The sequence below is a fragment of the Oncorhynchus mykiss genome, chromosome 12, assembly GCF_013265735.2.
Source record: "Oncorhynchus mykiss isolate Arlee chromosome 12, USDA_OmykA_1.1, whole genome shotgun sequence".
NCBI lineage: Eukaryota > Metazoa > Chordata > Actinopteri > Salmoniformes > Salmonidae > Oncorhynchus > Oncorhynchus mykiss.
In genome coordinates this window covers 89398534-89470622 of record NC_048576.1, presented here as the reverse complement: position 1 = coordinate 89470622, position 72089 = coordinate 89398534, and the positions used below count along the sequence as shown (strand labels likewise).

Below are 72089 nucleotides of genomic sequence, written 5' to 3'. Positions count from 1 at the left end.
ACAATACAGTGTGTCAGAATAGAACAATACAGTGTGTCAGAATAGATCAATACAGTATGTCAGAATAGATCAATACAGTATGTCAGAATAGAACAATACAGTGTGTCAGAATAGAACAATACAGTGTGTCAGAATAGATCAATACAGTATGTCAGAATAGAACAATACAGTGTGTCAGAATAGATCAATATAGTATGTCAGAATAGAACAATACAGTATGTCAGAATAGATCAATACAGTATGTCAGAATAGAACAATACAGTGTGTCAGAATAGATCAATACAGTATGTCAGAATAGAACAATACAGTGTGTCAGAATAGAACAATACAGTGTGTCAGAATAGATCAATACAGTATGTCAGAATAGATCAATACAGTATGTCAGAATAGATCAATACAGTATGTCAGAATAGAACAATACAGTATGTCAGAATAGATCAATACAGTGTGTCAGAATAGAACAATACAGTGTGTCAGAATAGAACAATACAGTGTGTCAGAATAGAACAATACAGTATGTCAGAATAGAACAATACAGTGTGTCAGAATAGAACAATACAGTGTGTCAGAATAGATCACTGACAGTGTGTCAGAATAGAACAACACAGTATGTCAGAATAGAACAATACAGTATGTCAGAATAGAACAATACAGTATGTCAGAATAGAACACTGACAGTGTGTCAGAATAGAACAACACAGTATGTCAGAATAGAACAATACAGTATGTCAGATTAGAACAATGAAAGTATGTCAGAATAGAACAATACAGTGTGTCAGAATAGAACACTGACAGTATGTCAGAATAGAACAATACAGTGTGTCAGAATAGAACACTGACAGTGTGTCAGAATAGATCAATACAGTGTGTCAGATTAGAACAATGAAAGTATGTCAGAATAGATCAATACAGTGTGTCAGAATAGATCAATACAGTGTGTCAGAATAGAACAACACAGTATGTCAGAATAGATCAATACAGTGTGTCAGAATAGAACAATACAGTGTGTCAGAATAGATCAATACAGTATGTCAGAATAGAACAATACAGTATGTCAGAATAGATCAATACAGTATGTCAGAATAGATCAATACAGTATGTCAGAATAGATCAATACAGTATGTCAGAATAGATCAATACAGTATGTCAGAATAGATCAATACAGTGTGTCAGAATAGAACAATACAGTGTGTCAGAATAGATCAATACAGTATGTCAGAATAGAACAATACAGTGTGTCAGAATAGAACACTGACAGTGTGTCAGAATAGAACAATACAGTGTGTCAGAATAGAACAATACAGTGTGTCAGAATAGAACACTGACAGTGTGTCAGAATAGATCAATACAGTGTGTCAGAATAGATCAATACAGTATGTCAGAATAGATCAATACAGTGTGTCAGATTAGAACAATGAAAGTATGTCAGAATAGATCAATACAGTGTGTCAGAATAGATCAATACAGTGTGTCAGATTAGAACAATGAAAGTATGTCAGAATAGATCAATACAGTGTGTCAGATTAGAACAATGAAAGTATGTCAGAATAGATCAATACAGTGTGTCAGAATAGAACACTGACAGTGTGTCAGAATAGAACAATACAGTATGTCAGAATAGATCAATACAGTATGTCAGAATAGATCAATACAGTGTGTCAGAATAGATCAATACAGTGTGTCAGAATAGAACACTGACAGTGTGTCAGAATAGATCAATACAGTGTGTCAGAATAGATCAATACAGTATGTCAGAATAGATCAATACAGTGTGTCAGAATAGATCAATACAGTGTGTCAGAATAGAACAATACAGTGTGTCAGAATAGATCAATACAGTATGTCAGAATAGAACAATACAGTATGTCAGAATAGAACAATACAGTATGTCAGAATAGAACAATACAGTATGTCAGAATAGATCAATACAGTATGTCAGAATAGATCAATACAGTATGTCAGAATAGAACACTGACAGTATGTCAGAATAGAACAATACAGTGTGTCAGAATAGAACAATACAGTGTGTCAGAATAGAACAATACAGTATGTCAGAATAGAACACTGACAGTATGTCAGAATAGAACAATACAGTGTGTCAGAATAGAACACTGACAGTATGTCAGAATAGATCAATACAGTGTGTCAGAATAGAACACTGACAGTGTGTCAGAATAGATCAATACAGTGTGTCAGAATAGATCAATACAGTATGTCAGAATAGATCAATACAGTGTGTCAGAATAGATCAATACAGTGTGTCAGAATAGAACAATACAGTGTGTCAGAATAGATCAATACAGTATGTCAGAATAGAACAATACAGTATGTCAGAATAGAACAATACAGTATGTCAGAATAGAACAATACAGTATGTCAGAATAGATCAATACAGTATGTCAGAATAGATCAATACAGTATGTCAGAATAGAACACTGACAGTATGTCAGAATAGAACAATACAGTGTGTCAGAATAGAACAATACAGTGTGTCAGAATAGAACAATACAGTATGTCAGAATAGAACACTGACAGTATGTCAGAATAGAACAATACAGTGTGTCAGAATAGAACAATACAGTGTGTCAGAATAGAACAATACAGTGTGTCAGAATAGATCAATACAGTGTGTCAGAATAGAACAATACAGTGTGTCAGAATAGATCAATACAGTATGTCAGAATAGATCAATACAGTATGTCAGAATAGATCAATACAGTATGTCAGAATAGATCAATACAGTATGTCAGAATAGATCAATACAGTATGTCAGAATAGAACACTGACAGTATGTCAGAATAGAACAATACAGTGTGTCAGAATAGAACAATACAGTGTGTCAGAATAGAACAATACAGTGTGTCAGAATAGATCAATACAGTGTGTCAGAATAGAACAATACAGTGTGTCAGAATAGATCAATACAGTATGTCAGAATAGATCAATACAGTATGTCAGAATAGATCAATACAGTATGTCAGAATAGATCAATACAGTATGTCAGAATAGATCAATACAGTATGTCAGAATAGAACAATACAGTATGTCAGAATAGATCAATACAGTATGTCAGAATAGATCAATACAGTATGTCAGAATAGATCAATACAGTATGTCAGAATAGATCAATACAGTATGTCAGAATAGATCACTACAGTGTGTCAGAATAGAACAATACAGTATGTCAGAATAGATCAATACAGTGTGTCAGAATAGATCAATACAGTATGTCAGAATAGATCAATACAGTATGTCAGAATAGATCAATACAGTATGTCAGAATAGAACAATACAGTATGTCAGAATAGATCACTGACAGAATAGAACACTGACAGTGTGTCAGAATAGATCAATACAGTATGTCAGAATAGATCAATACAGTGTGTCAGAATAGAACAATATAGTATGTCAGAATAGAACACTGACAGAATAGAACAATACAGTATGTCAGAATAGATCAATACAGTATGTCAGAATAGAACAATACAGTATGTCAGAATAGATCAATACAGTATGTCAGAATAGATCAATACAGTATGTCAGAATAGAACAATACAGTATGTCAGAATAGATCAATACAGTGTGTCAGAATAGAACAATACAGTATGTCAGAATAGAACAATACAGTATGTCAGAATAGAACACTGACAGTATGTCAGAATAGAACAATACAGTATGTCAGAATAGATCAATACAGTATGTCAGAATAGATCAATACAGTATGTCAGAATAGATCAATACAGTATGTCAGAATAGATCAATACAGTATGTCAGAATAGAACAATACAGTATGTCAGAATAGATCAATACAGTATGTCAGAATAGATCAATACAGTATGTCAGAATAGAACAATACAGTATGTCAGAATAGATCAATACAGTGTGTCAGAATAGAACAATACAGTATGTCAGAATAGAACAATACAGTATGTCAGAATAGAACACTGACAGTATGTCAGAATAGAACAATACAGTGTGTCAGAATAGATCAATACAGTGTGTCAGAATAGATCAATACAGTATGTCAGAATAGAACAATACAGTGTGTCAGAATAGATCAATACAGTATGTCAGAATAGATCAATACAGTATGTCAGAATAGAACAATACAGTGTGTCAGAATAGAACAATACAGTGTGTCAGAATAGAACAATACAGTGTGTCAGAATAGAACAATACAGTATGTCAGAATAGATCAATACAGTGTGTCAGAATAGATCAATACAGTATGTCAGAATAGATCAATACAGTATGTCAGAATAGATCAATACAGTATGTCAGAATAGATCAATACAGTATGTCAGAATAGAACAATACAGTGTGTCAGAATAGATCAATACAGTATGTCAGAATAGATCAATACAGTATGTCAGAATAGAACAATACAGTGTGTCAGAATAGAACAATACAGTGTGTCAGAATAGAACAATACAGTGTGTCAGAATAGAACAATACAGTATGTCAGAATAGAACAATACAGTGTGTCAGAATAGAACAATACAGTGTGTCAGAATAGAACAATACAGTGTGTCAGAATAGAACAATACAGTGTGTCAGAATAGAACAATACAGTGTGTCAGAATAGAACAATACAGTGTGTCAGAATAGAACAATACAGTATGTCAGAATAGATCAATACAGTGTGTCAGAATAGAACAATATAGTGTGTCAGAATAGATCAATACAGTGTGTCAGAATAGAACACTGACAGTGTGTCAGAATAGAACAATACAGTATGTCAGAATAGATCAATACAGTGTGTCAGAATAGAACAATACAGTTTGTCAGAATAGAACAATATAGTGTGTCAGAATAGAACAATATAGTGTGTCAGAATAGAACAATACAGTGTGTCAGAATAGAACACTGACAGTATGTCAGAATAGAACAATACAGTGTGTCAGAATAGAACAATACAGTGTGTCAGAATAGAACACTGACAGTATGTCAGAATAGAACAATACAGTATGTCAGAATAGAACACTGACAGTATGTCAGAATAGAACAATACAGTGTGTCAGAATAGAACAATACAGTATGTCAGAATAGAACAATACAGTGTGTCAGAATAGAACAATACAGTATGTCAGAATAGAACAATACAGTGTGTCAGAATAGAACAATACAGTATGTCAGAATAGAACACTGACAGTATGTCAGAATAGATCAATACAGTGTGTCAGAATAGAACAACACAGTATGTCAGAATAGATCAATACAGTATGTCAGAATAGAACAATACAGTGTGTCAGAATAGAACAATACAGTATGTCAGAATAGAACAATACAGTGTGTCAGAATAGAACAATACAGTATGTCAGAATAGAACAATACAGTGTGTCAGAATAGAACAATACAGTATGTCAGAATAGAACACTGACAGTATGTCAGAATAGATCAATACAGTGTGTCAGAATAGATCAATACAGTGTGTCAGAATAGAACACTGACAGTATGTCAGAATAGAACAATACAGTGTGTCAGAATAGAACAATACAGTATGTCAGAATAGAACACTGACAGTAAGTCAGAATAGAACAATACAGTATGTCAGAATAGAACAATACAGTGTGTCAGAATAGAACAATACAGTGTGTCAGAATAGAACAATACAGTGTGTCAGAATAGAACAATACAGTGTGTCAGAATAGAACACTGACAGTGTGTCAGAATAGAACAATACAGTATGTCAGAATAGATCAATACAGTGTGTCAGAATAGAACACTGACAGTGTGTCAGAATAGAACAATACAGTATGTCAGAATAGATCAATACAGTGTGTCAGAATAGAACAATACAGTATGTCAGAATAGAACAATACAGTGTGTCAGAATAGAACAATACAGTTTGTCAGAATAGAACAATACAGTGTGTCAGAATAGAACAATACAGTATGTCAGAATAGAACACTGACAGTATGTCAGAATAGATCAATACAGTATGTCAGAATAGAACACTGACAGTATGTCAGAATAGATCAATACAGTATGTCAGAATAGAACAATACAGTGTGTCAGAATAGAACAATACAGTGTGTCAGAATAGAACAATACAGTATGTCAGAATAGAACAATACAGTGTGTCAGAATAGAACAATACAGTGTGTCAGAATAGATCAATACAGTGTGTCAGAATAGAACACTGACAGTATGTCAGAATAGAACAATACAGTATGTCAGAATAGAACACTGACAGTATGTCAGAATAGAACAATACAGTGTGTCAGAATAGAACACTGCCAGAATGTCAGAATAGAACAATACAGTGTGTCAGAATACATCAATACAGTATGTCAGAATAGAACAATACAGTTTGTCAGAATAGAACAATACAGTATGTCAGAATAGATCAATACAGTGTGTCAGAATAGAACAATACAGTGTGTCAGAATAGAACACTGACAGTATGTCAGAATAGAACAATACAGTGTGTCAGAATACATCAATACAGTATGTCAGAATAGAACAATACAGTTTGTCAGAATAGAACAATACAGTATGTCAGAATAGATCAATACAGTGTGTCAGAATAGAACAATACAGTGTGTCAGAATAGAACACTGACAGTATGTCAGAATAGAACAATACAGTGTGTCAGAATAGAACAATACAGTGTGTCAGAATAGAACAATACAGTATGTCAGAATAGAACACTGACAGTATGTCAGAATAGAACAATACAGTGTGTCAGAATACATCAATACAGAATGTCAGAATAGAACAATACAGTTTGTCAGAATAGAACAATACAGTATGTCAGAATAGATCAATACAGTGTGTCAGAATAGAACAATACAGTGTGTCAGAATAGAACACTGACAGTATGTCAGAATAGAACAATACAGTGTGTCAGAATAGAACAATACAGTGTGTCAGAATAGAACAATACAGTATGTCAGAATAGATCAATACAGTGTGTCAGAATAGAACAATACAGTGTGTCAGAATAGAACAATACAGTATGTCAGAATAGATCAATACAGTGTGTCAGAATAGAACAATACAGTGTGTCAGAATAGAACACTGACAGTGTGTCAGAATAGAACAATACAGTATGTCAGAATAGAACAATACAGTGTGTCAGAATAGAACACTGACAGTATGTCAGAATAGAACAATACAGTGTGTCAGAATAGAACAATACAGTGTGTCAGAATAGATCAATACAGTGTGTCAGAATAGAACAATACAGTGTGTCAGAATAGAACAATACAGTATGTCAGAATAGATCAATACAGTATGTCAGAATAGAACAATACAGTGTGTCAGAATAGATCAATACAGTATGTCAGAATAGAACAATACAGTGTGTCAGAATAGAACAATACAGTGTGTCAGAATAGAACAATACAGTGTGTCAGAATAGAACAATACAGTATGTCAGAATAGATCAATACAGTATGTCAGAATAGATCAATACAGTGTGTCAGAATAGAACAATACAGTGTGTCAGAATAGAACAATACAGTGTGTCAGAATAGAACAATACAGTGTGTCAGAATAGAACAATACAGTATGTCAGAATAGATCAATACAGTGTGTCAGAATAGAACAATACAGTGTGTCAGAATAGAACAATACAGTATGTCAGAATAGATCAATACAGTGTGTCAGAATAGAACAATACAGTATGTCAGAATAGATCAATACAGTGTGTCAGAATAGATCAATACAGTGTGTCAGAATAGAACAATACAGTATGTCAGAATAGAACAATACAGTATGTCAGAATAGAACAATACAGTATGTCAGAATAGATCAATACAGTGTGTCAGAATAGATCAATACAGTGTGTCAGAATAGAACAATACAGTGTGTCAGAATAGAACAATACAGTGTGTCAGAATAGAACAATACAGTGTGTCAGAATAGAACAATACAGTGTGTCAGAATAGATCAATACAGTGTGTCAGAATAGAACAATACAGTGTGTCAGAATAGATCAATACAGTGTGTCAGAATAGAACACTGACAGTGTGTCAGAATAGATCAATACAGTGTGTCAGAATAGAACAATACAGTGTGTCAGAATAGAACACTGACAGTGTGTCAGAATAGATCAATACAGTGTGTCAGAATAGAACAATACAGTGTGTCAGAATAGAACAATACAGTATGTCAGAATAGAACAATACAGTATGTCAGAATAGATCAATACAGTGTGTCAGAATAGAACACTGACAGTGTGTCAGAATAGATCAATACAGTGTGTCAGAATAGAACAATACAGTGTGTCAGAATAGATCAATACAGTGTGTCAGAATAGAACAATACAGTGTGTCAGAATAGAACAATACAGTGTGTCAGAATAGATCAATACAGTGTGTCAGAATAGAACAATACAGTGTGTCAGAATAGAACAATACAGTATGTCAGAATAGATCAATACAGTGTGTCAGAATAGAACACTGACAGTATGTCAGAATAGATCAATACAGTGTGTCAGAATAGAACAATACAGTGTGTCAGAATAGAACAATACAGTATGTCAGAATAGAACAATACAGTGTGTCAGAATAGAACACTGACAGTATGTCAGAATAGAACAATACAGTATGTCAGAATAGAACAATACAGTATGTCAGAATAGATCAATACAGTATGTCAGAATAGAACAATACAGTGTGTCAGAATAGAACACTGACAGTATGTCAGAATAGAACAATACAGTATGTCAGAATAGATCAATACAGTGTGTCAGAATACATCAATACAGTATGTCAGAATAGAACAATACAGTATGTCAGAATAGAACAATACAGTATGTCAGAATAGATCAATACAGTGTGTCAGAATAGAACAATACAGTGTGTCAGAATAGAACACTGACAGTATGTCAGAATAGAACAATACAGTATGTCAGAATAGATCAATACAGTGTGTCAGAATACATCAATACAGTATGTCAGAATAGAACAATACAGTATGTCAGAATAGAACAATACAGTATGTCAGAATAGATCAATACAGTGTGTCAGAATAGAACAATACAGTGTGTCAGAATAGAACAATACAGTGTGTCAGATTAGAACAATACAGTATGTCAGAATAGAACACTGCCAGTAAGTCAGAATAGAACAATACAGTATGTCAGAATAGAACAATACAGTATGTCAGAATAGAACACTGCCAGTAAGTCAGAATAGAACAATACAGTATGTCAGAATAGAACACTGCCAGTAAGTCAGAATAGAACAATACAGTATGTCAGAATAGAACACTGCCAGTATGTCAGAATAGAACAATACAGTATGTCAGAATAGATCAATACAGTGTGTCAGAATAGATCAATACAGTATGTCAGAATAGATCAATACAGTATGTCAGAATAGAACAATACAGTGTGTCAGAATAGAACAATACAGTGTGTCAGAATAGAACAATACAGTATGTCAGAATAGAACAATACAGTATGTCAGAATAGAACACTGCCAGTATGTCAGAATAGAACAATACAGTATGTCAGAATAGATCAATACAGTGTGTCAGAATAGATCAATACAGTATGTCAGAATAGATCAATACAGTATGTCAGAATAGAACAATACAGTATGTCAGAATAGAACACTGCCAGTATGTCAGAATAGAACAATACAGTATGTCAGAATAGATCAATACAGTGTGTCAGAATAGATCAATACAGTATGTCAGAATAGATCAATACAGTATGTCAGAATAGAACACTGACAGTATGTCAGAATAGAACAATACAGTGTGTCAGAATAGAACACTGACAGTATGTCAGAATAGATCAATACAGTATGTCAGAATAGAACAATACAGTATGTCAGAATAGAACAATACAGTGTGTCAGAATAGAACAATACAGTATGTCAGAATAGAACACTACAGTATGTCAGAATAGATCAATACAGTATGTCAGAATAGAACAATACAGTGTGTCAGAATAGATCAATACAGTGTGTCAGAATAGAACAATACAGTATGTCAGAATAGAACACTACAGTATGTCAGAATAGATCAATACAGTATGTCAGAATAGATCAATACAGTATGTCAGAATAGATCAATACAGTGTGTCAGAATAGAACACTGACAGTATGTCAGAATAGAACAATACAGTATGTCAGAATAGAACAATACAGTGTGTCAGAATAGAACAATACAGTATGTCAGAATAGAACAATACAGTATGTCAGAATAGATCAATACAGTATGTCAGAATAGAACAATACAGTGTGTCAGAATAGATCAATACAGTATGTCAGAATAGAACAATACAGTGTGTCAGAATAGAACAATACAGTATGTCAGAATAGAACAATACAGTGTGTCAGAATAGAACAATACAGTACGTCAGAATAGAACACTGCCAGTAAGTCAGAATAGAACATTGACAGTAAGTCAGAGTAGAACACTGACAGTAAGCCTCTGTGGATGGGTGAGGGTGCAGGGGGCAGATGAGTACACCTGACAAATTCCTGTAATTTGTATCTGTACGGAGCTCAAACATCCAGGTAACTACATCCCCTCCATCTGCACTCTGGCCCTACTGACCTCTTCACCCTTCTCCACCCCTCCACTCCACCTCCCTCCACCCAACCCCAAACACACTCGCCCCAGTCCCTACATCCACACCTGTTTCTCATCACCATTGACTACTAGGTCATCTGTCATTTGTACAGGGCTTTCAGTTCATGGAATGCTACATCAAGACATATATTTCACATTACCGTCACCTAGGCTATAGTCTTGTCCAAAACAACTTACAATAAGATCGTTACATTGCATCTATTTGGTACAGTGCTTAAGGTTGATGTGACTGCCACCTGACATCTATAGCTTATTTTACGTTAGTCATGTAGTCTTATACAGAGCGACAAATAATATATGCATTATACAGCATGTGTGGTGATAATTGACAACAACAATTTATGCTACATTTGGAGGTCATGTATTGTCATAGTTTTGGCTGGATCTCTATTTGGCAATGTGATGAGAAGACATATAGAAAGAACAGAGGGTGAAAGAAGAGATAGTGAAGGAATAGAATGAAGAGATAGTGAAGGAAGATAAATAGAAAGAAGAGAGTGAAAGAAGAGATAGTGAAGGAAGAGATAGTAAGAAGAGAGTGAAAGAAGAGATAGTGAAAGAGAGCAGGAGAGATGGTAGGAAAAAAGAAATGGAAAGAGACAGAGGAGGAGAATGGAACATAATGAGAGAGTGATTGTGTGTGCATGCGTAGTGTGCATGCATAGCAGTATTGAGCAGTATTTGGCCTGTCTTTCTCAACTTCAATTAAGTCATAATAATATGACTGATGAAAGGGGGAGAGACAGAGAGAGAGACAGAGACAGAGAGACAGAGACAGAGAGACAGAGACAGAGAGAGAGAGAGACAGACAGAGAGAGACAGACAGAGAGAGAGAGCGACAGACAGAGAGAGAGCGACAGACAGAGAGAGAGCGACAGACAGAGAGAGAGAGAGAGAGAGAGAGAGAGAGAGAGACAGAGAGAGAGAGAGAGACAGAGACCGAGACAGAGAGACCGAGACAGAGAGACCGAGACAGTCAGAACATTATAGACAGACAGACAGACAGACAGACAGACAGACAGACAGACAGACAGACAGACAGACAGACAGACAGACAGACAGACAGACAGACAGACAGACAGACAGACAGACAGACAGACAGACAGACAGACAGACAGACAGACAGACAGACAGAGAAATATAAATGAGGATACTGGCTTTTGTCGTGAATATGAATTTCTGAAAACCCTATTTCACCAGTAGGTGGTGCCTTCCGTTTTGCCTTGACCATGTGACTTGACAAGGAACATCTCTGGGCCTTAGTGATAGCAGATTTATTCCCTGAGTTTCTTCACTACAATGTTCTGTGATGAGACAGGTTTCCTGTTTTGTAATGACAGTTACAATTGACAAAACAGGTTATATGAATCTAGACAGCACATAGCTGGTTTAATGACTGAGATGATGACTCTGGCACAGAGGTGATGCAATGATGAAGGGAAACATGTTTATAAATGGAAGCACTCTCTCTCTCTCTCAACACTGTTGGTTAAGTGTTGTTATGATCTAGTTATGACGAGGAGGATGTGTTCTGGGAATTCTATTGTCCCTTAAATAAACAAATCATTCTTTGGAAAAACAATTTGTCAAAATGACTCAATAAGACATAACAACCATTCACACACACACAAACATGCTCCAGGCTTTCCAAGAAAAATAACAAATAGCACACTGTCATTCTCGTTCTCGCTCCTCCCCTCTCATTCTCTCTATTCCCCCGCCCCCCCCCCCCCCCCCCCTCTCTCTCCACCCACTCCTTCCCTCCCCCTACTCTTCCTCTATTTTTAGCCCAGTCCTGCAAAACAGAAATCCTGACAGATCTATAGGGATAAACCTGGAGTCCAGGTTAACCTGAGCATCAATGAAGACTCAACAGCTCTGTAAACACCTCACAAGCAGTAATTGTGTTATTGTCAAATTAAAGGGACAGTTCAGCTAAATGACATATTTAGATATGTGTTTCCTTACTTTGAAAGCAGTCTATCCCTTTAAACTTCTTAGCCAAAACAGAGTTATCCTTTCTTCGATGAAAACCTTATACCAAGAGATGACAGAAAGAGAGGATTTTCACATCACTGCTTTAAATAACCTTTTACTGCAGTGGGCTAAATCAGGGTCACACAGAGTGGTTGATGGTAGTCCAACAAATATACTTTGAAACAAAGTATACACCTCACACACATGGTTATGGGCAACAACAAAAAAAGAAGATGCCAGATAGGAAATGTATTTCATTTTGAGTTTGAATCCCAATATTACACTTCATATACATCCCAGAAGACTGAAATATAACAAAACTGTTTGACATAGAAACAAACACCAGATTTTCGGTGGGTTTAAAAAAATAATGTTTATTAATTATGAAATTATGAAAAATATGAATAACATTCCACCCATGAGGCCACTAGGTCATTCGACTGCAGGAAAGGGGTACTACAACAATTCAAATGAAAATATACACGTTCAGACAGACAGAGTATAAATATACAAATAGATAGTTGTATTCACCACAGAATAATGGGCAGAGAGACATACATTTTCTGTCACTAGTGACAAATAAACAGCATTGGTTTCAGCAGACAGACATGGCTGTCCACTATTTGTTAAAGACATCCCTCACCCGGAGTAGAGGTAGATGTCCCTCTTTTTCTCTCTTCTCTTTTGCAGCATAATCATCATTCCATCTTTACATCACCTCATACCAGGGACGTGTTCATTAGGCACCGAACGGAAGAAAACAGACCGAAGTAGTGTGGAAGTGCCTGAACTTATCCAATGAGAAACAGTTAGTTTTCATATTCCGTTGTAAAATCTTTTGCTACTGTGTGCCCTAATGAATACGACCTAAGTGCTATTCAAGTATCACATCAAGTACTACTACGTACTGTATATATGATTACATAACAAGATTTTCTCCTCAGAAGCAAGCACACAGCTGAACTCACAAAGCTAAATACACACACAGTACATGCATGGTGTTCAGAGACCTACATGTCGGACTGTGCGTATCCGTGTGTGTGCGTGCATGTGGGTGTCCGTGTGTGTCCATGTCTGTGTTTCAGTGTGTCCGTGTATGTGTGTGTGGTTAGAATGACAGCCAAACTGCTTGTGACTGTATTCCCTGCACGTAAAACTTTGCGGTCCAGTTCTCTCAATGAAATTGCACAACTCTCCTCGAAGAGGGAGAGAGAGGGAGAGAGAGGGAGGGAGAGATGGAAAGAGAGAGATGGTTACAATGTAAACACCAGGGGCCTTGTCTCTCTCTCTCTTCTAAGGGATTCTCAGAGCGCTGCCTACAAATCATCTCTTTTATAAATATCTCACCCTGCTTCTTTTGATATTCAGACTTGGCTTCCTTTCAATTTAAAACGATGTTATGTGACTATTTGTGGCAAATACGTCACCAGAGACTCATGAAATAAATATGTTCCTCTGTCTTCTTTAATCGTGTTCTTTAATCGTGTTCAACTAGTGCAAGAGAAATAAAAGGAAATTCAACAGGGACGCCCTCTTAATCAGAACAAGTCCAGTTTTACCATGACTTCAGCAGGGCATGGCTGGATGAACCAAGTCTCTGGCCAGGGAAAGGAACATTTTAAAGCTCGCCTCTTGACATCAGATAATTTTTTTTGCAGTTTTCAAGCACATTTCCTGCAATTCTACACATTTTGTCATGAGGCAGATACAACTTTGCCGTTTTAAAGGCCCAGTGCAGTCAAACATTATATTTACAGTGAGGAGAGCAAGTATTTGATACACTGCCGAGTTTTCAGATTTTCCTACTTACAATTTGTATCATAGGTACACTTCAACTGTGAGAGACAGAATCTAAAACAAAAATCCAGAAAACCACATTGTATGATTTTTAAGTAATTAATTTGCATTTTATTTATGATAATGCTGTAAGAGCTGTTCGAAAAGTCCTCCTAAAATGTCAATATGTTTTGATCGGATGGAGTTTTGTTCTGCCTAGCAGTAAATGAGTTAATAGACCAATAAGAAAGAGAGTTCCAAACCTCTCTGCCAATAACAGCTAGTTTTCAGTTTTCCCCTTCCCAGGAGTCTGCAGACCCCACTCTGAGAACCCCTGCTCTAGCGTTTCTAGCCCAGGACTAAGAGCGTCTGGGGTTCAGTATACACTTGGGATAACCACATGTGAAAAGGCCTTTTGAAGCTAGCCTGCTGGTAGCAGGCCTGTTTGAGCTTCAGCCTGACTCCTTGGTCATGTCCGTTGTCATGCCAAACTCCACTAACAATGTATGGCATGCCATGACGATGCAAGTCAGTAGAGCTGGCTGTAAAGCACAGAGAATTATATACACATCCCACTGTGGCCACACTGGTTGTATCAATGCTGTTTGCATGTCATTTCAATGAAATGACATTGAACCAACGCTGAATAGACGTTAAATTAACGTCTGTGCCCAGTGAGAGTACTGGAGAACCCAACTACTTCAGCCAGTAAAGCCACTTGTTATTCTGTCCAGTAACAAAAAGGACAAGAAGGCAGCATTCCTATTCTGTGGCTGAAGGCCAGGACCACTGCCTTGATCCTGCGCCAGAGCAGCCAGAGTTCAGAGACATTTTCAGTGCCGTTTCCAGTAAAGCATTCTAACTACGAATAATAATAATATTCAGTTCAGCATGACCAGTGGTGTAAAGTACTTAAGTAAAAATACTTTAAAGTACTACTTAAGTAGTTTTTTGGGGTACCTGTACTTTGCTTTACTATTCATATTTTTGACAACTTTTACTTCACTACATTCCTAAAGACAATAATGTACTTTTTACTCCATACATTTTCCTTGACACCCAAAAGTACTTGTTGCATGTTGAGTGCTTAGCAGGACAGGAATATGATCCAATTCACGTACTTATCAAGAGAACATCCCTGGTCATCTCTACTGCCTCTGATCTGGCTGACTCACTGAACACATATGCATCGTTTGTAAATGATGTCTGAGTGTTAATGTGTACACCTGGCTATCCGTACATTTTAAAAACAAGAAAATAGTGCCGTATGTTCTAGATTTATATAAGGAATGTGAAATGATTTATACTTTTACTTTTGATACTTTGATACTTAAGTATATTTAGAACCAACTACTTTAAGACTTTTACTCAAGTAGCATTTTACTGGGTGACTTTCACTTTTACTTGAGTAACTTTCTATTAAGGTATCTATACTGTTACTCAAGTATGACAACTGGGTCGTTTTTCCACCACTGAGCATGACTGACCTAAATCTGTCCAGAGTCAAAGTCAGAGTCCCCACTTAGAATTGAGAGCCTCGACTGGCTGGTTGCGCTCCCTCTCTCTTCTGTTCTCTCTCTCTCTCTTCTGTTCTCTCTCTCTCTGTCTTCTGTTCTCTCTCTCTCTCTCTCTCTCTCTCAGCCTTTTCACACTATTGTGCCAATCTGAACCATACTGCGTTAGTTCATCAAATGTTTCCAGCATAATTCCAGTAGGCCAGCGCAGTAGAGCTCACCTCAGTTTGGCTGGGTTGTAGAATAGAGGATATCAGACAAAGCTGTACTGACTAACACGTTCAATAGAGGACATAGTTACAGTACATTCACACACAATAAGCTGCAACATATTCAGGACAAAGGCAAAAGCAGGAGAAAGGGCTGATCCATGTCATTGCATGTCTATCCTACTACACTAAACATGTAACCATAGAGCTGAGGCTGACCTGTGAGTGGAGAGAGTCTGCGTCTTTATTGGCACCCTTTTCCCTATTTAGTGCACTACATATGACCCGGGTTCTGGTCAAAAGTAGTGCACTATATATGGAATAGGGTGCCATTTGGGATGCAGACCGAGTCTTTGGCACTGAAAGGTTATGTATCTGATTTCTCTTTATGCATAGACACATTTAACACCATGCTAGATGCCATTGGTGTTCTATGGGACTGGATCAATACTTGGCTAATCAATGACACTTTTCTCAAGGGGAGAGCCCGTTCAAAACAGGCACCGCTCCAGACTGAAGGCCAGACTCCCTTCTCTACCTCTGTTCACGTGTATGTGCATTCTAATCTATATCCATTTAACTCTCTCTACGCATCCAGAGATACACTGTAGTAGTCAAGACAACCGTCAATATGTTAGTTCTATCATCAAGACAACCATCAATATGTTATATCGTCAAGACAACCATCAATATGTTAGTTCTATCATCAAGACAACCGTCAATATGCTAATTATATTGTCAAGACAACCGTCAATATGTTAGTTCTATCGTCAAGACAACCGTCAATATGTTAGTTCTATCGTCAAGACAACCGTCAATATGTTAGTTCTATCGTCAAGACAACCGTCAATATGTTAGTTCTATCGTCAAGACAACCGTCAATATGTTAGTTCTATCGTCAAGACAACCGTCAATATGTTAGTTCTATCGTCAAGACAACCGTCAATATGTTAGTTCTATCGTCAAGACAACCGTCAATATGTTAGTTATATCGTCAAGACAACCATCAATATGTTCCATTATCAAGACAATCAGCCCAAGTGGTGGTCTCAGTAACACTGTGTAGCCTCGCCTATTCATTCTCAGAACATCTATTGAGAGAAGCTAGATGAGTACACTGCCTCTATTCCCTAATGACACAAACCTGTACAGATCCTTTTAAAACACTGATTCATCAGTACGAAATGAGGATGGTCCAATCAAATCAATGCCATTAATAAATCCTCACCACCGCAAGAGAGGGTTTCCCAGATCACAGAGCAGTTTCCTCATTTTTCAGGAACATTGAGGAAAGAGAGGAAAGGATGGAAAACCGGTCTTGGTGTGTGTTTGCGTGTGTGTGTGTTTGCGTGTGTGTGTTTGCTTGCGTATGTGTTGGTGTTAGTGTGTGTGTGTGTGTGTTTGTGTGTGTGTGTGTGTTTGTCGTGCTGCAGTAGTCCCAGTCTCCTCCAGTGGTCAGTCACAACGGGGTATTCCACGAGAGATGAGAAAAATGGTGAGGGGGGAGTGGGAAATGTTTGAATGGTAATAGTAATGTGAGGGAAGGAGGGTTGTCTCCCCCTGAGATAGCTGTCTGTCTGTCAGGGTCGAGGGAGGAGAGGGAGAGGAGGAGAGAGAGGGAGGAGAGGGAGAGGAGGAAAGAGAGGGAGGGAGACGCGGAGAGAGAGGGAAGAGAGGAGAGAGAGGAGAGAGAGGAGGGAGAGGAGGAGAGGGAGAGGAGGAGAGAGAGGGAAGAGAGAGGGAGAGGAGGAGAGAGAGGGAGGAGAGGGAGAGGAGGAGAGAGAGGGAGGAGAGGGAGAGGAGGAAAGAGAGGAGAGAGAGGAGGAAAGAGAGGAGAGAGAGGAGGAGAGAGAGAGAGGAGGAAAGAGGGAGGGAGACACGGAGAGAGAGGGAGGAGAGGAGAGAGAGGAGAGAGAGGGAGAGGAGGAGAGGGAGAGGAGGAGAGAGAGGGAGAGGAGGAGAGAGAGGGAGGAGAGGGAGAGGAGGAGAGATAGGGAGGAGAGAGAGGGAGGAGAGGGAGAGGAGGAGAGAGAGGGAGAGAGAGGGAGAGGGAAATTCTCAGAAAAGCAGATGGAAACGGGTAACACACAAGTGAGAGCCTTTTTCCATGCTCCAGCTCTCCAGTTCTCTGCTCCACTCGCTCAAGGCACTGAAAAGGGGACGGGAGGGGTCCCTCAGAGTGGAGTGTCACCAAGTCAAAGTGTCCCTCGGTGGAATGTCCCCCCAGCAGTAATGTCCTTCATTTATCCCATCCTGTCCCCTGCTCGCTCTCTCTCTTTCTCTCTCTGTGAGAGAGGAGCTGAGGTCCTACGACTGCAGAAAAACTGACAGAGGTCAATGCTCATAGTCACACTACAGTGTGTCAGGTGTGCAGTGCAGTCACTCACTCAGCTCTCTCCACTCAGCTCTATCCACTCCACTCTCAGAATGGCTGCATGGAGAAAAACATGCCTTTATGTCCCTTTTTCACTGCGAGGATTAATACCGGTGCTGGACCTGAAAACTCAGACTTTTGTGTTACCAATGGCTGAGGCAGAGACATGGTTTCCTTTGGGCCTTTATAACTCCATGTGGAATATTCTCCTCATTGGTCTGTATTCCACAGTCTAGAATAGTAGTCTTTTCTGTGCCTCAGAAAGGCACAAAGGCACAGACAATGACCTACTACTGTAATACTGAAGGGGCTGGTCACTCTGTTCTAGTGTAATAGTGTAGATGTGTGATTTCTTTGTTCCATACATTAGTTCTTGTGTTCTTACACTGGAAAAAGTCCACAGGTTCTGTACATACTCTTTCGGCCCAGTAGAATGTCTTTCTTGCACACACACACATACACACACTTACACAAATACACACAAATAAACACATCATTTTCCTGCCCTCTCCTGCTCCTCTCCTCGTCCCTCTACCACCAGCTGGCAGTAAGATCCTGGCGGACTCAGGTTCCACTCTCCTGTTGCGTAAAAAAAGCCCCAACACATTGCTGCAGTGTCACAGGACGAGTGAATGACGCGGGGCACTGACGCGGGTGCACTCCTCTTTCGGCCCGGTGTCGAGTTGCCGTCGCTGGCCCACTTTTCACCGGTCGGTCGGCTTGTCACCTGTCCTGGCTGGGAGGAATGTCGCGACTGACGCGGCCGGTGACGGCAGCACTGACTCCGGCAGCAGCTCGGCATAGCGGATTAAGTGTCTGTGAGGCTCCTGCTGCGTGTGTCAATGTGTGTGAGGGGGTCTCAGGGTGTGTGTGTGCATGTCTCCTGAGAGGTTGTTTTGACACTGGACACCTGCTGTCCGACTGTAAAAGCGCGTGTGTGTGAGGAGGTGGTGAACCCGCATGCCAGACCCATCCGTCTCTCCCTCTGTCTCTCTCTCCTCAGAGTTCCACAGGTACTTCCTCCGCCCGTCTGTCTGTCCGTCCGTGAACCCTGAGCCCTCATCCTCGCCACACCTCTTCCTGAGTCCTCATCCTCCTCCTCTTCACACCACTTCCTGTGTCCTCGTCCTCTCCACACCTCTTCCTGAGTCCTTGTTTTTCTCCTCTCCACACCTCTTCCTGAGTCCTTGTCCTCCTCCTCCACACCTCTTCCTGAGTCCTTATCCTCCTCCTCTCCACACCTCTTCCTGAGTCCTCCTCTCCACACCTCTTCCTGAGTCCTTGTCCACCTCCTCCACACCTCTTCCTGAGTCCTTATCCTCCTCCTCTCCACACCTATTCCCGAGCTATGAGCTGAGCCAAGAGCAGCCAGGCTCCATAAAGACTAGGGAGGGCTGGTGGTGGTGGCTAGCCCATCCCCCTGGCGGTGCTCCCTTCCTGGGGCTTCTCTCCTCTCATGTCCCTGTGTGGTCAGAATATCCCAGGCTCCAGGTGTTCCTCACAAGGGGCACTGCTCTGAGGTAAAGGAGCTCCCTCCTCCTCCTCCTCCTCCGGCTCCTGAAGCCCTCTCTTTCTTTTTCCTCTTCTTTCTCTTGTGGACCGTCCAGCAGGCGGCGGCGGTCAGTGTCAGCACCAGTCCGGCTATAAGCAACACTACCGTCACCACTTTGGTCAGGGGCAGGTCATTGTATGTGTAAGTAACAGCCGTGCCCGACACACCGATCACCAACGAGATGATGCCAAAGGGGAAGATGCAGCGATACCAGGACTTCTCCATGCCGCCCGTGGCCTGGGAAAGGCGCTCCAGACTGGATAGGACCTCCGGGCCTTTGGGCCCCTGGGCTTCCAGCTGGCTCAAGGACTGATTGTCTTGTCCAGGGGTCGGGGCTCCTGGGGGCTGGGTTGGAGGCTGGCAGGCCAGTTTGCTAGTGGTGCAGCCCATCCTGTTGGACTAACCCGGCCTTCCGCAGGGAGAGAGGAGGTGGAGGCTGGAGGTGCAGACCAGGCAGCAGATCCTCCTGGAGCTGCCTCTGCCTCAGCTATCTTCTCCTCAGTAGTAGTCAGCACTGGCCTGGAGCAAGAAATAGAGACAACCAGAGGAGGTTTCTCTGTCTCAGAGCACAGAGGAGAAAGGGAGGAATAGGTAGAGTGGGAGGTATTGTGAGGTTTTGGTCATAAAGCGCAGAAATCCTACTCACACTCTCCCTGTCTCTTCCTCCCTCTCTCTCTGTCTCTCTGCTGCGTCTGCCCTGCTTGCTGCTGATTCTCTGGCAGCACATTGTACACTCTGCGGCCGGGACTGTAGGGGGATATATAAGGGGCCAGCGGAGGGGGTGGAGCCAGGGAGAGGAAAGTGGGCGGAACAAAGCCTCAGATTGGCCGCAGCATATGTGATGTCAAAGACCGGGGCAGGGAGGAATGGGGAGTGGTGGGAGAACAGGAAGCGGGAGGAGAGAAGAGGAAGGGGGAAGGGAGAAGAGGAGAAGAACAGTTTAACTGCTCCCTCTCCGTCTCGTCTCTCTCCATCCTTCCTCTCCTTTATTCTCTTTTTTATCTCCATGCGGTAGAGAGAAAGTATCCCCTGGAGAATAGAAGAAACACCTACTGCTACGTTTTCTGCAGGGAGGGGAGCACGACTCTGCCAGGATTCAACTATAGAAAAGATACCAGCAGAATGAGGTAGAGATAGCGTTTCTGTTTGATCAGAGTAGAGAGAGGAAGGGGAGTGTTTGGAGCATCTGCCACCTCTCTCTCTCACACACACCTCGCCGCAACGGCACAGCTGTATCACGCTCGACATACTAATTATTCAACAACGGCATTCCCACTGCACCCTGCCACAACACAGAGGGACACGCACACAGATACATTTAGAAACACATTCACAGACAGACATACAGTCCATATATGAAAACCTATATTTATACCAACAAGATATCACAGTCGGACTTCATGCCCCAACGTCCTTGGCCAAACGTTTATTTTTGACGAGTAAACTGACTTCATCTCCCAACGTTCTGTGACAAACACAGAAACAACTCTAGTGTGAAGTGTAGGCATTCATTCTGACTGGGTTAATTAGGGGTGAAGGTTTGGGATAGGGATGAAACAGAGACAACTCTGACTTGGTATATTGTTGTGGACGGATGGTGGAGTGGCGATGAGCTCCTGCTCTGTAGACTGTGGGTTGAATCCCAGTACAGGGATCTTGGGCTGGTTCTGACAGTGTCTCCCGACATCCAGTGGACCTGCACAAATGTCGAATTTCGCCTTGGATCTGGAGTGATCCTTCTGATTTCTACACAGATGCACGTAATAGTAAACACACTCAGCACCCATTCCTCCTCCTCCTCCGCCCACACACACGACGCAGCACCCTTTCCTCCTCCTCCACACACACGTACACAAAGCCTCCTGCCAAATGGCTAAATGGGATAAAGGCTACGTATGAATGACAGAGAGGCTAATCTCCTCTATACCACCAGGACCAGCCTCCGGAGACTTCAGCCTCTCTTCAAATTAAATCAATCCTGACAGCTCTGCCTCCCTAAGTCCTCTCCCAGCTCACCTAAACCCAGTTACAGAAAGATGCTTCACTACTGGTGGGTAAGGCTCTACTGGGATGACATTCTAACCAGTTTAAATGTTGTTTCATTTAGAATACACGCTCATGGGATGAGTAGAAGACTGATTTGAATAATACATTAAACTCTATGGGATGGGATATATTCATTCAACTATGAATATTGTAAGCATGATTCTAATGAATGATTAGAACAGATAGTAGTTTTGTGTGTGGATGTGAGCTCCTTGATATGCAGGAGGAATGACAGTGTCATTTTAACTAAATTAACCATGTCATGCTAATCAGGAATGTCTCGTCTTAAAGCCGTCCACAAAGAGCCACACCATATGGTCCCAGACGTCTCCTCCAATGTGAACATGCTTATTTGTGCACAGTGTGTGTGTGTGTGTGTGTGTGTGTGTGTGTGTGTGTGTGTGTGTGTGTGTGTGTGTGTGTGTGTGTGTGTGTGTGTGTGTGTGTGTGTGTGTGTGTGTGTGTGTACACTTGAAGTGGGAAGTTTACATACACCTTATCCAAATACATTTAAACTCAGTAAAAAAAGTCCCTGTCTTAGGTCAGTTAGGATCACCACTTAATTTTAAGAATGTGAAATGTCAGAATATTAGTAGAGAAAATGATTTATTTCAGCTTTTATTTCTTTCATCACATTCCTATTGGGCCAGAAGTTTACATACACTCAAATAGTATTTGGTAGCATTGCCTTTAAATTGCTTAACTTGGGTCAAATGTTTTGGGTAGCCTTCCACAAGCTTCCCACAATAAGTTGGGTGAATTTTGGCCCATTCCTCCTGACAGAGCAGGTGTAACTGAGTCAGGTATGTAGGCCTCCTTGCTCACACATTTTCTATGGGATTGAGTTCAGGACTTTGTGATGGCCACTCCAATACCTTGACTTTGGTGTCCTTAAGCCATTTTGCCACAACTTTGGAAGTATGCTTGGGGTCATTGTCCATTTGGAAGACCCATTTGCGACCAAGCTTTAACTTCCTGACTGATGTCTTGAGATGTTGCTTCAATATATCCACATAATTTTCCTGCCTCATGCAGCCATCTATTTTGTAAAGTGCACCAGTCCCTCCTGCAGCAAAGCACTTCCACAACATGATGCTGCCACCCCCATGTTTCACTTTTGGGATGGTGTTCTTCGGCTCGCAATCCTCTCACTTTTTCCTCCAAACATAACGATGGTCATTATGGCCAAACAGTTCTATTTTTGTTTCATCAGACCGGAGGACATTTCTTCAAAAAGTACGATCTTTGTCCCCATATGCAGTTGCAAACCGTAGTCTGGCTTTTTTATGGCGGTTTTGGAGCAGTGGCTTCTTCCTTGCTGAGTGACCTTTCAGGTTATGTTGATATAGAACTAATTTACTGTGGATATAGATACTTTTGTACCTGTTTCCTCCAGCATCTTCACAAGGTCCTTTGCTGTTGTTCTGGGATTGATTTGCACTTTTCGCGCCAAAGTACGTTCATCTCTAGACAGAACGCGTCGCCTTCCTGAGCGGTATGATGGCTGTCTGGTCCCATGGTGTTTATGCTTGCGTATTATTGTTTTTACAGATGAACGTGGTACCTTCAGGCGTTTGAAAATTGCTCCCAAGGATGAACCAGACTTGTGGAGGTCAAAAAAATGTCTGAGGTCTTTTGATTTTCCTATGATGTCAAGCAAAGAGGCACTGAGTTTGAAGGTAGGCCTTGAAATACATCCACAGGTACACCTCCAATTGACTCAAATGATGTCAATTAGCATATCAGAAGCTTCTAAAGCCATGACATCCTTTTCTGGAATTTTCCAAACTGTTTGAAGGCACAGTCAACTTAGTGTTTGTAAACTTCTGGCCAACTGGAATTGTGATTCAGTGAACTATAAGTGAAATAATCTCTGTTAAAACTTGTTATGGCTGGGGGCAGTATTGAGTAGCTTGGATGAATAAGGTGCCCAGAGTTAACTGCCTGCTACTCAGCCCAGTTGCTAATATATGCATAATATTAGTAGATTTGGATAGAAAACATTCTGAAGTTTATAAAACTGTTTGAATGATGTCTGTGAGTATAACAGAACTCATATGGCAGGCAAAAATCTGAGAAAAAATCCAAACAGGAAGTGGGAAATCTGAGGTTTGTAGTTTTTCAAGTCATTGCCAATCGAATATATAGTGTCTATGGGGTCATATTGCACTTCCTAAGGCTTCCACTAGATGTCAACAGTCTTTAGAATCCTGTTTGAGGCTTCTACTGTGAAGGAGGGGGGAATGAGAGCTGATTGAGTCAGGGGTCTGGCAGAGTGCCATGAGCTGATCACGCGCGCTCATGTGAGAGTTAGCTGCGTTCCATTGCATTTCTACAGACAAAGGAATTCTCCGGTTGGAACATTATTGAAGTTTATGATAAAAACATCCCAAAGATTGATTCTATACTTCGTTTGACATGTTTCTACGAACTGTATGTAATATGACTTTTAGTCTGAATTTCGCCTGGATTTGCCCGTGCCTCGTGAGTTTGGAGTGTGTACTAAACGCGCAAACAAAAATGAGGTATTTAGACATAAATGATGGACTTTATCGAACAAATCAAACATTTATTGTGGAACTGGGATTCCTGTGAGTGCATTCTGATGAAGATCATCAAAGGTTAGTGATTAATTTTATCTCTATTTCTGCTTTTTGTGACTCCTCTCTTTGGCTGGAAAAATGACTGTGTTTTTCTGTGACTAGGTGCAGACCTAACATAATCGTTTGGTGTGCTTTTGTGGTAAAGCCTTTTTGAAATCGGACACTGTGGTGGGATTAACAACAAGTTTACCTTTAAATGGTGTAAAATACTTGTATGTTTGAGGAATTTTAATTATGAGATTTCTGTTTTGAATTTGGCGTTTTAACAATTGTTGATGAGAACCAGTTCATAGACAGGGGATAACTAGTTATTGATGTCAGCCATTGATGAGAACCAGTTCATAGACTCGGGGATAACTGGTTATTGATGAGAACCAGTTCATAGACTCGGGGATAACTGGTTATTGATGAGAACCAGGTCATAGACTCGGGGATAACTGGTTATTGATGTCAGCCATTGATGAGAACCAGTTCATAGACTCGGGGATAACTGGTTATTGATGTCAGCCATTGATGAGAACCAGTTCATAGACTCGGGGATAACTGGTTATTGATGAGAACCAGTTCATAGACTCGGGGATAACTGGTTATTGATGAGAACCAGTTCATAGACTCGGGGATAACTGGTTATTGATGAGAACCAGTTCATAGACAGGTGATAACTGGTTATTGATGTCAGCCATTGATGAGAACCAGTTCATAGACTCGGGGATAACTGGTTATTGATGAGAACCAGTTCATAGACTCGGGATAACTGGTTATTGATGTCAGCCATTGATGAGAACCAGTTCATAGACTCGGGGATAACTGGTTATTGATGAGAACCAGGTCATAGACTCGGGGATAACTGGTTATTGATGTCAGCCATTGATGTCAGCCATGTCTGATGCCATTCCATTCGCTCCATTACAGCCTCCATTACAGCCTCCACTGGTCACAACAACCTGAAGGGGGTTTACTGAGGGGTCAGGTGACCGTCAAAGACCTATTAGTATTATTTATTTACCAAAACTCCTTGGTTTCAACATAAACAAAGAGAGTTGTGGAACACACTTTCCTCCATAGTCTGAAAGGAAATAAGAGGACATGGGAATAGATCCCCCCCCCCCCCACACACACACACACACACACACACACTGACAAGATTGAACCTTTATTGGGATGTTCCTCCCTGGCCTTGGTTGAGAAGCTCTCTGTGATGGAGTAAACTGACACACAGGCAGGATGGTCAGGGAGGAAGTCAAATAATAAACCATTGCTGGAGGGGTAATTTATGAAACAGCGTGACTCAACACTAGCTGCCTGCTGTAACTGAATACCAACAGAGAAAGAGATACAGGAGATTTAGGAGGAGAGGAGGGGGATGGATGGGGGAGAGAAGGGCCGGGGGCGTCAGAGAAGAGTGGGAGAGAGAGGAGAAAGAAGAAGAGTGGGAGAGAGAGGAGAAAGAAGGCTCAATGAAAAACGAGGTGGATTCTTGGTAACGCAGCATGGTTTCTGTGGCTGTGTACTTGGACACGGCAGTTTATAAAGCACTATGGGTTTTGTACATCTGCCCCGCCACCCCACCCCACCCCCCCATTCAAATTACAGAGAGGATGGATAGATTAAAGGGCCAGGCGGAGAAAGAATAGAGTAGAGGATAATTCAATTCAAACAACATCAGTTGTCTCCTTCCTAAAATGACTAGAAGAAAAAGCAAAAGGCAGAGAGAAAGACACCAGTTGTCTCCTTCCTAAAATGACTAGAAGAAAAAGCAAAAGGCAGAGAGAAAGACACCAGTTGAGTAGAGGAATATAGAACAGTTACACAGAAAACTTCAACGTTCATTTATTTTGTTACTATTTTTCCTTTCGTTTATTAAGCTAAATTTGTTTGTTGGTTAAGAGCACGTAAGCAAGCATTTCACGGTAGGGTCTACACCAGTTGTATTCGGCATATGTGACAAATACAAATTAATTCCACCACTTTTCAACCTAATTTTCATTATCTCCAGCACAATACCAGTTTCTAAGTTTTGTAGTAAAAATATACAGTAAAGTGTAACAGTTCTACCCGATGGCATCAAAAGATGAGATTCGTAGTGATGTGGGGAGCAAGAAAATACCCTTAACTGGCTAGAAACTAGTTGTTTTTCCTTCATTTAATCCTACCCTGTGATGTCACAGAGAAGCATTTTTTAAGAACTCTTATCTTTTTAATCACAGAAATGCATGTTGACACTGGTATAATAATGAATTTGAGGTTGAAAAGTTGCAGAATTGCCCTTTACGTAAAGACTCGGACAATGCTGAAAATTGTTCAGTTGTCTGAAGCATACATACTACAGTATGTCACCTGGGCGGGACTTGTGTCAGGCAAACGGGAACACAGGAAGGCTGAGTTGAGTGGGCTCACCGGGACCTCTGTGTGTTGCAAATTTATGTTGACATTATTAATGCCTGCCGCTTAGTGCTTTCCTGTCTCCCCTCTTCACACGCCCTGGCCTAAACTGAAGCTCTTATCAAGACAGAATCCTCCCTTTTGCTGGGAATCCAGCCCTTCCCACACAGGGACTGCCAACCGCAATTATACAGACACATAGTTCATTTTTACTCAATAACACGGTATTTATCCCCTCAGGGGCAATTAAGAAAGGCATAGTTATAAATCACAGTGGATGCTTTGATAAAATGTTTGGGAGAGTTTCCCATTCAATAATGGATTGATATACAGTAGCATCATGATTAAATAAATAATAACAATATGTTCTGATAGGAATGGCAAACGGGCCCATAAAACCACTGACAGAGCATGTGTGTAGTAGTGAAAGACCTACTGGTGAATACCAGTACCATAGCAGAAACAGAAGATTGTGACAGAGCTAGCACTTGATAGAATCATTTCTAAATGAATAATGATCAGTGCCCTCATCACTCTACTGTAGCAGAGGAAAATTACCCGTTTATCGGAATAGAGCTGTTGGTAAGGAAGAGCCAGTCGTCACTGACTACCACAGCCATAAACCCAGCCTATTTGTACAAGTTCTCTAATTAAAATCTGATTTTCAACCTAACCCTAACATTAACCACATTCCTAACTCTAGCCTTATGTTAAGACCAAAAAGCAAATTTGTGTTAACCAATTTTGACTTTGTGGCTGTGCTATCTAATGGAAAACAGAAAATCCCCATTCTATTCCATTGTGTGCCTCTGAACACCACCCTCGTGTCACCATGACTACTATCCTGCTGTATGCTATTACGTCACTTTGTCTCTTTCTGGTGAGAAACCTGCTGACCCCAGCTGACAACCATCTAAGTAGCTTTCCATGGAACCTGTTCCCCTGGTGACTCAGTCACCCTGGAGGGGTGTATGTATGTGTGTGTGTATGTGTATGTGTGTGTGTGTGTGAGGTCTGGTGCAGCAGCGCATACTCACCCACGACCCGCTGTGTAAACCCGGCGCCACCTGTCGCCCAGTCTGGACCAGCTTGTGCCATCCTCACGTCATTTGACCGTGGGTAGACTGGGCACGCATTGAATTGGTCCTTTTTATCCTCTCTAGGCCCCCGCTACCTCTCACACCCACCCTCATAATCTCTCATATCGCATCAGAGGAAAGCCCCCAAAAATTGTCAGACTCCAGTCACCCAAGTCATAAACTGTTTTCTCTGCTACCGCACAACAAGCGGTACCGGAGCGTCGTCTAGGACCAAAAGGCTCAGCTTCTACCTCCAAGCCATAAGACTGCTGAACAATTAATAAAATGGCCACCGGACTATTGACATTGACACCTCCACCACCCCTCCATTTGTTTTGTACACTGCTGCTACTCGCTGTTTATTATCTATGCATAGTCACTTCACCCCTACCTACTTGTACAAACTACTTTGGCTAACCTGGACCCCCGCACACTGACTCGGTACCGGTACCCACTGTGTATAGCCTCGTTATTGTTATTTTATTGTGTTATTTATCTTTTTTTTTACTTTAGTTTATTTGGTAAATATTTTCTTAACCAACAGTGCAGTTCAAAATAGAGTTAGGGGCTTGTAAGTAAGCATTTCAATGTAAGGTCCACACTTACATGTAAGGTCTACTTGTTGTATTCAGTGCATGTGACAATAAAAAAAATGTTTGACAGACCCATCACTTCATATTCTATCACAACAGATCCTAGGATCAGATAGAATATTAGATGTGGTCATACCTGTCACGACTTCCGCCGAAGCCGGTCCCCCCCCCCCTTTTCGGGCGGTGTTTGGTGGTCGATGTCACCGACCTTCTAGCCATCGCTGATCCATTTTTCATTTTCCATTGGTTTTGTCTTGTCTTCCTTCACACCTGGTTCCAATCCCATCAATTACATGTTGTGTATCTCTGTTTCCCCTCATGTCCTTGTCGGAGATTGTTTTATTGTATGTTATGTGCAGGTCATGTGTCGATGTGCGACGGGTTTTGTACCCACTTATATTATTTTTGGTATATTTTGGAGTTTTATGAGCACTTATTAAACGACTCCGTTTATACCAAGTTGGTTTTCCTGCGCCTGACTTCCCTGCCACCGACACGCACCCATTACATACCAGACCCATACAGGATGTAGAAATCTGATCCAGAAGCAGACAGGATGGGAATGTCAGTCAAAATGTATGAAACAGCAGACAGAGGCTATTCCTCTTAGATTAGGCATGGATTCTGGCCAGTAAAAGACACAGATCAAGTTTGTGGCTATGACTATGGAGATGAACAGACAGCTGGTCCCGTAGGCCTTACCCTTCAATGTTGGCCGATCTGAAGGGCCTCGTAGGGCCTACCTCTTCCCCATATTGCTTACACTTTAAACAACTGCAAACACCAAAGGATTAGGTTAGGGCCAAGGGGAAGAGGTAGGGAGTGAATTGGGACTGGCACTTGGTGCGTGCCACAGGAGGTTGGTGGCACCATAATTTGGGAGGACAGGCTCATAGTAATGGCTGGAGCGGAATAGTGGTATCAAATACATCAAACACGTGGTTTCCATGGTGCCATTCCATTTGCTCCGTTCCAGTCATTATGAGCCGTCCTCCCCTCAGCAGCCTCCACTGGTTCGTACCTACACCACCTGACGACCGATGGCGTGTTGGCCGGGCAGATGAGGCTCATGCTGTTGATCTACCTCTTCAGCCCTCCCCAGCCGTCATTAAACTGTTTTGCCAAGTTTTTCCCCACTGGATTTTTGCTTGCTTGTCCTATTCACAGTACCCCTGGCGTGTTTTGAATGCAGCCCAGGGCCAGGATGGATAATAGTGAATCTCCTACATTGTTCTCCTTCCACACCACTCCACAGACCAGAAGGACAGAGTTAGTTTCGGCCTTCTTTACCCACATGAGTCACCTGCCACCATATTTGCTGCCTTATATGAGCAAACTCTGCAAACTCCTGTTGTATTAGCCACAGTGCTTCCTGTTGTATTAGCCACAGTGCTTCCCGTTGTATTAGCCACAGTGCTTCCCGTTGTATTAGCCACAGTGCTTCCCGTTGTATTAGCCACAGTGCTTCCCATTGTATTAGCCACAGTGCTTCCCGTTGTATTAGCCACAGTGCTTCCCGTTGTATTAGCCACAGTGCTTCCCGTTGTATTAGCCACAGTGCTTCCCGTTGTATTAGCCACAGTGCTTCCCGTTGTATTAGCCACAGTATTCATTTTGGGGGAAAAAATGGTGTACTTGATATTTAAAATTAAAACTTAACATGCATTAGATAGATAAGAGGGAATGTAGTCTGTACAACAAGTACTAATGTACTGTCTGTAATCCGTATAACAAGTATTAATGTACTGTCTGTAGTCCGTATAACAAGTATTAATGTACTGTATGAAGTCTGAATAACAAGTACTAATGTACTGTATGAAATCTGTATAACAAGTACTAATGTACTGCATGTAGTCTGTATAACAAGTACTAATGTACTGTATGAAGTCTGTATAACAAGTACTAATGTACTGTGAATCTGTATAACAAGTGCTAATGTACTGCATGTAGTCTGTATAACAAGTACTAATGTACTGTATGAAGTCTGTATAACAAGTACTAATGTACTGTGAATCTGTATAACAAGTGCTAATGTACTGCATGTAGTCTGTATAACAAATACTAATGTACTGCATGTAGTCTGTATAACAAGTACTAATGTACTGTATGAAGTCTGTATAACAAGTACTAATGTACTGTCTGTATAACAAGTACTAATGTACTGTATGAAGTCTGTATAACATGTACTAATGTACTGTATGAAGCCTGTATAACATGTACTAATGTACTGCATGTAGTCTGTATAACAAGTACTAATGTACTGCATGTAGTCTGTATAACAAGTACTAATGTACTGCATGTAGTCTGTATAACAAGTACTAATGTACTGCATGTAGTCTGTATAACAAGTACTAATGTACTGTATGAAGTCTGTATAACAAGTACTAATGTACTGTATGAAGTCTGTATAACAAGTACTAATGTACTGCATGTAGTCTGTATAACAAGTACTAATGTACTGCATGTAGTCTGTATAACAAGTACTAATGTACTGTATGAAGTCTGTATAACAAGTACTAATGTACTGTATGTAGTCTGTATAACAAGTACTAATGTACGGCATGTAGTCTGTATAACAAGTACTAATGTACTGCATGTAGTCTGTATAACAAGTACTAATGTACTATCTGTAGTCTGTATAACAAGCACTAATGTACTGTCTGTAGTATGTATAACAAGTACTAATGTACTGCATGTAGTCTGTATAACAAGTACTAATGTACTGTATGAGTCTGTATAACAAGTGCTAATGTACTGTATGAGTCTGTATAACAAGAGCTAATATACTGTATGTAGTCTGTATAACAAGTACTAATGTACTGCATGTAGTCTGTATAACAAGTACTAATGTACTGTATGAGTCTGTATAACAAGTATTAATGTACTGTATGTAGTCTGTATAACAAGTACTAATGTACTGCACGTAGTCTGTATAACAAGTACTAATGTACTGCACGTAGTCTGTATAACAAGTACTAATGTACTGCACGTAGTCTGTATAACAAGTACTAATGTACTGCATGTAGTCTGTATAACAAGTACTAATGTACTGTATGAGTCTGTATAACAAGTATTAATGTACTGTATGTAGTCTGTATAACAAATACTAATGTACTGCATGTAGTCTGTATAACAAGTACTAATGTACTGTATGAAGTCTGTATAACAAGTACTAATGTACTGTCTGTATAACAAGTACTAATGTACTGTATGAAGTCTGTATAACATGTACTAATGTACTGTATGAAGCCTGTATAACATGTACTAATGTACTGCATGTAGTCTGTATAACAAGTACTAATGTACTGCATGTAGTCTGTATAACAAGTACTAATGTACTGCATGTAGTCTGTATAACAAGTACTAATGTACTGCATGTAGTCTGTATAACAAGTACTAATGTACTGTATGAAGTCTGTATAACAAGTACTAATGTACTGTATGAAGTCTGTATAACAAGTACTAATGTACTGCATGTAGTCTGTATAACAAGTACTAATGTACTGCATGTAGTCTGTATAACAAGTACTAATGTACTGTATGAAGTCTGTATAACAAGTACTAATGTACTGTATGTAGTCTGTATAACAAGTACTAATGTACGGCATGTAGTCTGTATAACAAGTACTAATGTACTGCATGTAGTCTGTATAACAAGTACTAATGTACTATCTGTAGTCTGTATAACAAGCACTAATGTACTGTCTGTAGTATGTATAACAAGTACTAATGTACTGCATGTAGTCTGTATAACAAGTACTAATGTACTGTATGAGTCTGTATAACAAGTGCTAATGTACTGTATGAGTCTGTATAACAAGAGCTAATATACTGTATGTAGTCTGTATAACAAGTACTAATGTACTGCATGTAGTCTGTATAACAAGTACTAATGTACTGTATGAGTCTGTATAACAAGTATTAATGTACTGTATGTAGTCTGTATAACAAGTACTAATGTACTGCACGTAGTCTGTATAACAAGTACTAATGTACTGCACGTAGTCTGTATAACAAGTACTAATGTACTGCACGTAGTCTGTATAACAAGTACTAATGTACTGCATGTAGTCTGTATAACAAGTACTAATGTACTGTATGAGTCTGTATAACAAGTATTAATGTACTGTATGTAGTCTGTATAACAAGTACTAATGTACTGCACGTAGTCTGTATAACAAGTACTAATGTACTGCACGTAGTCTGTATAACAAGTACTAATGTACTGCACGTAGTCTGTATAACAAGTACTAATGTACTGCACGTAGTCCGTATAACAAGTACTAATGTACTGCACATAGGCTGTTTTTGACTTGAAAGGCGTGTCATGGGTAAAGCGCCACCTGCTGACAAATATAAAATCACAGCATCTGTCAGTGACCCTAACTTAGTTGACCTACAACATTTTTACTTAAATTATTCAACTAAAATTATTACACATTTGTAGATGTAGACTACCGAATGGAAAATGCAAAGTAACTTTTTCAATATCCATCAATTTTAATAATTGAATCTAATTATAGGAGTCTTACAATATTTTTCAAAAGGAACAATGTAAAACCAAAATGCTCAATCTCTCCAAATAAATACACAGATTGACATTCCCAACACCAAAAAATGCCTCTTTTCAGAAGATTCTCCATTCTTCTTCCTCTGTTCTCAGTGTCCCCTCCTAAGACATACCATTCATTGGTCTATTCTTCAATAGTCTTTCTTGGTCGTGTTCATTAGGCACCAAATGGAAGAACACCGAATGAAACAGGGAGAGGCTACCTGGACTTGTCCAATTAGAAACGTTCATTTGTTTCCTGCTGCATTGTGTGCCCTAATAAACATGACCCAGGTGATTTGGCCTGTTCAGTTCATTTGTTTCCTGCTGCATTGTGTGCCCTAATAAACATGACCCAGGTGATTTGGCCTGTTCAGTTCATTTCTTTCCTGCTGCATTGTGTGCCCTAATAAACATGACCCAGGTGATGTGGCCTGTTCAGTTCATTTGCTTTCTGCTGCATTGTGTGCCCTAATAAACATGACCCAGGTGATGTGGCCTGTTCAGTTCATTTGTTTCCTGCTGCATTGTGTGCCCTAATAAACATGACCCAGGTGATTTGGCCTGTTCAGTTCATTTGACCTGCTCCTTTAGTCAGGTTCTGTGTCCAGAACCAGAGTAGGAAACATCACCCCTCCCTCTCCAAGCAGGGAGTAAATGTCACGGAGCGCGGCGGGGTTGGGAAGTCCAGGAGCGGAGGGCATGACCATGGTGTCAGAGAGAGCCTGTCAGAGAAACAGAACACACACACACCAAAAAAGTGACTAATGCATACATACACATAGATGCAAAATCACAGTATTGACCTTTGTGGAGAAATCCTTGTTCCTTTTAACATGGCACAGGTGTGTAATGGCATGGCTCTTGGTAGAAATATGCAAAGGGTGTGTTATTAGCTACCTGATACAGGTGTGTGTGTGTATGAGACAATGTGCCTCTTATCTGATGCAGGCATGTGAGTGTATGTATGAGACAGATGTGCCTCTTGCCTGATACAGGTGTGTGAGAGAGATGTGCCTCTTACCTGATGCAGGTGTGTGTGTATGTATGAGACAGATGTGCCTCTTACCTGATACAGGTGTGTATGTATGTATGAGACAGATGTGCCTCTTACCTGATACAGGTGTGTATGTATATATGAGACAGACGTGCCTCTTACCTGATACAGGTGTGTATGTATGTATGAGACAGATGTGCCTCTTACCTGATACAGGTGTGTGTGTATGTATGAGACAGATGTGCCGCTACCTGATGCAGGTGCACCTCCTGCTGTAGCAGCTCCACTCGCAACCTCAGCCTCTCCACCTCCTGGAGCTCTGCCTGGCTGGTGTAGGTCAGGGTGGGGGGCAAGGGGGTCACCCCACTCAGGTCACCCCACTCACCCTTACTCCTGACGGGGCAGAACGCGCCCGCTCCTTCCCCCTTCAGCCTCCTCCATCGATCCCATGCCTCCCGCTCTGGTCGGAAAAATTGATTATTTTTAGAGTGAGAGGAGCGTGAGCAACCAAAGCCGAAATCGCTTGCGCCTCCTGTGTGCTTGCTGCTCCCTCAGCTTTAAATAGCAGGGACAAGCCAAGCATTGCGCGGACTGACGGCTTTAAAACCTCAGTCACATTCACACAGGGGGACCAGAGAAGGAGCCTCACCATCACATTCACACAGGGGGACCTGAGAAGGAGCCTCACCGTCACATTCACACAGGGGGACCTGAAAAGGAGCCTCACCGTCACATTCACACAGGGGGACCTGAGAAGGAGCCTCACCGTCACATTCACACAGGGGGACCTGAGAAGGAGCCTCACCGTCACATTCACACAGGGGGACCTGAGAAGGAGCCTCACCGTCACATTCACACAGGGGGACCTGAGAAGGAGCCTCACCGTCACACACTCAAAAGGAGACCAAGGAAGCCAGAATAAATCTGGTGTAACTGACGGTTTCTATTTTCATTATCCATAAGTCAAGACAGTGAGGGGTTCATTTAGCTCGTTAGTGTGTGTCCGCGTGAAGATTGACTCTCAGGGAGCACATTTCTCCATTGGAGGATGGTGACCTGAGAATGAATCTGCTGTTGTCTGTTGACTCAAGAAAATGCCATTCTATTGTTGGACATTTACACTGAATTGAATTGTCCCAAAATAAAATGCTGCATCATAATCTGACTACCGGAATATAGATTAGAGATCAATTATAAAAATGATACAGATCCTTCAGAATGAATACCAGAATGTAGATTAGAGATCAATTATAAAAATGATACAGATCCTTCAGAATGAATACCAGAATATAGATTAGAGATCAATTATAAAAATGATACAGATCCTTCAGAATGAATACCAGAATATAGATTAGAGATCAATTATAAAAATGATACAGTTCCTTCAGAATGAATACCAGAATATAGATTAGAGATCAATTATAAAAATGATACAGATCCTTCAGAATGAATACCAGAATATAGATTAGAGATCAATTATAAAAATGATACAGTTCCTTCAGAATGAATACCAGAATATAGATTAGAGATCAATTATAAAAATGATACAGATCCTTCAGAATGAATACCAGAATATAGATTAGAGATCAATTATAAAAATGATACAGATCCTTCAGAATGAATACCAGAATATAGATTAGAGATCAATTATAAAAATGATACAGTTCCTTCAGAATGAATACCAGAATATAGATTAGAGATCAATTATAAAAATGATACAGATCCTTCAGAATGAATACCAGAATATAGATTAGAGATCAATTATAAAAATGATACAGTTCCTTCAGAATGAATACCAGAATATAGATTAGAGATCAATTATAAAAATGATACAGATCCTTCAGAATGAATACCAGAATATAGATTAGAGATCAATTATAAAAATGATACAGTTCCTTCAGAATGAATACCAGAATATAGATTAGAGATCAATTATAAGAATGATACAGTTCCTTCAGAATGAATACCAGAATGTAGATTAGAGATCAATTATAAAAATGATACAGTTCCTTCAGAATGAATACCAGAATATAGATTAGAGATCAATTATAAAAATGATACAGATCCTTCATAATGAATACCAGAATATAGATTAGAGATCAATTATAAAAATGATACAGTTCCTTCAGAATGCATACCAGAATATAGATTAGAGATCAATTATAAGAATGATACAGTTCCTTCAGAATGAATACCAGAATGTAGATTAGAGATCAATTATAAAAATGATACAGATCCTTCAGAATGAATACCAGAATGTAGATTAGAGATCAATTATAAAAATGATACAGTTCCTTCAGAATGAATACCAGAATGTAGATTAGAGATCAATTATAAAAATGATACAGTTCCTTCAGAATGAATACCAGAATGTAGATTAGAGATCAATTATAAAAATGATACAGTTCCTTCAGAATGAATACCAGAATGTAGATTAGAGATCAATTATAAAAATGATACAGTTCCTTCAGAATGAATACCAGAATATAGATTAGAGATAAGATAGGAACTGTATAATTGTTCTCGAGAATGTATCTACACCCCTTGACTTTTTCCACATTTTGTTGTGTTACAGCCTCCATTTAAAATGGATGACATTTAGATTTGTCACTGGCCTATATACACAATACCCCATAATGTAAAAATTGAAAAATGTTTACAAATGAAAAAAAATTATCTGAAATGTCTTTTGAGTCAATAAATATTCAAGCCCTTTGTTATGGCAAGCCTAAATATGTTCTGGAGTAAACATTTGCTTAACAAGTCACATAATACGTTGCATTAGTACTCTGTCCTCTGTGTCTGTGTGATTGAGTTGGGCCTCTGGGGCTTAACACAATTTATTTAAAATGCCTTGGTGATAAAACCGACAGCCTGCATTCCATTGAATGAACAGTGTCTGTGAAATGCCTGTCTGCCAGGGCCAGGTGAACCCTCCCTCCAGTTTCTCTCCCACACGCAGATGAACACCGAACTTCAGACATTGTGAGGAGTACCCAGTGTTCCATGTTGCATTAGTATCTGTGTGTTAAGGAGTGTGAAACTGGGAAGATAACTCTTGTATAAACAAGCAGTAAATTACCTAGAGACAGAAACCTGGCAGTAATGTCTGTTACTGTCACGCCCTGACCATAGTTTACTTTGTATTTTCTATGTTTTGATTGGTCAGGGTGTGATCTGAGTGGGTATTCTATGTTTTATGTCTTGTTTGTCTATTTCTATGTTCAGCCTGATATGGTTCTCAGTCAGAGGCAGGTGTTCGTCATTGTCTCTGATTGGGAACCATATTTAGGTAGCCTGGGTTTCACTGTGTGTTTGTGGGTGATTGTTCCTGTCACTGTGTTTGGTGTCACAGGATAGGACTGTTTTGCGTTTTCACATTTCTTGTTTTTGTTAGTTTGTTCATGTGTAGCGATTTATTAAAACATGAATAACCACCACGCTGCGCTTTGGTCCGCTTCTCTTCCTCCTACAGACGAACGCCCTTACAGAATCACCCACCACCAACGGACCAAGCGGCGTGTCAACAGGCAGCAGCAGCAGCAAAAAGAGGAGTTACGTTGTAAGGATTTCTGGACATGGGAGGAAATCCTCGACGGGAGAGGACCCTGGGCTAAACCAGGGGAGTATAGCCGCACCAAGGTGCAGCCGAAGAAGGAACAGAGGCAGCAGGAGCAGCAGCAGCCGCAGTGGGAGAGAGCGTCATGGGAGTATGAATTAGATAATGGTGGACCATGGGCTCAACCGGGAGAATATCGCCGTCCCAAGGAAGAACTGGAGGCGGCGAAAGCTGAGAGGCGCAAATATGAGGAAGTAGCACGACGGAGCGGATGGAAGCCCGAGAGTAAGCCTCAAAAATTTCTTGGGGGGGGGCTAACAGGGAGTATGGCTACGCCAGGTCGCAGACCTGAGCCAACTCCCCCTGTTTATCGTGAGGAGCCAGGGAGGAGACCAGAACCGGTGTTGGAGGTAAGCGAAGCAGAGACTGTGAAGGAGTTAATGGGGAAATTGGAGGAGAGTGAAATGAGGGAGTTGCTGTGTTGGTGCTTTAAATATGATATTCGCCCGAAGGAGCGTGTCGGGGATTTATTGGCACCTGGGTCAGTGCTCTCTACTCGTCCTGAGGTGCGTGCTAGTCAGCTGGTGAAGACAGTGCCAGTCTCACGCACCAGGCCTCCTGTGTACCTCCCTAGCCTTGCATGTCCTGTGCCAACACCGCTCTCAAGATCTCCAGTACGCCTTCACGGTCTAACCCATCCTGTGCCACCTCCACACCCCAGCCCTCCGGTAGCAGCTCCCCGCACTAGGCTTCCTGTGCGTGTCCTCGGCCCAGTACCACCAGTGCCAGCACCACGCATCAGGCCTACAGTGCGCCTCGCCTGTTTAGCGCTGTCGGAGCCTTCCTCCTCTCCAGCGCTGTCGGAGTCTCTCACCTGTTCAGCGCTGCCAGAGCCTTCCTCCTCTTCAGCGCTGTTGGAGTCTCCCGCCTGTTTAGCGCTGTCAGAGCTTTCCGCCTCTACAGCGTTGCCGGAGTCTCCCGCCTGTTCGGAGCGGTCAGTCAGCATGGAGCAGCCAGGGCCGCCAGTCAGCATGGAGCAGCCAGAGCTGCCAGTCAGCATGGAGCAGCCAGAGCAGTCTGCCAGCATGGAGCAGCCAGAGCTGTCAGTCAGCATGGAGCAGCCAGAGCAGCCAGTCTGTGTCGACCAGTCTCTTCCAGATCTGCCAGTCGTCCAGACTCTTCCAGATCTGCCAGTCGTCCAGACTCTTCCAGATCTGCCAGTCGTCCAGACTCTTCCAGATCTGCCAGTCGTCCAGACTCTTCCAGATCTGCCAGTCGTCCAGACTCTTCCAGATCTGCCAGTCGTCCAGACTCTTCCAGATCTGCCAGTCGTCCAGACTCTTCCAGATCTGCCAGTCGACCAGACTCTTCCAGATCTGCCCGTCGTCCAGACTCTTCCAGATCTGCCAGTCGTCCAGACTCTTCCAGATCTGCCAGTCGTCCAGACTCTTCCAGATCTGCCAGTCGTCCAGACTCTTCCAGATCTGCCAGTCGTCCAGACTCTTCCAGATCTGCCAGTCGACCAGACTCTTCCAGATCTGCCAGTCGACCAGACTCTTCCAGATCTGCCAGTCGACCAGACTCTTCCAGATCTGCCAGTCGACCAGACTCTTCCAGATCTGCCAGTCGACCAGACTCTTCCAGATCTGCCAGTCGACCAGACTCTTCCAGATCTGCCAGTCGACCAGACTCTTCCAGATCTGCCAGTCGACCAGACTCTTCCAGATCTGCCAGTCGACCAGACTCTCCCAGATCCGCCAGTCGACCAGACTCTCCCAGATCCGCCAGTCGACCAGACTCTCCCAGATCCGCCAGTCGACCAGACTCTCCCAGATCCGCCAGTCGACCAGACTCTCCCAGATCCGCCAGTCGACCAGACTCTCCCAGATCCGCCAGTCGACCAGACTCTCCCAGATCCGCCAGTCGTCCAGACTCTCCCAGATCCGCCAGTCGACCAGATTCTCCCAGATCCGCCAGTCGACCAGATTCTCCCAGATCCGCCAGTCGACCAGATTCTCCCAGATCCGCCAGTCGACCAGATTCTCCCAGATCCGCCAGTCGACCAGATTCTCCCAGATCCGCCAGTCGACCAGATTCTCCCAGATCCGCCAGTCGACCAGATTCTCCCAGATCCGCCAGTCGACCAGATTCTCCCAGATCCGCCAGTCGACCAGATTCTCCCAGATCCGCCAGTCGACCAGATTCTCCCAGATCCGCCAGTCGACCAGATTCTCCCAGATCCGCCAGTCGACCAGATTCTCCCAGATCCGCCAGTCGACCAGATTCTCCCAGATCCGCCAGTCGACCAGATTCTCCCAGATCCGCCAGTCGACCAGATTCTCCCAGATCCGCCAGTCGACCAGATTCTCCCAGATCTGCTAGTCGACCAGGATCTGCTGAAACCGCCAGCCAGCCAGGTTCTGGAAGTTTCTACTACCTGCCTGGGCTTCTTCTCAGTGATGGGCTTCTTCTCAGTGATGGGCTTCTTCTCAGTGCTGAGCTTCTTCTCAGTGCTGAGCTTCCTCTCAGTGCTGAGCTACCCATCTGTCCCGAGTTACCTCTGTCCCGAGCTGTCCCTCTGTCCCATGTTATCATTGTGGTGGGTAACCTATTTAGGGACGTTTAGGAGGGGGATTAAAACTGTCATGGAGTGGGGTCCACGTCCAGCGCCAGAGCCGCCACCGCGGACAGATGCCCACCCAGACCCTCCCCTATAGGTTCAGGTTTTGCGGCCGGAGTCCGCACCTTGGGGGGGGGGTACTGTCACGCCCTGACCATAGTTTACTTTGTATTTTCTATGTTTTGATTGGTCAGGGTGTGATCTGAGTGGGTATTCTATGTTTTATGTCTTGTCTATTTCTATGTTCAGCCTGATATGGTTCTCAGTCAGAGGCAGGTGTTCGTCATTGTCTCTGATTGGGAACCATATTTAGGTAGCCTGGGTTTCACTGTGTGTTTGTGGGTGATTGTTCCTGTCACTGTGTTTGTCGTCACAGGATAGGACTGTTTTGCGTTTTCACATTTCTTGTTTTTGTTAGTTTGTTCATGTGTAGTGATTTATTAAAACATGAATAACCACCACGCTGCGCTTTGGTCCGCTTCTCTTCCTCCTACAGACGAACGCCCTTACAGTTACTTGATTACACAATGTATCTTTGTATAATTCTACACATCTGTTTGTCAGGTGTGTAGAGAGAGGAGGAGGATGTACATTTGTGTCTGTTACTTGATTACACAATGTATCTTTGTATAATTCTACACATCTGTTTGTCAGGTGTGTAGAGAGAGGAGGAGGATGTACATGTGTCTGTTACTTGATTACACAATGTATCATTCTACACATCTGTTTGTCAGGTGTGTAGAGGAGGAGGATGTACTTTGTTATAAAGAGCTGTAACCCACATCTGTTTGTCAGGTGTGTAGAGGAGGAGGATGTACTTTGCTATAAAGAGCTGTCACCCACATCTGTTTGTCAGGTGTGTAGAGGAGGAGGATGTACTTTGCTATAAAGAGATGTAACCCACATCTGTTTGTTAGGTGTGTAGAGGAGGAGGATGTACTTTGCTATAAAGAGCTGTAACCCACATCTGCTGGTGGGTTCTCAGTGATCACCTCTGCGTTTATTGTTGACCAGCTCCATTATTGTAATAATGAATAATAAAGTTTGATTGTTTTGAGAATCTAAGTCTCTCTCCATTGATTTGAAATATTTCACGACAACTCTGTGCCAAAGGTGCTTCTACAAAGTATTGGTACTCAGGGATGTGAATACTTAAGTCCATGAAAATGAGATATTTATTTGTGAGTGTTAGAGAAGGCCCGGGGCCAGCAAGGCAGCCAGTCGAGGCTCTCAATTTTAAGTGGGGACTCTGGCTTTGACTCTGGATAGTGTGTGAGTGATCTGGAACATTCTGTCACAATCTGGCCCCTAGCCAGTCACCTTGGAGGCTTGGGGAGCACTAAAAACTGTCAATTCTAAATAAAAGTCCCCCCCATCAGCACCACACTGTCACAGTGAGATTGGTGAGAGGGGGGAAAAGAGAGCTCAGCTTATAATTGTATTGGTTCAAGGTCGTGGAGAATATGTTGCATTATACTGTGAGATGCTATACAGGCTCATTCTGCTGTGTGAATCAATTGGAAAGGGTCACAATTTCACCACAAGTGAAGTCCCTGGAAAAGTCAGTAAAGGGAGTATTGGAGGGTAATATGGCTACTTTCCAAGACTGATTTTTAAAATGCTAACTCATTCTCGACATTTGATTATACTCTACACTGTGCCAGTGAAAAACACTTGAGAGTGGAGATGTGAGTGTATAGAGTGAAGCAAGATTTAGTACCTTTTCTCAGCTGTCCAGCATGTTTCCGGAGGTCTGCCACCATCTTCTCCAGTCCTTCCAGCATCAGCAAGGACTCATATTCCCTCTTCTGGCATGTTGCTTCACATAATAACATGGAAAAAATAATTCATAAATATAAATGTAGAGTGCATTCGGAAAGGTCAGACCCCTTAACCTTTTCCACATTTTGTTACGTTACAGCCTTATTATAAAATTGATTAAATACATGTTTTCCTCATCAATCTACACAAATACCCCATAATGACAAAGCAAAAAAAGGTTTTCAAACATGTTTGGCAAATTATCTTTACATAACAATTCAGACCCTTTGCTATCAGTCTAAATTGAGTTCAGGTGCATCCCGTTCCCATTGATCATCCTTGAGATATTTCTACAATTTGGAGTCCACCTGCGGTAAATTCAATTGAATGATAAAAAACATGAGCTGGCGCACACCCAGAATAATAGTTTGTGTGGATGTGCTGACTAACGGCGAATAAACTATCAAAATAAAGGAAGGCACAGTGATGCCCAAACATTGGTAAATACCCATTCAATGGCTGGGAGATTACACATGGAGACTCTCTTTATTTTGATAGTTTAAATTGAATTGATAAGACATGGTTTGGAAAAGCACACACCTGTCTATATAAAGGTCCCACAGTTGACAGTACATGTCAGAGCAAACACCAAGCCATGAGGTCAAAGGAATTGTCCGTAGAGCTCCGAGACAGGATTGTGTTGAGGCACACATCTGGGAAAGGGTACCAAAGAATTACTGCAGCATTGAAGGTCCCCAAGAACACAGTGGCCTCCATCATTCTTAAATGGAAGTTTGGAACCACCAAGACTCTTCCTAGAGCTGGCCTTCCAGCCAAACTGCGCAATCTGGGGAGAAGGGTTTTGGTCAGGGAGGTGACCAAGAACCCGATGGTCACTGACAGAGCTCCTCTGTGGAGATGGGAGAACCTTCCAGAAGGACAACCATCTCTGCAGCACTCCACCATTCAGGCCTTTATGGTAGAGTGTCCAGACTGAAGCCACTCCTCAGTAAAAGGCTCATGATAGCACGCTAGGAGTTTGCCAAAAGGCACCTAAAGGACTCAGATCATGAGAAACAATTAACCCAATCGAACATCTCTGGAGAGACCTGAAAATAGCTGTGCAGCGACGCTCCCCATCCAACCTGGCAGAGCTTGAGAGGATCTGCAGAGAAGAAATGGGAGAAACTCCCCAAATACAGCTGTGGCAAGCTTGTAGCGTTATACCCAAGAAGACTCGAGGCTGTAATCACTGTCAAAAGGTGCTTCAAGAAAGCACTGAGTAAAGGGTGTGAATACTTATGTAAATGTTATATTTCATTTTTTAAATAAATCTGCTAAAACATTCTAAAAACCTGTTTTTGCTTTGTCATTATAGGGTATTGTGTATAGATTGAGGGGGGAAATAACAATTGAATCCATAGAATAAGGCTGTAATGTAACAAAATGTGGAGAAAGTCAAGAGGTCTGGATACTTTCCGAATGCACGGTATAACAGACATGAGCATTATTATTACACATTGACAAAGAGTTACTCTCTTCAGTATTTGGACATGAAATTAAACAAATGCAGTGATGAAGAGCAATGCGGATCGATCTCAAATGTATTGGTAATGGTGCTATAAAAAATGACAAGGTTTTGCCGTGTCTAATTGCTTTACATTACTCAGAAGTTACTGTAATTAATTGTTATCTGTAGCATAAAAACAGCTCTGTCAAATGATTGCTAATGGCTTCAGAATTAATAAGCTCAGCAGTAAATGAGGTCAGAAGACTAAGGGGTGATGAGCTGAAAAATAACACTGAACGTTCTTATTTCTAAGTTACTATTGCTTTTCTTTCCAGACTCTTGTTTTCTCATCGCCCATACTTCTGTCATCTCCTACCAGTTTTCCATCCCTGCACTTCTGTAATTTCCTATTTCTTACTTATCCCTCCTTCCATCCCCCCTTCTGCATCTCCTCTGGTTGGGCTGGTACCTGGCTCAGTGCCAGAGGTTCTGAAGGTCTGGCCAGTCAGCAGCCGCTCGCTCTGGTAGCAATGACTCAGATCCGTGCAGAGCTGTGTCAGTCTGTCCACCTGAGCCCCGGTGTCGGCCGGGCTGCCACTGGTTGGCCACTCTCTGGAGAACTGACCCATAAGGGGACGGGTCAAGGAGAACAAGCAGACAAAACTCTGAGATAATATTAGAAGACACACACACACGTATGCACACACATTTCATTTTCTGTGTGTGAATCCTAAAATCTGGTGTGTTATTTTGAGAAACGCTGGTAGACACTGAATTTGACGCCGTGCTAATTTCTCTCACGTAGGCTGTGTGAACGATTGGGAGTGAGAGAATTAGTAACGAGTTTATACTCGTTAAAATGAACAATTGATATCTCTGCAGGTCCCATGTCACAAACAAGATATACTATTATAACACTATTTAACTACTCATTAATGTCTAAATGTAAGCATGAGGGTGCATTAAATCAGGTTTGGCTATATGTGGGTGGTAAATGTTCAGTTCATCTGAGGAAGAATACAGTGGCTTTCACTCTCTCTGTGAAGTGACTCCTCTCCGCCACAGGTTTGGATTGTAGAGCCAGGACTTTGTCCCATAACCTGAGGGAAGAAAACAAACTGAAAGGGTCAAATGAATGTCCCAGCCACCATTACAACAGTATACAAGTATACATCAATGGAGGCTGCAGAGGGGAGGACAGCTCATAATAATGGCTGGAACGGAGCAAATGGAATCAAACCACGTGTTTGATGTATTTGATACCATTCCACTGATTCCGCTCCTGCCATTACCACAAGCCAGTCCTCCCCAATGAAGGTGCCACCAACCTTCTGTGGTATACGTGTATAGCCTACTTCTTGTTCCCCAAACAAACACAGCTCAACATCAAGGAGTATACAAAAAAACAATCACTTTTTGGACGTTTCTTTTGGATACCTAGCTAGCTGTTCCTGCCAGAATCATAGCACCTGGACACACTGCGGTGCACAAGGAATTTACCCTTTTGCACATAATACATTAGAGAAAATTCTGTATGCATTACAGAACACTGGATGGAAAATGTTACATGGAGGATGATATAGGTCAGACATTTCCTCCACAAAATATATGATTCACTGGCTGACCTGCTTTGTTTGGTCCTTAGACTGATCCATTTAGTTAACAACGGTGTGGGAGCCCTGCCACAAAAACACAATCAAACATGTACAGTGTCATTAAACCACAATCAAACTACTTATTGTCACAACAGACTAGTCATATTATATCACAAACGTCGAGTTGCTTCTAGCCAACTTCTTAACGATATCAGTACGGTACTTTGACGTTCCATTTTAATTGGTTATGTTGCTTTTGGAATAGGAATTTGACACTGTCATATACTTTGTTCACTAAGCAGTGGTCTAGTGTTGTCTTGCAGCCTACCCATTCTGTGGAGGTGAAATTACATGTGCTTTTGGCATCCCCTCCATGTGTGAAACAGACACCGTGTCCCAGTTAGGGGGCTGGAAGGAAGTGGCTGCAGCTGACCTGTGGGACACCTCAACCTGATGATGTGCTGATGAGGCCTGTGGTGATTGACCCTGATCATGTGACACAGGACCTGGAGGACCAGCCTGCTTCACTTCCTTCCCAGAGGACTGGGGAGGAAACCCCTTTGATGACACGACAGATCGTTTCTGCATCTGGACAGAGCTTCTGATCATGCTTGCCCTGCCTTGTCCTGAATGACCTACAGGGTGACCCATCCTCCCCCTTCCACCCCTGTAGAGATGGGAGGCAGAATACTTTTTGGACTCTTTTTTGTCCATCATGATGGGTTTGGAGGTAGTTTTAATGCCATTTTTATTCCCTTTGGTGCCACCTGGGGTCAGAGCCCTTCCCTTGCCCTGTGTAGTGTCCACTGGTTCCTTCTTTGGTCCTGGACAGTTCTGAGGGTCTTTTTGGGGTGCTGTGCCAGCGCGAACTCTGAGGGCCTTCTCCAGCAATTGATTCAGCAGTTCCATCTCCCGTCTCTCCTCCAGTTGGACATCTGGGTCTAAAAAGAGAAAGAGAAAAACATGCTGACAACGTAGATATTAAAAACATTACCATATCCAGTTACTACTAGTACACTGGGCTTCAGAGAAAATAGCAGACAGGATCATCATAATACCCTTTTCAACATCATCTGTTAGTTCTATTTCCTTGCCGTCTTCTTGCTGTGGTCTCCTGGTGAATGATCAGATGGCAAACATGTTATAACACAGGCCTATCGAGTTACCTACTCATACAGAACAACTGTAGACCATTATCTTAACAGATATCAATGGACGTGGAGGTTTTACTGTACTTACAAAGAGCGCAGTATCTCCCTGTATCGAAGGATGTTCTCGTTTATCTTGGTCTCCTCTACTTTACACAACTTGATGGCTTCATCCACAAGGCTAAGCAGTGACATAATGCAGGCAGCCTGGCACTGTCATGCACAACAGATTACAGTTCACAGTGACCATGAGCAAACAAACTATATCTGGGGTGTAATCATTAGTCCAACACGCTTTGCATCGGAACACTTTTTACAGTGAAAACAAGATGCTATATTGGATACATTCAGGTTCGTTCCTAGTGTATACACCCCTGCTCTAGCTCGATGGCTAAATGAAAGCATAGGCACACTGCAAACCTAAATGCATCACATACACATTTGAATACTGCATCTAAAGTGTGACACTTGCCAAACATCTGCATGCAACTTTAGCAAGCTGTTGTTGTACTGACCCGCGAAAGCAAAAATCGGAAGTTACGCTAGCTAACGTTAGCTAACTGGAAAAACAGAGTAGATTTGCAAAGTCCAACCGACTGATAGAAAACCCATTCAACATTGTATGGCGTTCATACACAACGTCTACTATGTAGTCCTTTAAATACTGGACAACATACATATTACTCACGTAAAAAAATAGCACACGCGACTCACTAGCAACTAGCTAGCCACTCCTCCACCACCAACAACAACCCCACTTCTCGCGATATTCAGACTCGCTACTATGGAAACGGGGACGCTGATGTATTCACCTGCTGCAGTGCAGGGGGAGTTTTTGTTTATCCAGAACAATCAACAAACATTTGACTTTTACTCTCTCTGATTTACAAAAACAGAATGGAACAATTTCGTGGTGTGGGAGACAAAGCAACACTCGTGAAAATAACAGTACTTCGTGGAAATAACCTGGTAAGCTTGTGTCCCTTTCTGGTTTCCAGTACGTTAGTAGCACTGGTAGAATAAGATCGGTCAGTTGTAGCAACTTGCATATATGGCTAACTTGGTGTTTTACATTATTGGGTTCTGGGGATCCACAGTTGTGCACTTTGTTGTCTTGGCTCAGGAAGTACAACTGATTCAGTTGATCAAGAGTTTGATGACTAACTTAATGGATCAGTTGAGTCAAATGTGCACCCCCGGCTGTGACAACTCTATTGATCAAATTCTGCTAGCTAACTAACGTTAATATTATAATAAACCCTAACAAAATGGTGTTGCTGTTTTTCACTTCCAGAGGGGCAACAAGGCTGAGTCCATCCTGAACTATGTGAGAGCTGAGTTCAATGGCATCGTCCTGGGAGATTCCCAGAAGCTGGATGCTGCTGTGGATCAGGGCGTGGATTACAACTTCACCTGCAGCTTTGAGTGCTCAGATGCTGCCCACACATTAGATGACATGGCACACAAACCTGTCATATGTGAGCTACTACTAACTAATCCATTATTATGATGTGTGCTGCTTGTTTCAGATGTTAAAGCCACTATTTATCTTGACGATTGATCCATATCCTCATTGTACCGTGTCTCCCTCGTTCAGCCAGTTGTTCACCAATCCACAGTTGCTTATCACATTAATCCGTCGTTGTCATTTAGTGACAGTGATTGAGGTCCTTCCCAAGGAGAAGAAGCAGAAGGAGGAGAAGACTGCAGTTATAGGGCAAGCTATAGTGGACTTGCTACCTCTCTTGCATGGTGAGAGACCAACACATTAGATCCAATCAAGTATCCATCTAACTTAATAGCTTCCAGGGCCCCAAAAAAACTCACTCATGGTTGAAATGTAAATGCATTCCTCTCTCTCTCACCCTCAATAGGTCAGGTCAGCTTCTTATCCACTGTGCTTCTTCATCCAACTCCTGGCTCACCTGCAGAGGCAGCCTCACAGGAGGGCAGCTGTAAAGTAGGAGTAAAAACTAACCAGCACGAGAGACTTTGTGTGTGTGTGACTGTGTGTGTGTGTGACTGTGTGTTCATATGTATGTTTGTATGTATGTATGTATGCTCTGTTTGTTTGTAATTGACATCTCCCTCCTCTGCCTGGCATCCAGCCATCTCTAGACGTGACCGTCTGTGTTCCCGAGCCTCTGCTATCCGGCGTCCAGCTGTCTGACTCCAACCTGCTGAAGGTTACTGTGGAGACAGCTTACTCTGTTCCAGAGGTGTGGAACCCTGTCTCTGGGTCTGGTCCTCTCTCCAGCTATGTGGCTGCCCTGCAGGTTCCCCTCACTGCAGAGGTGAGCGATAAGAGACCTATGTTGCCATCAGAGTTGGAGCCAATTCCATTTAAATTCAGTCAATACAGGAAGTAAATTGAAATTCCTTTTCATGCCATTTGTCAAATATTTGCTATTGAATAGAATGACAACTCTATAGGTCAGTTCACAGTCACACTGGAATAGTACAGACCAATTCCCATTCTAATGCACTAAAGCATTTTTACTGTGGAAATGTTGTCAACTGTGAACTATTGACAGTAATTCAAGGATACAATACACATACACAGATGAACCAACAATCCCTAATGTCATATGACATTTAACTTGTACCTGACACATTTCTTGTTTCCCCCAGAAAGAGCAGGTGCTGATGTTCTCCAATGGGCTGCTGAAGGTGGGCGGGGAGAGTGAACCCATGGGAAGACCCAGGAAGTGGCCCCTGGGTCCCCTGTTGGCTCCTGGAGCTCAGTTCATACCTGGTGTCTCCATGGAGGGAGAGCCCATTGAGATGGAGGATGGGGATCTCACCAGCATAGAGGTACTCTAGCCTACTTGTACTCTAGTATTATGGTTGGTATAACCATCTCTAGTACTGCAGCACAATCTCACCTTAATACCAAATATATCAAATGTTTTTATTGTCATGTCATTCTTTCAATTATTGTCATTGAGTCATCGTTTGCACTCTCAGTGGTTTGACCAATACATTCTGTGTAATGTATGGATGTCACGGTCATCATAAAGAGGTGACCAAGGCACAGCGGGGTAGGCATACATCTTCTTTAATTAAAGAAAAACCACTGAACAAACTATCAAAACAACAAAAAAACGAACCATGGCTAATATGCGTAGTGCAGACAGGCAACTAAACATAGACCAAGAACACACAAAATACCCAAGGAATATGGCTACCTAAATATGGTCCCCAATCAGAGACAACGATAAACAGCTGCCACTGATTGAGAACCAATTTAGGCAACCATAGACATATAAACACCTAGACTTACTAAAACCCCTAGAGATACAAAAACCTTAGACATAGAAAAACCCCTAGATAATATAAAAAACCTAGACAATACAAAAACTAACAAACCACCCTCGTCACACCCTGACCTAACCAAAATACTAAAGAAAACAAAGATAACTAAGGTCAGGGCGTGACAATGGATCTCTTCCCCTCATCGCTTCCTGTGTTTTCCAGGACAGGGATTTCCGGAAAGAAGCGGAGACCAATAAGAAGAGAGTGAGCTGGGACACAGAGCGTCGTTGCTTTCTGGATGCAGAGGGTGCAGCCTGGTGAGACAGATACACCACCTCACTGCCAACAATCTGCTTCTATTGAGCCCTGCTTTAAATCTTGGATTTTATCTGTAACAAATATAAATAGAGAGCTACAGTATCCTCAAAGTTTTTCAATATTGAATTGAAAAAAGTTGGACTATATAATGCGCTGCTACCAAATTGCCCTTTGGGAACAATAACGTTTTATTGAATTTAATTGAATTCTCTATCTATGTTCTATCCTCCTCTCTCAGTCTGACCCGTAGGATAGCAGAAAGCAGACTGTGGCCAGTAGAGGTCATGAGGTCACCACAGGTTGGAGCCACTAAGGGAGGGAAGGCTGGCAAAGACAAGGGAGTAAGGCACTGAATTTCTCCTATACAGGATCTGATAAAATCACTCTTGGCCGTTATTGTTAATATCCTTACTAATGTTTCTTTTAATTGCCTTTTTGTGTGTGTGTGTGTGTGTGTGTGTGTGTGTGTGTGTGTGTTCAACAGGGTGAGGATGAGACCCAACTCTCCTTCCATGGAGTGGCATACGTGGACATGGCGCCCCTGTTGTACCCCGGGGCGAGGCGTGTCCGTGGGGCGTACCGGCTCTACCCCTTCTACGACTCTGACCTACTGGTCAAGGTGAAAGGAGCTTCGACTACAGCCATTCAAGGTTTCTCTAGAATATGGTGTTGTTGGGGCTTCCCATGTGGCAGCGGTCTAAGGCACTGCATCTCAGTGTTGCGGCATCACTACAGCCTGGGGTTTGATCTCATTACCGGCTGTGACCGGGAGTCCAATAGGGCAGCGCACAGTTGGCCCAGTGTCGTCCGGGTTAGGGGAGGGTTTGGCCGGGGGGCTTTACTTGGCTCATCGCGCTCTATTGCGACACCTTGTGGCGAGCCAGGCTTCTGCAGGCTGATTTCGGTTGTCAGTTGAATGGTGTTTCCACTGACACATTGGTGCAGCTGGCTTCTGGGTTAAGCGAGCAGGTATTAAGCGCAGTTTGGTAGGTCTTGGAGGACGCATGACTCGATCTTCGCCTCTCCCGAACCCGTTGGGGAGTTGCAGCGATGAGACAAGATCGTAATCACAAAATTGGGGAGAAAAAAGGGGGGGAAATAGGAATATGGTTTGACAGGTTTGGTATCGCAAGACTAAGGTGAGATAGTCTTGCAGTGGCAGGTGTGGAGGAACGGTCAATACTAATTTGACACTTGTGATTATTACAGAAGCACTTTAGGTGTGTGTCTGTGTGTTTGAGAGAGACTGTGATATGATTGGGGAAATGAAACAGACTTGCAGAACAGACTACCAGAACGGAGGCAGCCATGTTGACTAATTCATTCTGAGACACAGCAGTTGTCCAGATTCAGATCCATTCTATTCCGTGCCAGTTTTCGTGTCCTTGTTGCTTTCTCTCTCTGTCTATTGGAGTTTTGTTTAAAGTATCATTTTGCTGAGGACATTTAGTTAGTTGTTTTGGTTTGTTTTTGTACATTTCCTATGTAGTTAGACATTTTTTTAAGGGCAAAAAAAATGTCTATGATACCCTCAAGTGTCCTAAAATAGAGAATCAAAACACTTGATGGTCCATGTTATTACAATCTTAAAACAAATTGTTTGTGTTTGCGCAGTACATCTCATAACCATTAGGTTTCTAAGGGCTCTTAGCTTGTACATGAACAAATGTGGAAATATGAGATACATCCGTTAACCACAACACACATTTGACACATCTTTTAGTATTTCACAGCTGTGCAGCGCTGTATCCCTGCGGGGATGGTTTTTGCTCATTGCCAATTGGCTTGTTGTGCCATACTTTGGATTGTTAATGGGGGCTGCTGAGGGAAGGATGGCTCATAATAATGGCTGGAACAGAGTAAATGGAATGGCATCAAACCATGTGTTTGATGTATTTGATACCATTCCACTGATTCTGCTCCAGCCATTACCACAAGCCCCTCCGACCCAGTTAAGGTGCCACCAACCTCCTGTGGTGTGCTCTAATGCTCTTACGGTACCCCTGCGGTGCTGAACTTGAGTTTTTGCATTACCCTGGCAACATAGAACCAAACCACCCCCTGCTGAGTGATTATCTGGTGTTATTATGTGTGACCCGGGTCATGTACATAAGGTGACAAACGGACTGAAACAGGAGGGACGACTATGGACTTGGTCCAATAAGTACTGTCATTTTCGTTTACCGTTGCAAAATGTTTTGTTACGGTGTGCCCTAATGAACACGACCCTTGTATTGTGCTTGACAGGCTAAGAGAAACATCAGTGTTCTGAGAGAGAGTATCAGGGCTCCGGCCACCCAGGGCCGAGGTAGGGCCCCCTCCTCCGTAGGCTCCTGCAAGGCGGTCCCTAGTAAGATGCTTGACGGCGGTCACAAGGGCGGGAAGGACACCAAGGAATCGCCCAAAAGGGTAAGCGACTGACTTACTGCCTTTTTGACCACGATGGGGCTCTGTGTCTCAGACAGTGGCTCTTTCTCAATTCATCTTTCCTTAATGCCTAGCACCCTCTCTCCTCGCCTCTTTCTCAGAACACATTGGAGAACAAGGTGAGATGGGAGGGACCCTTGACCTTCTCCTCCAATATGGTTGAGTAGGAGGCAAGGAGATAGGATGCAAGGAATCGAAGAAAGATGAATTGAGAAAGAGCCACTGTCTGCGATAGAGCTAGGATATGACTTCTTTGTAAAAGGTCTCAATAGCATTCAGTGACATCCTGTTGATAGGCCAGCTGCAGTCTCCCACAGAGCATCTTAGATCAGAGACCCTGATTTCCTCTATGATTGAGTTGTGGGTCGGCAGCAACAGGAGCGCTTCCCAAAGCAATTAGCCTTAATGGCAGCAGCTTGCCAGCGTCGTCAGAGAGCGGTGAATCATCTCGTTAGCTGTTAGCTCATCTGGCCCCTCGCTACAGCCCCCCCCGTGGCCCAGCAGCAGAAGGAGCGACGAACACACACACACACACACACACTCATGTGCGTACGCACACATATATACACGTAAACATACACACACACATACACAGCCACCCCAACAACTAAGCATTTGTTATGGCCAGACAAATAACAGGCTCTTACACACAGGCATGCACCCACACACACGTGCCTCCACAAGTGTGCACACACACGCTCACACACACACATGCATGCCCACAGATGCACACACACAAAGTGCACAAAGTACACATACATACACACACACAAGCACGCAAGCATGCACAAGTACATGAATCGATCCACACAAACAACAACCTCTCATTCATGGTTCATACACAAGTGTTGTCTAGAAGTGTTGCCTACACATGCCCACATCCAACCAGAGAATAACTGTTTAATAACTGTTCTGTACTGTAGCATGGTTGAACCATGCAGGTTGTTTGCTATTGTGTATTTCCAACTTCGTCTTTTTGCAATGTCTCATGGCAATATTCTAACTTGTAAAGAATGAACTAGAATTGAAATATGCTTTGCTTGTTTGCCTTGATTGGTGAGAGAGAAGGACATAGTGATTTGTTTTATTTCAGCCCGGGACACAGGGGAAGTCAGCACCCATTGGCACTGATAGTGTGACGCTGGTTGAAACTGAACAGCAGCAACAAGTGAACGCAGAGGGTCAGGTGAGTTGGGGTTCTGTGAACCATTAAACAATATCAAATCTAGGGGTCATGTATACATTTACAATGTAGTCATTTAGCAGACTCTCTCTTATCCAGAGAGACTTACAGGAGCAATTAGAGTAAGTGCCTTGCTCAAGGGCACATCAACAGATTTTTCACATAGTCGAACCAGCGACCTTTCCGTTACTGGCCCAATGCTCTTAACTGCTAGGATACCTGCCACCCTCAATAAGTAGCACCTATCATCTCTGTGTACCATTTCCAGTGTATCTATTGCATGTGGCAAATTAACTTGAACCTTGAACTTAGATGTATGCAGATTCCAGAACCTACATCATCATTGAAATCGCTCTTGAGAAGTCGCTGGTGCCAAAGAGATCACCGGAAGAGTTAGCCAAAAGGTAATGTGACGTTTGTTCAACTTTAATTAAACATGTGGAATGACCTAAAAGATTAACATGTAAGTCTGAAGTAATTGAGTGGGATGAAAAAGGGATGGTTTGTTTGAATAGATGTTGTAGTAGCAGTTGTAGTAACGTTGTAGCAACATCCTAGTAATGTTGTTGTAACGTTGTATTATGGTTTACTACGGTTTCTCTGCATTTCTGTTGAAAGGGTGATGGAGCTGATACCTCCTAGAGCTCCTTTGCCTCGCAGACCTGCTGGAGCAGAGAGAGTAAACCACCACACACACATTCCACAAACGTAATCCAAAAACGTGGTCTAATGATTGCACTTCCCTCAATCATTACATTCACTCTGAGTGATTGCCATCTTGTGGCCATAATCTAGACTTGTATAGAGGCATAAAATGCCAGTGGTTTCCAGTGATGATAGCTGCTGTCTCCTGCGGTCCAGCACATCCCAAACCAACGTCACACTTAACCTTATAACGGGCTCTGGGAAATGTAAATCGTTACCAAAATGTCATAATTGTTTGAAAACAAGTCTATTTTTAGCCTTACATATCCCTTCCTTCCTTGCGGCTTTGCTTCCTTCCTTGCTTCCCTACTTCCTTCCTTCTATCCTGCTGTACCAGGCTGTGCAGGAGTACCAGGCCCAGATAGCCAGTGTGGCAGGCCAGGTGTTGGAGCAGTACCAGCAGCTGTTCGGGCCTGCCTTCCTGCCCGGAGAGAAGCCTCTGGACCCAAGCAGCCAGGAGCAGCGCAAGACCAAGCTCCTGGGAGAACTCAACTATTCTGGGAAGTACTTTGCTTTCAAGGAGCAGATTAAGGTGAGAAAGGGCTTGGTCGCATTCATTAGGCACCAAAACAAATGACTGAAACAGGGAGAGACTACCTGAACTTAAGAAACAGTTGTTTTTGTTTTTCGTTGCAAAACCTTTTGCTATGGTGTACACTAATGAGTATGATCCGGGTTAGGGGAGTGGGTAAAGGATAATGTTGAGAATGACAGTTGCATGAGTGCTCAATAACTGCTTTTGGACAGCGGGGTCGGGGCTAACCAGTGGCCAGCTGGTGCTTATCTCCTAAATTCTGGTTAACAAGCCAGTCTGCTTGTTGTTCTTCTCATGTATTATAGATTTAGTGAAAGATAAATTGGATCCCAAATATCCTGATCCCAGATCTGTTTGTGCTGTCTTTCCAAGTTGGACCAGCCTAGCTCTGTCGTCCCTTTTCAAGTCTTTTTGAGAAGACAATTCAATGCTGTCTGATACATATGTTTCCCCTGGTATGTTATTCATAAACAATTGTTTTTCATAGAATATCAGAAGTGGGATGTATAATAAGACCAACAATATACAGTTGAAGTCTGAAGTTTACATACACTTAGGTTGGAGTCATTAAAAATATTTTTTCAACCACTCCACAAATGTCTTGTTAAAAAGTTTTGGCAAGTCGGTTAGGACATCTACTTTGTGCATGACACAAGTAATTTTTCCAACAATTGTTTACAGACAGATTATTTCACTTATAATTCACTGTATCACAATTCTAGTGGGTCAGAAGTTTACATACACTAAGTTGACTGTGCCTTTAAATAGCTCAGAAAATTCCAGAAAAGGATGTCATGGCTTTAGAAGCTTCTGGTAGGCTAATTGACATCATTTGAGTCAATTGTAGGTATACCTGTGGATGTATTTCAAGGCCTACCTTCAAACTCAGTGCCTCTTTGCTTGACATCATGGAAAAATCTAAAGAAATCAGCCAAGACTTCAGAAAAATAATTGTAGACCTCCACAAGTCTGGTTCATCATTGGGAGCAATTTCCAAACGCCTGAAGGTACCACATTCATCTGTACAAACAATAATACGTAAGTATAAATACCATGGGACCACGCAGCCATCATACCACTCAGGAAGAAGACGCATTCTGTCACCTAGAGATGAACGTACTTTGGTGCGAAAAGTGCAAATCAGTCCCAGAACAACAGCAGAGAACCTTGTAAAGATGCTGGAGGAAACAGTTACAAAAGTAATCAAATCAAATTTTATTTATTTATTTATCACATACACATGGTTATCAGATGTTAATGTGAGTGTAGCAAAATGCTTGTGCTTCTAGTTCCGACAATGCAGTAATAACCAACGAGTAATCTAACCGAACAATTACACAACTACTACCTTATACACACACAAGTGTAAAGGGAGAAAGAATATGTACATAAAGATATATGAATGAGTGATGGTACAGAATGGCATAGGCAAGATGCAGTAGATGAAGTACAGTATATACATATGAGATGACTAATGTAGGGTATGTAAACATATAAGTGGCATAGTTTAAAGTGGCTAGTGATACATGTATTACATAAAGATGGCATGATGCAGTAGATGATATAGAGTACAGTATATACATATACATATGAGATGAGTAATGTAGGGTATGTAAACATTATATTAAGTGGCATTGTTTAAAGTGGCTAGTGATACATTTTTTACATCCATTTCTGTCAATTCCCATTATTAAAGTGGCTGGAGTTGAGTCAGTGTGTTGGCAGCAGCCACTCAATGTTAGTGGTGGCTGTTTAACAGTCTGATGGCCTTGAGATAGAAGCTGTTTTTCAGTCTCTCGGTCCCTGCTTTGATGCACCTGTACTGACCTCGCCTTCTGGATGATAGAGGGGGTGAACAGGCAGTGGGTGGTTGTTGTCCTTGATGATCTTTATGGCCTTCCTGTGACATCGGGTGGTGTAGGTGTCTTGGAGGGCAGGTAGTTTGCCCCCGGTGATGCGTTGTGCAGACCTCACTACCCTCTGGAGAGCCTTACGGTTGTGGCGGAGCAGTTGCCGTACCAGGCGGTGATACAGCCCGCCAGGATGCTCTCGATTGTGCATCTGTAGAAGTTTGTGAGTGCTTTTGATAACAAGCCAAATTTCTTCAGCCTCCTGAAGTCCACAATTATCTCCTTTGTTTTGTTGACTTTGAGTGTGAGGTTATTTTCCTGACACCACACTCCGAGGGCCCTCACCTCCTCTCTGTAGGCCGTCTCGTCATTGTTGGTAATCAAGCCTACCACTGTAGTGTCGTCCGCAAGCTTGATGATTGAGTTGGAGGCGTGCATGGCCTTGCAGTCGTGGGTGAACAGGGAGTACAGGAGAGGGCTCAGAACGCACCCTTGTGGGGCCCCAGTGTTGAGGATCAGCAGGGTGGAGATGTTGTTACCTACCCTCACCACCTGGGGGCGGCCCATCAGGAAGTCCAGTACCCAGTTGCACAGGGCGGGGTCGAGACCCAGGGTCTCGAGCTTGATGACGAGTTTGGAGGGTACTGTGGTGTTAAAGCTGTAGTCGATGAACAGCATTCTCACATAGGTATTCCTCTTGTCCAGATGGGTTAGGGCAGTGTGCAGTGTGTTTGCGATTGCGTCGTCTGTGGATCTATTGGGGCGGTAAGCAAATTGGAGTGGGTCTAGGGTGTCCGGTAGGGTGGAGGTGATATGGTCCTTGACTAGCCCCTCAAAGCACTTCATGATGACGAAAGTGAGTGCTACGGTGCGGTATTCGTTTAGCTCAGTTACCTTAGCATTCTTGGGTACAGGAACAATGGTGGTCCTCTTGAAGCATGTGGGAACAGCAGACTGGGATAAGGATTGATTGAATATGTCCGTAAACACACCAGCCAGCTGGTCTGCACATGCTCTGAAGATGCGGCTGGGGATGCCGTCTGGGCCTGCAGCTTTGCGAGAGTTAACACGTTTAAATGTTTTACTCACGTCGGCTACAGTGAAGGAGAGTCCGCAGGTTTTGATAGCGGGCCGTGTCAGTGGCACTGTATTGTCCTCAAAGCGGGCAAAGAAGTTATTTAGTCTGTCTGGGAGCAAGACATCTTGGTCCGCGACTGGGCTGGTTTTCTTTTTGTAATCCGTGATTGACTGTAGACCCTGCCACATACCTCTTGTGTCTGAGCCGGTGAATTGCGACTCTACTCTGTCTCTATACTGACGCTTAGCTTGTTTGATTGCCTTGCGGAGGGAATAGCTACACTGTTTGTATTCGGTCATGTTTCCGGTCACCTTGCGCTGGTTAAAAACAGTGGTTCGCGCTTTCAGTTTCGAGCGAATGCTGCCATCAATCCATGGTTACTGGTTTGGGAAGGTTTTAATAGGCGCTGTGGGTATAACATCTCCAATGCACTTTCTAACGAATTGTCAATGTTGTTGTTGGACGCAATGCGGAACATATCCCAATCCACGTGTTCAAAGCAGTCTTGAAGCGTGGAATCAGATTGTTTGGACCAGCGTTGAACAGACCTGAGCGTGGGAGCTTCTTGTTTAAGTCTCTGTCTGTAGGCTGGAAGCAACAAAATGGAGTCGTGGTCAGCTTTTCCGAAAGGAGGGCGGGGGAGGGCCTTATATGCGTTGCAGAAGTTAGAATAACAATGAATAACAGTATCTATATCCACAGTAAAACGAGTCCTATATCAACATAACCTGAAAGGCCGCTCAGCAAGGAAGAAGCCACTGCTCCAAAACTGCCATAAAAAAAGCCAGACTGTGGTTTGCAACTGCACATGGGGACAAAGATTGTACTTTTTGGAGCATTGTCCTCTGGTCTGATGAAACAAAAATAGAACTGTTTGGCCATAATGACCATCGTTATGTTTGGAGGAAAAAGGGAGAGGCTTGCAAGCCGAAGAACACCATCCCAACCGTGAAGCACGGGGTTGGCAGCATGTTGTGGGGGTGCTTTGCTGCAGGAGGGACTGGTGCACTTTACAAAATAGATGGCATCATGAGGGAGGACAATTATGTGGATATATTGAAGCAACATCTCAAGACATTAGTCGGGAAGTTAAAGCTTGCTCGCAAATGGGTCTTCCAAATGAACAATGACCCCAAGCATACTTCCAAAGTTGTGGAAAAATGGCTTAAGGACAACAAAGTCAAGGTATTGGAGTGGCCATCACAAAGCCCTGACCTCAATCCTATAGAAAATTTGTGGGCAGAGCTGAAAAAGCATGTGCGAGCAAGGAGGCCTACATACCTGACTCAGTTACGCCAGCTCTGTCAGGAGGAATGGGCCAAAATTCACCCAACTTATTGTGGGAAGCTTGTGGAAGGCTTGTGGAAGGCTACCCAAAAGATTAACTTAATCCTAACTGACCTAAGACTGATTTTTTTCTTAGGATTAAATGTCAGGAATTGTGAAAAACTGAGTTTAAATGTATTTGGCTAACGTGTATCTAAATTTCCAACTTCAACTGTAAATCTGTGGTGATGTTTATGCTACCATGTCAGGGTCTGTACTCTGTGGTGATGTTTTTGCTACCATGTCAGGGTCAGTACTCTGTGGTGATGTTTTTGCTACCATGTCAGGGTCAGTACTCTGTGGTGATGTTTTTGCTACCATGTCAGGGTCAGTACTCTGTGGTGATGTTTTTGCTACCATGTCATGGCCAGTACTTTGTGGTGCGTATCGTGAGGGAGAAGATGCTGCGGACTGAGGCCTTCTCAGATCCTGAGCAGCTGCAGACCTTCCTCAGCCAGCTCTATGTGTTCCTGGTGGACGAGATGCACGTCGCCCTCAACAAGGTAAGACACACACCCTTGCTCACCCTTTCCAGTCCCACCATACATACATTTCCATGACCAGTTCTTTCTTTCCATGGATTTCAACCTATTCTGTTCTTCCCTTATGTAGTCTCGTAAACCCGACCGACCACAGGCAAAAACAGTGACTAGGATCTGGTTTCAATGATGGCCTCTTTTGGTATAGAGGAACTACGTCACTGCCTGCGTCACTACTTTATCCGCTTTAATAAAATAGTAGCTAGCAGGATAGAGATCACAGAGGTTATTGTGTGCATTTCACAAATGGCTAGTTTGCATGATCTATCTTAACTAAAACCACTGCACAGGTTTTGCCTGTAAACTTTGGTTTTGAATCGCGACGTTCTGGCATGGCTGCCTTGTGATTTGTTCGGAGAGTCCCCAGATGTGTTGTTTTTTTTGACATAGACAGTGACGTAGTTCCTCTATACCAAAAAAGTCCATAATTGAAACCAGCCCCTGGTCACTGTGTTGCCTAGGGTTGGGTGTTCATAACTATCCCTTATGGGGCTCTGTTTGTAACATGCTATATTTGGTGAAATATATTAATTATGTGCAATCGTTTGTGTCCACAAAATGTACAAAAAAATACCTAACTGCCTTGTCCTTCTTCTCTCCCCAGACGTTGTCAGTGGATGCCCAGGAGACTCAGCCTCGCCCCCTGGTGGACTGTGCCCAGCTCATCCACTTTGCCAAGGAGGCCCAGCTCAACGGGGACTACCAGCTAGCTGCCCAGTACTACCAGGAGGTAACAGAGTGTTGGAGGGGATCATTTTGGGAAAGGCGAAGTGCTGAAGCACTCATTTTAATCACATTCGGAGTAGTTACACACTGTCTGTCTGCACCACACACCTTGTGCTGCAGTCACTAGAGTGCCTGTGACAAAACTATTGAATGTTTTCAACCATTGGACCTTTAGTTGTGACGGGAGGGTTAAACATCATAACAACGGACATTTCTAAGCATGGTTTTAGTTCAGAAAGAGATGTTCTAACCCTGTTAGTGAGCTTGGTTTGTTTGTGATGGTTCTCCCCCTGTAGCAGCTGACTCGTGACCGTAGCGACCCAGCCCACTGGTTTGACTACGGGGTGTTGTACATGTTGACGGCTGACTACCAGAAGGCTGAGGAGTGCTTCCACTACGCTGTGTCCATGGAGCAAACACACCTGCCCAGGTAATAAGGGAGGGGATAGTAACCTGGTTCAGCGTTCACTCTGGTTTAAACAGACCAGGGGAATAGAGGTCCATACTTAAAACGTACATCCAGTGAAACCAGGAACGTGTCATTTGCATGTATACCTCTCATGGGATGAGGGCCCTCCTACAAGCCTTTTCTGGGGGGTTTCACCCCTGCACCATTTTATTTCATTTTATTTGAGGTATTTTTATTTTATGAGTAAATAAATGAACTACAGAGTCTAACTGAATGATATTCTCTGTCTGTCTGCAGTTTGCTTATGTGTGGTATCCTGGCAGAGATGGGTGGACGCCTTGAGGAGGCAGAGACATTCTTTGAAGGAGCCACGTGTGTGGACCCGGCCAATGTGGTGGCCTGGACTCTGTTTGGTAAGAGATGAGAGCCCGGGAGGGACATGCTAGCTTGGTCCCAGATACTGTATGTTTGTAACAACAACACTAGGGTTGGCTTTACAGCACAAAGTGATCTAGGACCAGGTTGGAAACGCCTCTATTAATCACAAACACAAACAGACAACTCTTACTTTAATTTGTCAGCGAACATCATCTAATCCCAAGAATTCAATACAAAGAAACAAGGACACGCCATAATACTTTAGTAATAGTTTATACGGTGTTACGATACTAGAATAATGTGTTGTAATAGAGCTGTTTGACTTCAGAAGTATTGGTGTCGATTCTAATTCTTCAATTTGGAATCAATTGGGAGTCAGTTCCAAAAAAATTGCCATCCAATGGTGGTGACCATATTATCTGTGGTCACTGGTCAGGCCTGTTCTATGAGGGCCAGGAGAACTCCATCCAGACCGAGATGGCTTTCCTGGAGGCCACCAAGCAGCAGAGGGCAGCCCTGGTGGTCACCCCACCCTGCAGGGTGGAGACAAGGGTGGAGTCACCAGGCCTGGGGGAGGAGGAGCAGGAGGTGGCGAACTGTGAGTCTTTCACCATCGAGCCAGGTGAGCACTGAAGTGTAGCAGATGCAGTATCGCTAGCTGGTTACCCCGAGCGACAAATCGAGCATCGTACGGTGGTGCCACCCTGTCTGAGACTAGACGTTTTGTCAGCCTTGTTCAACCAAGACTATGCTTTGTGAGTGTGAGGTGTTGTTGTGCAAGAGGTCAAACTCATTTATGTGATCTACTTTTGTTGGCTGTAGACGTGGATGGAGACACAGAAGCCAGTGTGGTGACCGGGTCTCAGAGCTGCCAGGGCAACAAGCCTGGGGAGGGATACAAGGGAGGTGCTGAGGCTGAACCTAGTGCCATGCGACACCTAGCAACCCCCACCAGACTAAACACCACCATCTATATGGAGACAGTGCAGTTCCTGCTGCAGAACAACGCACTACAGGTCAGCAACATGAGCACACACATATATATATATATATATATATACACACACACACAGCTACTAGACACACATGCTGTATAGAAGACTATGGATGTGTATACACTAAACTATGGCCCAATCCAACAGAAGATAATGAGTGAAAAACACATACAGTATGTCAGACTGGTAAGCTACTATAGCTCTGTGTAATAGTATCTCTCTCACACTGTCTTCCTGCTTATCACTCTTTAATTTGTCCAATATTCTGATACGAGATCTGTGCATCACTCCAGACACACATTTGTCAGCCTTCCCTCTGTGTCCTGTGTTTGCTACAGATGGTAGATGATAAAAAAGAGACTCTGCACGGTGATCCATGTGGTTTTTTGTGCATATGTTTCTAATCTTGTCCAATTCTGACCCTTTGTCCACAGATGGCCCAGAGAGCGCTGGCCCAGGAGCTCTTGTGTCCAGGGGGGGGTCTGAGCAGCTCCTACCACCTGGCCCTGGCCCGCCTGCAGATGCTCAGGGCAGAGTACGGCAGCGCCGAGTCCAGCCTGAAGGAGGCGCTCAACGACAGCTTTCAGGTAGAGCCAACAGACATTTCCAGCCCAATTCCCAGACACAAAATAAGCCTGGTCCAGGAGTAAAAAGCATTCTCAATGGTGATTCTCAATTGAAAGAGCTTGTTAGTTCAGAACTAGGCTGAATCTGTGTTTGAGAAGCTGGCCCTTCAAGTTCAACTTTCAACTTTATTGTTGCAAAGGAAATTGGTTTTGCAGCAATCTGATGATAATCTGATGCTTCTAAATGGTTTATATATTATTCCATACAGGAAACAAATGTCTAACACATTAGTGTGATCCCTGCAGAAATTGAACTCACAACCTTGGTGTTATTAAAACCATGCTCTAACTAAGTGATCTACAGTGCCTTGCGAAAGTATTCGGCCCCCTTGAACTTTGCGACCTTTTGCAACATTTCAGGCTTCAAACATAAAGATATAAAACTGTATTTTTTTGTGAAGAATCAACAACAAGTGGGACACAATCATGAAGTGGAACGACATTTATTGGATATTTCAAACTTTTTTAACAAATCAAAAACTGAAAAATTGGGCGTGCAAAATTATTCGGCGCCCTTAAGTTAATACTTTGTAGCGCCACCTTTTGCTACGATTACAGCTGTAAGTCGCTTGCGGTATGCCTCTATCAGTTTTGCACATCGAGAGACTGAAATTTTTCCCACTCCTCCTTGCAAAACAGCTCGAGCTCAGTGAGGTTGTATGGAGAGCATTTGTGAACAGCAGTTTTCAGTTCTTTCCACAGATTCTCGATTGGATTCAGGTCTGGACTTTGACTTGGCCATTCTAACACCTGGATATGTTTATTTTTGAACCATTCCATTGTAGATTTTGCTTTATGTTTTGGATCAGTGTCTTGTTGGAAGACAAATCTCCGTCCCAGTCTCAGGTCTTTTGCAGACTCCATCAGGTTTTCTTCCAGAATGGTCCTGTATTTGGCTCCATCCATCTTCCCATCAATTTTAACCATCTTCCCTGTCCCTACTGAAGAAAAGCAGGCCCAAACCATGATGCTGCCACCACCATGTTTGACAGTGGGGATGGTGTGTTCAGGGTGATGAGCTGTGTTGCTTTTACGCCAAACATAACGTTTTGCATTGTTGCCAAAAAGTTCAATTTTGGTTTCATCTGACCAGAGCACCTTCTTCCACATGTTTGGTGTGTCTCCCAGGTGGCTTGTGGCAAACTTTAAACAACACTTTTTATGGATATCTTTAAGAAATGGCTTTCTTCTTGCCACTCTTCCATAAAGGCCAGATTTGTGCAATATACGACTGATTGTTGTCCTATGGACCGAGTCTCCCACCTCAGCTGTAGATCTCTGCAGTTCATCCAGAGTGATCATGGGCCTCTTGGCTGCATCTCTGATCAGTCTTCTCCTTGTATGAGCTGAAAGTTTAGAGGGACGGCCAGGTCTTGGTAGATTTGCAGTGGTCTAATACTCCTTCCATTTCAATATTATCGCTTGCACAGTGCTCCTTGGGATGTTTAAAGCTTGGGAAATATTTTTGTATCCAAATCTGGCTTTAAACTTCTTCACAACAGTATCTCGGACCTGCCTGGTGTGTTCCTTGTTCTTCATGATGCTCTCTGCGCTTTTAACGGACCTCTGAGACTATCACAGTGCAGGTGCATTTATACGGAGACTTGATTACACACAGGTGGATTGTTTTTATCATCATTAGTCATTTAGGTCAACATTGGATCATTCAGAGATCCTCACTGAACTTCTGGAGAGAGTTTGCTGCACTGAAAGTAAAGGGGCTGAATAATTTTGCACACCCAATTTTTCAGTTTTTGATTTGTTAAAAAAGTTTGAAATATCCAATAAATGTCGTTCCACTTCATGATTGTGTCCCACTTGTTGTTGATTCTTCACAAAAAAATACAGTTTTATATCTTTATGTTTGAAGCCTGAAATGTGGCAAAAGGTCGAAAAGTTCAAGGGGGCCGAATACTTTCGCAAGGCACTGTATACAGGACCTGATTGCTATATTGAATATTCTGGACATGTATAGGGCCCAGATGTGTGTTCTGGACACGTATAGGGACCCAGATGTGTGTGTTCTGGACACGTATAGGGACCCAGATGTGTGTGTTCTGGACACGTATATGGACCCAGATGTGTGTATTCTGGCAATGTATAGGACCCAGATGTATGGGCGTTGTTTGGGCACATACACCATCTGACTGGGGAGTTTGGGAAGGCCCAGGAGTGTTACGAGAGGACCCTGGACTTTGTGACGGATGCCACAGACACACACCCCATCTACCTGCGCCTGGGATCCATCTACCTGCAGGAAGGGGAGGTGAGATGGACAGGGGGTGGGGTCACACACACCACCTGGGACCTGAGAACAATGTATTTACTACTGGGGAATATTCAGGAGTTGGTAGTTGTTTTGGTGGAAACTGAACAATACATTATTCTAAAAATATTAAAGTTACCCACTGTAATTAACTCCCTGTAATTAAGAGTCCCTAGGAGTGTGTGAGATTCATTGTTTTTGGTCTGTTAGTTTGACTCTGCACCTCGTCCACCAATTAGGTGTGTCTCCAGCTCCTACCTACCGATGTGTGCCAACATGATTGAAATTAACACTTTATGTATTGACACTTAAGTTTCAGAGGGCGAAAACAACTTACCTGCGCGCCTGCAAGAGCTCCCCCTCCTGCCTCACCTGGCTGGGACTAGGGATCGCCTGTTACCGGGTAAAAAATACCATATCTACTCTTCCCAAGCTCCTCTAGAAATGATACCGCTCTTTTTGCTTATGTATGAAGGATATATTTGTGTGTGTATGCATTTTTATTATTTATTTAACCTTTTATTTAACCAGGCTAGTTAGGAATTAGGAATACATTCTTAATTTGTGTGTGTGTGTGTGCCCACCCACAGCTAGGGGAGCTGACTGAAGCAGAGGATGCACTGACAGAGGCCAACATCCTGAACAACGGGAACGCGGAGGTGTGGGGTTACCTGTCTCTAGTTTGTTTGCAGGTGAGCATCCAGTCCATAGAAATAGAATCCATAAAACAGTCCTCCCCATTCAAGTCAATGATGGCCAGCCAGATTGCCAGAGTTCAAGGTTTCAAACCCTTTCTAAGGATTGTGTTTCTATGATCCAAACCTTATGATGTCACCACCATAGAATTACATATCGAATGAAAGGATCTCTGTTACATCTTGTTATGTGGGACTGAGTGCTATAGTATATACACAGTACAGTATATAGTGTGCAGAAGGAGGCCAGAAGAGAATTGGCTCCTTTAGGGCCGTGTACTGGGGTTTTTGACACAAACAAAGAGTTCAGGTGAAATCCATGTGTATTAACCCTGAAGTGTGTGTGGTTGTGTGTTTCAGACGGGCAGAAGACTTGAGGCAGAGCAGTCCTACAAATACGCCCTGCAGGTTGTTCCTCTCTGAATTCCTCTCTGAATTCCTCTCTGAATTGTTTCAAAACAATGTTATTGATATGTATATGCATTTAATGAAGAAATTTTATTTCACAGTTGAACCTACAGAAAGAGGCAGTTCTTCATGAGATCAAGGCACTCCAAGATCATGTTGGCTTTGGAAATCCATGTTTCTGAAGAACAACTGCCGGCACCATCAATGATTTAGGTTAAAAAACAAAGATGAATTGTAATTCTTGTTGGTAAATACCTAATGGTTGGCATCGCAAAGTGACTGTGAATTGTGGAAGGAATTACACATCAATGACTTGTACACTTGTCTGCATCTTCAGCAATATCTGATTAAAAGTTGTTACTTTTGCATAATGTAGGATATAATATTGTGACACAACAAAGATGTGCAGATCCAGAGAGAGTATCTGGAATTAAAGTAAAGAAACCTTGATGATAATGACTAAAGTGAAAGTCACCCATATTGCTTTAGTAAAAGTCTACAAGTATCTGGTTTTAAATGTACTTAAGTATCAAAAGTTTAAGTAAATGCTATAAATCTAATTCCTTATATTAAGCAAACCAGATGGCACAATTCTTAGGACAACCAGGGGCACATCAAGAATCAGACCCCATTCGCGCACAATCACAATAATGTACAGTTGAGTAATGTACAGTTTATAAGCTACTTCCTTCTGCATACAAGTGCATTCGGAAAGTGTTCAGACCCTTTCACTTTTTCCACATTTTGTTACGTTACAGCCTTATTCTAAAATTAATTAAATTATGTACTCCTCTCATTAATATACACACAATACCCCATGATGACAATGTGAAAACAGTTTTTGTTTATGTTTGCAAAGGGGTTTGAATACTTTTCCGAATGGACTGAACTTAGCGCTTATTGTTCGAATGACCACGGGAGTCGAGCATATACTTTAAGTGGAAAATACAATATCCAAAGCATTCACTGCATAAGTGTAAAGACTATCAGGCATAGCAAACTGCCAAGCCAACCATAAACTACAGTACACTTTTTATTTTACCTTTATTTAACTAGGCAAGGCAGTTAAGAACAAATTCTTATTTTCAATGACGGCCTGGGAACAGTGGGTTAACTGCCCGTTCAGGGGCAGAACGACAGATTTGTACCTTGTCAGCTCCGGGATTTAAACGTGCAACCTTCCGGTTACTAGTCCAACGCTCTAACCACTAGGCTACCCTGCCGCCCCATACCCTACAATCACCACCTCTGTGGAAGACAGACGTATTTAAAGCAATCCATTAAACCAGACACTTACCCAAAGCGATTGACAGTCACGCATACAATAATTTTTATTTTGTACACTACACTACATTATTGTGCAGCAACAGCTATTTGCATTTCCATAGACAAAGTAAATGCGTCTCCCACTTGTAGATCACCTTAGTGATAGGAATTATCTCGATGGTCTGACGCTGCAGTGAGAGAGAGCGAGAGAGGGAAAAGACGGTTCCTTTAATAAAATCCCATGACATTGATTTTTTTGCAATTTGGAACAAGCAAATGCACAAACAGGCCTCCAGTGTAATTAGATACTTCATGCGAAAAATGAGTTGCTGTAATTTGAATAATGATGATGATGACAATAATAATAATGAAAGAAACGAAACAGTCTCTCTGCCTGTTGTAGAATGCTTGATGTCTGGGAGAATTTGGCTTGGTGCTTCCTCACTGTGCGCTCCGCAGCACGCACCACATTAAGGTCTGGGAAACCCATCACTGGGTGAACCTACATGAACGAGGGTATATTTCTGACATTATGAAATGATAGGAATAACGTTTTGCCTCATGTACATAACAAGGCACAAAAACATATTTTTATTTCCTGCTACATCATATTTAGCCCATTATAAATTAATCTCAGAAATGGCATGTTCCCATAAATATGGCATGTTACCATGTACTGAGAGTTTTACCATGTACTGAGAGTTTTACCATGTACTGAGAGTTTTACCATGTACTGAAAGTTTTATCATGTACTGAGAGTCCTTAAACATACTATCCTGCCCAGACACATTATTCATGTTGGCCATTTGCAAACCACTGGACTGTTCCGTGACAAAGTCTTCAGGATTATTAGACCTAGTCAGTGTGGATTCAGAAATAGAGGAAATCAAGTGAAAGTTGAAGATAAACAATTAACAAATCTCCAAGTTACTCATACAAGGGAAGCAGAGAAGTTGATGGATCTACTGAACCCACTGTATGACACACAGGCTGAGTTTACACAGGCAGTCCAATTCTGATCTTTTTCCAGTAATTGGTCTTTTGACCAGTCAGATCAGCTCTTTTGCAAATAATTGGTCAAAAGATCAGAGTTGCCTGTGTAAAGGCAGTAATACTGTTATTTAGTTGAACAATGCTGAGCCAGCAACACCACTCATCATATCACCTTGAGGTTGATGAAGACCAAAAGCTGTCGTTGCCCCTGACAGGTCTCACGCTCTTTTGACCCTTAGCCATCGCTAAGGTCGCAGCTGCAGTAAAAATGTCAAGCAAGCCACCCAAGTGTCTGATATGAAATAAGGAAATGACTTCAATACACACTCTGTACTATGGCTACAGCTATTTGCTAAGTAAGCATATAGTAACATATTACACATTACATATAGTAGCATAGTACATATAGTATATTGTATGTGTCCCATGTGCCAAATACAACAGGTGTAGTAGACCTTACTGTGAGATGCTTACTTACAAGCCCTTAACCAACAATGCAATTTTAAGAAAATACCTAAAAAAAAAAGTAAGAGAAGAATAACAAATGATTAAAGAGCAGCAGTAAATAACAATATTTACTACATTTGTTATATGCAGGGGTACCGGTGTCCAGGTAATTGAGGTAATATGTACATGTTGGTAGAGTTATTAAAGTGACTATGCATAGATAATAACAGAGAGTAGCAGCAGCGTTCCAGAGGAGGGGGAGGAGGGGGGGGGGCAATGCAAATAGTCTGGGTAGCCATTTGATTAGCTGTTCAGGTGTGTTATGGCTTGGGGGTAGAAGCTATTTAGGAGCCTCTTGGACCTAGACTTGGTGCTCCGGTACCGCTTGCTGTGCGATAGCAGAGAGAGTCAGTCTATGACTAGGGTGAATGGAGTCTTTGACAATTTTAGGGCCTTCCTCTGACACCGCCTGGTATAGAGGTCCAGGAAGCTTGGACCCAGTGATGTACTGGGACTTACGCACTACCTTCTGCAGTGCCTTGCGGTCGGAGGCCGAGCAGTTGCCATACCAGGCAGTAATGCAACCCGTCAGGATGCTCTCGATGGTGCAGCTGTAAAACATTTTGAGGATCCGAGGACCCATGCCAAATCTTGTCTCCTGAGGGGGATTAAGTTTTGTCGTGCCCTCTTCACGACTGTCTTGGTATGCTTGGACCATGTTAGTTTGTTGGTGATGTGGACGCCAAGGAACATGAAGCTCTCAACCTGCTCCACTACAGCCCCGTTGATGAGAATGGGGGTGTGCTCAGTCCTCCTTTTCCTGTAGTCCACAATCATCTCCTTTGTCTTGATCACGTTGAGGGAGAGGTTGTTGTCCTTGCACCACACGGTCAAGTCTCTGACCTCCACCCTATAGGCTGTCTCATCGTTGTCGGTGATCAGGCCTATCACTGTTGTGTCATCGGCAAACATAATGATGGTGTTGGAGTCATGCCTGGCCGTGCAGTCATGAGTGAACAGGGAGTACAGGAGGGGACTGAGCACGGACCCCATGTTGAGGATCAGAGTGGCGGATGTGTTGTTACCTACCCTTATCACCTGGGGGTGGAAGGTCAGGATGTCCAGGATCCAGTTGCAGAGGGTGGTGTTTAATCCCAGGGTCCCTAGCTTAGTGATGAGCTTTGAGGGCACTATGGTTGAGCTGAGCTGTAGTCTATGAATTGCATTCTCACATAGGTGTTTATTTTGTCCAGGTGTGAAAGGGCAGTGTGGAGTGCAATTGAGATTGCATCATCTGTGGATATGTTGGTGCGGTATGCAAATTGGAGTGGGTCTAGGATTTCTGGGATAGTGGTGTTGATGTGAGCCATTACCAGCCTTTCAAAGCATTCCATGGCTACAGACGTGAGTGCTACGGGTCGGTTACCTTAGGCAGGTTACCTTAGTGTTCTTGGGCACAGGGACTATGGTGGTCTCTGGCTGTGGAGAGCGTGATCACACAGTCGTCCGGAACAGCTGGTGCTCTCATGCGTGTTTCAGTGTTACTTGCCTCGAAGCTAGCGTATAAGTTATTTAGCTCCTTTGGTAGGATCGTATCACTGAGCAGCTCTCGGCTGTGCTTCCCTTTGTAGTCTATAATAGTTTGCAGGCCCTGCCACATCCAATGAGTGTCGGAGCCGGTGTAGTACGATTCGATCTTAGTCCTGTATTGACACTTTGCCTGTTTGATAGTTCATCGGAGGGCATAGCGGGATTTCTAATAAGTTTCCGGGTTAGAGTCCCGCTCCTTGAAAGCGGCAGCTCTACCCTTTAGCTCAGTGCAAATGTTGCCTGTAATCCATGGCTTCTGGTTGGGGTATGTACGTACAGTCACTGTGGGTACGACATTCTCAATGCACTTATTGATAAAGCCAGTGACTGATGTGATGTACTCATCAATGCCATCGGGAGAATCCCGGAACATATTCTAGTCTGTGCTAGCAAAACAGTCCGGTAGTTTAGCATCTGCTTCATCTGACCACTTTTTTTATAGACCGAGTCACTGGTGCTTCATGCTTTAATTTTTGCTTTTAAGCAGGAGGATAGAATTATGGTCAGATTTGCCAAATGGAGGGCGAGGGAGAGCTTTGTGTGTGGAGTAAAGGTGGTCTAGAATTGTTTCCCTCTGGTTGCACATTTAACATGCTGATAGAAATTAGATAGAACTGTTTTAAGTTCCCTGCATTAAAGTCCCCGGCATCTAAGAGTGCCTCCTCTGGATGAGCGTTTTCCTGTTTGCTTATGGCGATATACAGCTCATTGATTGCGATTTTCCTGCCAGCATTGGTCTGTGGTGGTATGTAGACAGCTACAAAAAATACAGATGAAAACTCTAGGTAGATAGTGTGGTCTACAGCTTATCATGAGTTACTCTACCTCAGGCGAGCAAAACCTAGAGACTTCCTTAGATATCGTGCACCAGGATTGAACGTTAGCTAGCAGGACGGTGGGCAGGTTAGCCACTTGTTGCCTGATCCTCACAAGGCACCCTGATCTCTTTCCGCGAAATCTCAGTTTCCTTCTCCAGCGAATAACGGGGATCTGGGCCTGGTCGGGTGTCTGTAGTATATCCCTCCCGTCCGACTCACTGAAGAAGAGATCTTCGTAGAGTTTGAGGTGAGCAATTGCAGTTCTGATGTCCAGAAGCTCTTTTCGGTCATAAGAGATGGTTGCAGCAACATTATGTACAAAACAAGTTACGAACAACAGGAAAAACAAACAAAATAGCATGGTTGGTTAAGAGTCGATTACATATAGTAACATATTACATATAGTAGCACATTTCGTATATCAACAAATAACATTTGGTAACACATTACATACAGTATAGTAACATATTACACATAGTAGCACATTACATATAGTAACACATTTTTCCCAGTTTTCCTGTTTCTAAAAGCTGTTCAATGGAGTGCCTATCATACTTACTTGCCCTTCCTCTGCCCCTCACAATGATTGTATTGATCACAAATCAGTCCATCCCCACCACCATGATAATCAGATCCATTGCACACCCTGCAGATTTTCTGGTAGTGACGATAAAAACAAGGAAATAAATAATCTGACATTGTCTTTTTAAAGAGCATCCACTGACAATTAATTAATTCAAAAATGAGACTCTCTTCAGTCCATTAATTAATGAATTAATTCGAACAGACTCACATTAATTTATACAAGTGAATGTAACTGTGGCATTTAGTTAATGTGGCGCGCCATAGCGTGGCTAA

At 42.5% G+C, this 72089-nt stretch overlaps 2 protein-coding genes across 8 annotated transcripts; one reads left to right on the top strand and one right to left on the bottom strand.

The window, feature by feature from the left end:
* Positions 1–33135: 33135 nt before the first annotated feature.
* LOC110486994 (tubulin epsilon and delta complex protein 2) lies at positions 33136–47198 on the bottom strand. Of its 7 annotated transcripts, none has more exons than XM_036939113.1 (10): positions 47087–47198; positions 46490–46611; positions 46309–46364; positions 45579–46191; positions 45281–45334; positions 44677–44755; positions 44074–44275; positions 42105–42203; positions 34457–34665; positions 33136–33933 (listed from the first exon to the last, which is right to left on the bottom strand). In XM_036939113.1, exons 2-10 carry the CDS (start codon positions 46591–46593, stop codon positions 33799–33801), a joined length of 1551 nt encoding a protein of 516 aa, XP_036795008.1. In that variant the 5' UTR covers positions 46594–46611; positions 47087–47198; the 3' UTR covers positions 33136–33798. The 7 variants fall into 7 exon arrangements, with proteins under 7 accessions (XP_036795008.1, XP_036795010.1, XP_036795012.1 ...); XM_036939115.1 differs by having other exon boundaries at positions 45684–46191; positions 46914–47164; XM_036939117.1 differs by having other exon boundaries at positions 44125–44275; positions 45684–46191; positions 46914–47164.
* Positions 47199–47257: 59 nt separating this feature from the next.
* cfap70 (cilia and flagella associated protein 70) lies at positions 47258–67770 on the top strand. The gene is made up of 26 exons (XM_036939111.1): positions 47258–47367; positions 47693–47876; positions 48052–48150; positions 48273–48358; positions 48507–48692; positions 49030–49212; positions 49876–49970; positions 50210–50312; positions 50456–50590; positions 52219–52380; positions 53492–53584; positions 53894–53985; positions 54200–54260; positions 54624–54818; positions 59447–59578; positions 60219–60344; positions 60637–60770; positions 61047–61162; positions 61564–61749; positions 61950–62143; positions 62557–62709; positions 64853–65014; positions 65328–65417; positions 65605–65706; positions 66070–66117; positions 66219–67770. Exons 1-26 carry the CDS (start codon positions 47296–47298, stop codon positions 66297–66299), a joined length of 3270 nt encoding a protein of 1089 aa, XP_036795006.1. The 5' UTR covers positions 47258–47295; the 3' UTR covers positions 66300–67770.
* The last annotated feature ends 4319 nt before the right edge of the window (positions 67771–72089 follow it).

Bases quoted from the DNA above. Each gene is read 5' to 3' on its own strand.
- cfap70 (XM_036939111.1), top strand. From the start codon at position 47,296: ATGGAACAATTTCGTGGTGTGGGAGACAAAGCAACACTCGTGAAAATA. The intron at 47,877-48,051 runs GTGAGCTACTAC...GTTGTCATTTAG, and splicing joins GGCACACAAACCTGTCATAT to TGACAGTGATTGAGGTCCTT. The intron at 61,750-61,949 runs GTGAGCACTGAA...TGTTGGCTGTAG, and splicing joins GTCTTTCACCATCGAGCCAG to ACGTGGATGGAGACACAGAA.
- LOC110486994 (XM_036939113.1), bottom strand. From the start codon at position 46,593: ATGTCACTGCTTAGCCTTGTGGATGAAGCCATCAAGTTGTGTAAAGTA. The intron at 44,756-45,280 runs GTCAGCCAGTGA...TTCTTCCCTCAG, and splicing joins CTAAGGACCAAACAAAGCAG to GTTATGGGACAAAGTCCTGG. The intron at 42,204-44,073 runs GTAAGAAATAGG...TATTATGTGAAG, and splicing joins GGGGATGGAAGGAGGGATAA to CAACATGCCAGAAGAGGGAA.